Source organism: Pleurodeles waltl, chromosome 7 (assembly GCF_031143425.1).
Source record: "Pleurodeles waltl isolate 20211129_DDA chromosome 7, aPleWal1.hap1.20221129, whole genome shotgun sequence".
In the NCBI taxonomy this organism is placed as follows: Eukaryota; Metazoa; Chordata; class Amphibia; order Caudata; family Salamandridae; genus Pleurodeles; species Pleurodeles waltl.
The window spans coordinates 908,278,777-908,350,865 of record NC_090446.1 but is presented as its reverse complement, the minus strand read 5'-3'; the positions used below and the strand labels follow the sequence as shown (position 1 = coordinate 908,350,865).

The 72,089-nt window shown below is 46.8% G+C and overlaps 1 protein-coding gene and 1 long non-coding RNA gene across 2 annotated transcripts; one reads left to right on the top strand and one right to left on the bottom strand.

Moving 5' to 3' along the window:
- The first annotated feature begins 31,593 nt into the window (after positions 1-31,593).
- Positions 31,594-54,363, top strand: ARSI (arylsulfatase family member I). Its single transcript, XM_069199541.1, has 2 exons — positions 31,594-33,031; positions 42,714-54,363. The coding sequence occupies exons 1-2, from the start codon at positions 32,709-32,711 to the stop codon at positions 44,116-44,118; spliced, it is 1,728 nt and encodes a 575-aa protein (XP_069055642.1). The 5' UTR covers positions 31,594-32,708; the 3' UTR covers positions 44,119-54,363.
- A 1,703-nt stretch (positions 54,364-56,066) lies between these two features.
- Positions 56,067-62,841, bottom strand: LOC138245706 (uncharacterized). Its single transcript, XR_011194160.1, has 3 exons — positions 62,428-62,841; positions 61,069-61,319; positions 56,067-57,273 (listed from the first exon to the last, which is right to left on the bottom strand). It is a non-coding gene; the product is annotated as an uncharacterized lncRNA (long non-coding RNA).
- Positions 62,842-72,089: the final 9,248 nt, after the last annotated feature.

The following is a 72,089-nucleotide window of genomic DNA, read 5'->3' as shown; positions in this document are numbered from 1 at the left end:
GTGCCATTTAAAAAGACAGAACCATAGAACAGCCACCCCTCACCACTCCCAATACCACTCTGTAGGAAGTTGGCTCTATATACTATCTCAAAGTGAGAGATAGTGTACACAGAGTTTAAGGGTTCCCCTTAGAGGTTGATAGTGGCAAAATTAGATAATACTAATGCTCTATTTTGTGGTAGTGTGGTTGAGCGGTAAGCTTATCAGAGGGTAGTGTTAAGCATTTGTTGTACACACACAGGCAATAAATGAGGAACACACACTCAAAGACTTAACTCCAGGCCAATAGGTTTTTATATGGAAAAATATATTTTCTTAATTTATTGTTTAGAACCACAAGATTCAAAACTTGAGGTAAGTACATAAAACGCAAAGTACTTCACACAGGTAAGTATAGAACTTAGATTTGAAACAGTAGTACGCACAGTTTTGGTTAAAATGGCAATAAGCTATTTTAAAAGTGGACACAGTGGAAAAAATCAACAGTTCCTGCGGGAGGTAAGTTTTGGTTAGTTTCTCAGGTAAGTAAAGCACTTACACAGTCAGCCTCCTGGGCATAGGCAGCCCACCGTTGGGGGTTCAAGGCAACCCCAAAGCCGCAGCACCAGCGTTGGGTTTGCTATAGAAAGAAATGGAGGGACCCGGGGGTCGCTCTGGCAATGCAGGCAGGGCACAGGGGGGCTTTTCGGGCCAGCCACTTACTGGGCTAGGATGAGGGCCACCTGCTGGTTACTCCTGCACTGGTAGGTGGTTCCTCTTGGTGTTCGGGGCTGCGGGTGCAGTGCTTGGTCCAGGCATCGGGTTCCTTTGTTACCAGGTAGTCACAGTCAGGGGGAGCCTCTGGATCCTCTATGCAGGCGTCGCTGTGAGGGTGTAGGGGGGTTGACTCAGGATGTCCACGTCGTTGGAGTCGCCTGGGAGTCCTCTCTGCGATGTTTGTTGTCCTGAACTCGAGCCGGGGGCGTTGAGTGCAGCGTGTAAAGACTCACGCTTCTGGTGTGAAGTTAGAGTCTCTTTTAAAGTTATTTCAAAGTTGCAAGTTTGTTGCAGTTTCTGAACAGTGCCACTGTTCTTGGGAGGTTCTTGGTCCTTTGAGTGCAGGGCAGTCTTCTGAGTCCTCAGAGGTCGCTGGTCCTGCTCAATGCGTCGCTGTGCAGATTCTTTGAGTCTGGAGAAAGGCTGATGGGTCTGGGGCCAAGTCAGTTGTCGTATCTATCGTCTCTGCGGGGCTTTCAGGTCAGCAGTCCTTCTTTTTGTTGTAGGTTGCAGGAATCTGATTTCCTGGGTTCAGGGTCGCCCCTAAATACTGAATTTAGGGGTGTGTTTAGGTCTGGGGGCCAGTAGCCAATGGCTACTGTCTTGGAGGGTGGCTACACCCTCTTTGTGCCTCCTCCTTGAGGGGAGGGGGGCACATCCCTATTCCTATTGGGGGAATACTCCAAAACCAAGATGGAGGATTTCTTAAGGCAGGGGTCACCTATGCTCAGGACACCTTAGGGGCTGTTCTGACTGGAGGGTGACTCCCCCTTGTTTTTCTCATTATCTCCTCTGGACTTGCCGCCAAAAGTGGGGGCTGGGTCCAGGGGGCGGGCAACTCCACTAGCTGGAGTGCCCTGGGGCATTGGAACACGAAGCCTGCGCCTTTCAGGCTCACTGCTAGGTGTTACAGTTCCTGCAGGGGGGAGGTGTGAAGCACCTCCACCGAGGGCAGGCTTTGTTTCTGGCCTCAGGGAGCACAAAGGCTCTCACCCCATGGAGTCAGAAACTCGTCTCAGTGGCAGGCTGGCACAGACCAGTCAGTCCTGAACTGAAGGATTGGGTAAAATATAGGGGGCATCTCTAAGATGCCCTCTGTGTGCATTTATTAATAAATCCAGCACTGACATCAGTGTGGGTTTATTATTCTGAGAAGTTTGATACCAAACTTCCTAGTGTTCAGTGTACCTATTATGGAACTGTGGAGTTTGTTTTGACAAACTCACAGACCATACACCTAATATGGCCACACTGTACTTACAATGTCTAAGAATTGGCTTAGACACTATAGGGGCATATTGCTCATGCACCTATGCCCTCACCTGTGGTATAGTGCACCCTGCCTTAGGGCTTTAAGGCCTGCTAGAGGGATGACTTACATATGCCACAGGCAGTATTTTGTGTGCATGGCATCCTGAGGGGGATGCCATGTTCTCCCCACCAATACACACAATCTTCAGTGGCAGTGTGTAAGTTGAGGGGTCCCTTAGGGTGGCACAACACATGCTGCAGCCCTTAGGGACCTTCCCTGGTCACAGGGCCCTTGGTACCCTGGTATCTTTTACAAGGGACTTATCTGTGTGCCAAGGGTGTGCCAATTGTGGAAACAATGGTACATTTGTAGTGAAAGAACACTGGTGCTGCACACTTCTCAGTCAAGTCAGCATAAATATCAGGCAAAAAGTGTGGGGGGGGGGTAACTGCAACAGGGAGCCATTTTCCTACACACTCATTCCACACCTGCACATCATACATATCACACAACATTTCCTCCACACATGAGACACCACCGTCATCCCCTCACAGCACAGCACAGCACCCACACGTCATCGTCCAATTTTTCTTTACCTTTTAGTGTTTTCCACCACTACCGTGTCCACACAAAAACATCCCCGCTTTGCAGATGATGAGTTGAGGATCGTAGGGGACGAAATCATCAGGGTAGAGCCACGCCTTTTTGGACCCAAGTCCAACAAACCTCAATTGCCAGGAAAATGGAGATGTGGCAAAACATAGCCGACAGGGTGAATGCTGTAGCTAGCTATCCAGGCACACAGTAGGACATCAGGAAGAGGCGGAACGACCTCAGGGGAAGGGGATGTTCCATGGCTGCCAGTCACCAGGCGGTGGGCCCCCACCTCCTCCTCCAGCATTCACATCATGGAAGGAGAAGGTCTTGGACATCCTGCATCCTGAGGGCTTGACAGGACTACCTGGGGGAGTGGAGTCAGGTAAGTCACAGCACTGGAAATGTCACCCTAAAGTTCTGTCTTGCATGCTCACTGATCACCTTTTGACATCTTAACAGCCAACCCACTCACCACCCCTGTGTCCAACTGTGCAAATACCCCTCTCTGCTATGCCACATGTCAACTAACCTCACCTGGGGCCCCAGTGTCTGTGTGGTCTGGTCATGTGTGATGACATGACAGCTGGTGCTGGAGATGCATGTTGTCTGCCTGTTTCCACCACACATCTGGCCCGACTGCATATGCTCAACTATCAGTGTAGGGGATGTGAATGACAGTCTGTGTTTGGCTTGTTGTATCAACTAGTTTTAACCCTGCCTTTGTAGTATGGTACATGTGGACATGACACACTTCTTTTTCTATGTCATCCATGCAGGTCAACACCCATCAAAAAAGGGGATTTGGCATGCCATTGCCAAGAAAGTGTGGACCTTGGGGGTCCACAGCCGGCGGAGCACCCACTGTCGGAAGAGGTGGGAGGACCTTGGACACTGGGCCCGGAAGACCGCAGAGGCCCAGCTGGAAGTGTCCTCCCAACGAGGAAGGGTTACCCGTCTGACACAGACCCCTCTAATAGCCCGCATTTAGCGGTGGCCTGCCCTGAGTTGGATGGGCATTTGAAGGCTGCACAGCAGACACAAGGGGGTGAGTACAGACCTAAGTCATGTTTGTCCCTGACAAGGTGATTGAGTGAGGGAAGTGGATGTTGGCTCTGACAATGTGGTAAGTACATTGTGTAACAGATTTCCTCTGTACAAATTGATGTACTGTAGCCATATATGGCACACAGGTGTGCACATACAAATGTATTTAGAGACATGTTACTCAACCATGTTGTTCCCTCAGTAAAATTGCATATCATGGTGCAGATATGACTGTGTCATGTGTGTCCCAGTATACTGCATGTTCTACTTTGGTGTTGGTAGATACCCACCAACAGGTAATTCATCCCAGTTTATTGGTGATAAGGTGTGTAGGTCCTTGTGTTCTGTCCTCTGCAATGTCTAATTATTTCTCTTTATTTGCAACATAGGGCAGACATATACTATTCATCACTAGTTTACTAATACTTACTGATAAGTAACAGCAGCATGTGAGGCTGTGATGTCCATCTGATATGTCACATGACCTACATGGTTAACATCTTCACACCTGTTACAAGCTTGGTAAGTGAGGGATGTACATAGACATTTGTGATGCCTCATCAGAGTAGACAACATGCATGCTGGATACCATTGATGTGTTCCAACATTTCTAAGGGCATATATATGGTGATATCAGAAGCTAGGAATGTTACAACCTTGCTAATGTTCTTTGAGTGGAAAGTGTCCATACAGCATTGTCCTTGTGCATATTGTTATAGGCATTATACAGGGGCAATGGTAGCCTTATTACATTACATAATTGACAGATATGTCATCATCATGTATCTTTAGAAAGGTTCAGGGGAGAATCATTGCAATTTGTTATGTATACTTGCATTTACTATGATGGATGTGGCCAATGAGTCCTGCCTCTTTGGGAGACTAATGTTGGCATGGATACCTATGTGGTGCTGGTGTGGTAGTGCACAAACACATGTGAGTAATGATGTAGGTGTATCTGGGCTTGACGCTTACATCATGATATGTATACATGTCATGTTAGCAACACATGTGCTTTGGCACACAGAGGTAAGGCTTGGCATGTCTGATCTGTGTGATGTACCCACTCAGTCAGTGGCCAACAATGAACTAATTACATGATGAGGTAGGTCTGATTGTCATATAGCAGCACCGTTTAGGTGTCCATATTTCTGGTACTATCTGATTGACATCTTGTGGGAGTATGTGGGACATAGCTCAGAGGTAACTTGCCTCTTACTTGACAGATGATGTTAGTTGTCTCAAGACCAATGACCTAGATGAGTTAGTCCACTTTGTTTTTTAATCCATGATACATCATTATTGGTGCAGGCATGTGTGACATATGTTCTGACTCCTTTACCTTAATTTGCTATGAATGGCAATTTGATGTCTTATAAGTTTGAACTTTTCCATTGTATATGTTTATCAGTATGTGAAATGAAGTAGGTTTGGCTTGTCTACACCAGGCTTGCTTGCCTTTACTTTCCAACATATGTCATAGCCTGGTACACAACATCAGGTAAAAAGTATTTGTATGGGTTGAGTATGTGTTCATGATCAGTCTTGTGCAATTTCACTTTCCTAAAGTATTGCTTCATTGGTGCTTGACCATGTTGTTGTGGATAGGGAACTTGTATAATATGTCAAAGTCACCTTGTAAGGGTCTGGTTAGTGTGATTAGTCTACTTCATTCATGGTATTATAGGTGTCAGTTAGGTGGCTTAGCTGGTGTCTGACAATGTTCATATTGAGGGACTTCCATCAAAATTTGTAGTGATATGATGTTGGCACTTCTCTGGCTCAACCTGGGGGTATTGGTGACCAGGATGTAATGTGACTTATGTGTACTGTATGATGGAAGTGTTATCTTATGAATGTGATAAAAATACCTGACTTAGTTTTTCAGCATCTGCACCAGCAGGCGATGGAGACAGGGCACAGCTGAATGGGAAAGCTTCTGGCCACAGGACCTCCAGTCAGGAGAATACCGGCAGTGAGGGACCCAGTGGCCTAGAGGGCGAGGCGAGTGCCACAGAGGGGACCGGATCCAGTACATCTTCTTCAGAATCCTCCTCCAGTGGCCACTCCCTAGTGGTGGTGGACCGATCAGGTAACACCCCAGTATCATCTCTGTCCGCCACCCCCCATTATATCACTGCCCTCTCTGTAGCTCCACACCTAGTTGGCCGTGCCTGCCCATCCACCTCTGCCCCAGCCCCTGTTTGCTATGCTGTCCTCAGGGAGGAGGCTATTGACCTCGTGAGGTCGATCTCTGTGGGTCAGTCGACCATCGTGGATGCCATCCAGGGACTGGCAACTCAAATCCAACAGATTGCAATGGCAGGCCACAGAGATCATTTCAGGCTCTGGCCTCTACACTGACGGCAGCCAGTCACCCTTTGTCTACCGTCCCCCCTCCACCTTCCTCTTCCAAGCCCGAATCCCCTCTTCCCTGACCCAGCCAAAGCACACAAACAGGCATGCATGCATCTACCTCAACATCCAATGATAGGCCAGACAAACATTAGCACCATAAGACACACCATGCGCACACACACACACACAGCATCCACCTGCAGACACAGCAACAGTCATGACCTACACTGACACCCCCACTATCCCCAGCATCACAGACACAACACCTGGCACAACTGCAGACACCACACTAACATTCAGTGATCCAGCCACCACACCTATCCTACATGCAGACATCACCCCGCAGACCCTCAGACATCCACCCCAGTCAACACGCCCGCAGACACCACAACCACTGACATGCCCACATGCAGCACATCCACCATACCTGCAGTCACCACCCCAACAGACAGTCACCCACCCACCATGGCTCCTCCACCTCCCTCAGCCCAAGAAACATAAACACCTACACTCACCCACCCAAAAGGCAACCATCACCCACAAGCACACCTCCCTCAAACACGCACCCAAAACATCCACACAGACACATCATACAACCACTCCCTCCACACCCAGACCCCCTTCAGATGACCGTCCCCATGTGTCCAACAAAACCTTCCTTTCCGAGTTTGACCTTTTCCCTACTCCTCCTCACCCGGTGACACCCCTAAAAGGTCTGTTTCCCTCCCCAAGTCCATCCCGTCCACCTCCAAGACTTCTCCTACCCCCCTGCCAGCACCCATACCCCTCCCCCTGCCAAGAAGAAGTCCACCCCTCCTAAACAGATCCACCCCCTCCCAAGACCAAGCCAAACCTACCCCCCAAGGCCAAGCCTAACACCCCCTCCCAAGTGTAAGCCCAACTCCCCCCCACACCCTGAAGGGATCTCTGAGGTGCCTGCCTGGCCCCTTGATGCCCCCACATGTGGAGGTTAGATGGCCTAGGAGTCAAGTGGGGCACCATGTAGTGCCTCTGGTGCTGTTTTTATCCTCAAAGGACTGGCATATGGCCTTGGACAATCTTATTATTTACAAATATTTTACATGAAATGTAACCAACCAGTTGTTGGTTTTCTGGTTACATCTTTGTCCTGCATTTCCTTTCCTAGATTTAAGTTGTTCCTGGCTGACATTGGTGGTGTGGCAGTATTTGTGTGTGTGCTGCTTGATGCTTCTGGTATTGTCTGAGCAGTCTGTGAGGTTGTGTGCAGTGCTTTTATCCTCCAGGGTGATGAGCATGTGTATGTAGCTGAAATGTTGTTCTCATGTTGGTGTGTTGTGTGAGTGTTTGTATGTGTTTGTTGTAGTGCAGTGTGGCTTTGTGTGTTTAGACTGTTTGAGCCTGCGTGTATCGTGCATGGCATAATAGGTTTGGTGTAATGTGTGTGTGTGATGTGTATGTCGATTGCTAGGTTGTATGTGTTTCATCACAGATGGTTATATATTGTGTTGTATGTGTGTGTAGTTCCTGACTAGTGTTGGTTGTGAGTGTTTGACATGTGTACATATTTGTGCGGTTGTGGTGTTGAGTTCGCTTGTTGTACGTGAATTTATTGGGGCTGGCCCTGTGCTGTGTTGCCGTGCATAAGTGTCTGTCTTTGACATGGATTGTATGATGGAACCACGCATGCACAAACAACGCATGCCGTAACAACGCAGTCAGGACCCCAACCGCGTTGTTTCCACACATGCCTTTACCACGCATGCCTTTACAACAAATTTTGTTGTAAAAGCATGCCTAATAAAGGCATGTGTGGAAGCAGCATGGGAAACAGCGAGTGTGGCTCTATCATACACCCCCACCCCTTGACGTGTGGTGTGTGTATGAGTGTGTGCTGGCTACAGTGTGCATCCTGTGTATGTGTGTTTTTTTTTGTTGCTGTATGTGTGTGTCTGTGTGTCACTGTACTGTTACATGTGAGTATGGCCCTCACACCCCCTCCCTATGGTATGTTATGTGACAGTTGTAATTTGTACATTTTACAAATGTAGCAGGTGAGTGTGCGTATTTACGGTTGTTAACTTCCTCGTTGGCGTTGATTCCATTGTCTTTCAGTGAGAAGAAGCAGCGGGATGTCATCTAGTAGTAGTTCCATGGTGGCTCCGGACGAGTATGGCTTCCTGGAGGTGAGTGTCTCCTTTAATACTGCTTGATTCCGTTTAGTACTCTGTGGTGGTCGAACCACAGCGGTTATGGTGGCTGTGTGCAACCTCGTAATGAGTGTGGCGGAAACATGGTCTCCGCTGGACTGATGATGGCTCTTCTCAACCGCAATGGTCTGGCTGCACTGGCAGTTCTGGTGGTGATTTGGCGGGATCCTGTGTGCATCACCACTGTAAAACAACCATCCATCCAACTGGAATGGTCATTTGGTCTAAGGGATTCTCAACCCATCTAGCCCCTCAGTGGAGTTGTGGTTTGGATGAAGCTAAAAATATCTTCGAAGATGAGTGGGCATCTGTCCTTGCTAAATAGGCAAGTAAGGCTTGAAGCCTAGAGGAAATACTGCTGGTGAGGTAGTTGGTTTTGGCTAGAAAGGGATTTGGAGCTGTCAAATACAAGATGCAACACTTGGTCTCCATGCATTTACGTTAGTTCACCTGCAAAAGGTTAAATAGAATCTGTGGGACAGACATCCCTCCTTATCCTCGTTGCAGATGTGAAATGCAGATATGCATGCCTGTCATTCCCACATGTCTTGAAGTGTCCTCAGTCAGAAAGGTTTTGGTTCGTAATAAAGTGTATGTCATAATCTGTTTGGTAGTCAAAGGAAGTTTTACTCAGCCACGACAGAGGTGGTTGGGACTATTTACCGCTGCTGTGCTATGGTTGGACCTATCATGGCACTGAAATGTCAGCACACCTAGCACACTCTTTCATCACGTCACACTCAGGGTGTCAGGGTGCGAGATCCAAGGCTTATTGGGTGGTAGAGAGTTGGGCACAGACTTAAAAGTTAACAATCACCCAGTGGAGCAATACAATGTCTTGCCAAGTCAGTGCGTATATTTATGAAAACGGGAAGTACTTTATCCATGGTGCAGTACTGCTTGAAAATGATTTAAATATGGGCACAGGGTGCTGCTGAGGTTCTGCAGATAAAGGGAATTTATGTAGCAAGTAAACCAACATTACAGCTGCAGGCCTATAGTGTGTCTGACGAGTCTGTGACCCTTCTGTCAGGCTCTCGAGGAACTCGATCTCAGCTTACTTAGCAATTAGGGCTCAGTCTCATTTCTAGGCTCTCTTGCCACCTCTGACCCAAATCAATTCAGGTTTACTTTCTTTTGTGGCAGCGGGATCCAGATCTGAGGTACTTGCTGTGGTAAACTGTGGGGAGACAGCCTTTCCTCTTTTCTGATGGTGTAATGGAGGCTCCGAATGCGGTGTTCGGACAGCAGGTGTGGCAGCCAGCTCCAGAGGTGTGGACTGGCCCAGAGCATCCCTCCCACCACCTCAAACTGTAAGTCTATCCTCCAGTTATTGGTTAGATTGTCGGTTCTGGGCTGTCAGAAGTCACGGATAGTGTTGCCACCTGTCACCAGTCTTCGGGCAGGGCACAGGGAAATTAGGTGCTATGGTCAATATTATCTTTATCAGCTTAGACAAACCACAGTGGGGCATAGTAGAACCCAACACTCCAGTCAGTTCCTTCTTTGAGGCATCAGTCGGGGGTGACCATGGGCAATTTTCTCTTAGTTTTCTTCAGTGCACTGCACCGGGAGCAATTATGGTGGATACAGGGAAACCCACTTCAGCACTCGGTCCACCAGCTGGGGTGACCACAGCCACGAGACAGACTCTCTTTGTACCTGGGTGCTGGTTTCAAGCAGGGTGTGATCAGGAGTGTCTTCCAATAGAACACATAAACCAAGAGCACAATCAGGCATTAAGATTTTGTACTTGAGAGCATCCACCTTTTGGGAGTAGCATCTCAACGAGAGACAAAAGGCAGGGTCTGATAGAATGGTTCAATCTGCAGTACTAAGAGACCAATGTTTCCACCTCCCCACATCCTCCAGCAAATCTAATGTTAGTGCCCCGGAAGGAATAATCATGCAGACCACAACTGTATGGTCCATGCCTTACAAGCCTCACCAATGGCAGCAATGTTGCTAGTCCAGGAGGCTGTGACCCAGGCTTTATCTTGTGTCATTCTTTACCAGGAGTAATACAAAATGGATTCCACTGGTCTCATTCCATTACCTTCTCTGCCATACAACTCAATGTTACTACTCAATATATACTCTCATCACTCACAAAGTAGGCATATGGGATGTCAGAGCTTCAGCTGAACTTTATAGAGCGAGGTTTGTAGGCTACTTGCTGTTTACCAGAGACAAGGAAAACGGACCTACTGGTCACTATTGATCCAAACACAGGAAACGGAGACCACCACCAAGTGTCTAGAAGCTGGTAAATGGACAGCTGTCGCATGTGTAAAGAGGGCATGCTTGGTGCTCCTCTCCAGATCGTAGAGCACCAATCTGGGTCTCCATTCTTTTACTCGTGCCAGGCCTCAGCATGCTTGCAGGATTGCCAAAATGGATGGCACAGAAAGTCCAGATTACCATGGAAACTCGCAAGGAAAATAAGGGCAAGAGTGCATGCTTACAAAGCATACAAGGAACATTCCCACACAAGCAGTGTATTAACAGGGTTATGCACTCTAACTTTTATTTGACTCAGAGCTGGTTTTGGCTAACACCGATGCTACTTCTGAGAATCTCGAGTAAGTGCAGCCAGTGCTTTTATTTTTTTACACTAAAACTGAATCTAGCAAGATTAAAGATTAATGATTACATGAGACTGGAAAGGGAGGAAGGCACTGGATATATATGCAGTTGTTAATAATACAGAAATATCACTTTCTAATACTGCAATAGCCAGGCGTCTAAATATGTGGTTGGAGGGGGAAGGGCTCTGCGATGGCTGAGGAGAGTCACCCCACTGACGAAAAGCAGAAAAATAAAGGGATAATACAAGTATTTTATTATCCCTTTATTTTTCTGCCCTGGTAGGGTTGGACAGGGCCAGCCTCCACCACGTCAAGTGGAGGAGGAGTGGTATGTGAGCTTCTAAGTGCACATGTCAGTTTGGCCGGCCGTCTGCGCACTTAAAGAACTCTCCACCAGGCTGTATTTTACAGCCAGGTGGAGATCAAGCGCAGTGCCCCACTCTCCCCCTGAGTGTATAACAGCATGAAAGAAGCGTTGTGGTTCGTTGGGGAGAGAAGACGAGTAGCTGGAGTGGAATGGCGCATCATGGAGGGGCAGGTACGTTTATTATTATTTTTTATTTAACTGCCCCCCCCCCCCCGCTCCACGCGCTGCCCTCCTGGTCCCCTATCCCTTCCTGGTAGCAGCAGTGACTGGCTCCTGGAGCAGGTGGAGACATGAGCGAGTTATAGAGTTACTATAGCCAAAATATTCAAATTAACATATTTAATATCACTAATACTAATATAATATAATAACTTTATTCTGCTGAGCGTGTTTGTTCTTTCGCCCCGAGTGTGTCCTTTGAGAGATTACATCTGTTCCAGCTGGATTTTTTTAACACCTCCTTTTTATCCAAGGATTAAAAGCTCAGCTGAATAAATCGAGGTGCTGTTGAAGGTGACCTCTGGGGATCAGCAGTGTCGCATAACTGACTCATGGCAATTGCTTGACGATGAGGGTCAGTTACAAAAACAGTGGTCACAGTGAGAGGGCCTCACTGAACCCACCAAGACACATTTACTTGACCACACATTCTAGACCTGCAATGACATTGACTGCAGCCCAGCCAGGCTCTCCATTGTAGTGTTGCCTCTTCTCACCTAGTGTTCTCGAGCCCTATGATCAATACCCGTCTTGCGGCTTTTTGAATTGTTTATATAGGTTTCCTCACCCCCTGCCTGAAAGCTGTTCCATGCTGTTTCTACCTTATGAAAGACTTTCCGTTTGTTAGCCCTGATCCTTACATCTCACAGTCCTATGTTAAAACTGATCCCAGGCTAGAACTCACTCACCGCCTCCCCTGCATTATACCCCTGAGGTGTCTGAACGTCTCTATCATTCCTGTTCTCTTCCACCTCTGCTCTCTTTGCAGTTGCTGCCTCAGTTAGCGGAAGTCCTAAAATGCCATACCTAAAGATTTGGAAGTCGTTCTATATTTTGGACGTTGAAATGACACACGCTTAAATACTTGAGAGCAAAGGACTTCTGCTCATATATTTGTTTTTTCAGTTCTGGGATGGCAACGGAGAGCAGAATGACCAACTGGGTTTATAATAATCCAAAACTAATGACAGGTAAGGCCTAATTCATAAAAATTGACTCTAGTACAATTCTAGTACATTTCTAACTTTTCTGAATTCTCATTGTATTCCAAAAGCATTCAGAATGCTTTGTGGTCCTGGGGTATTCCCTTTATTTTTTCATTAAAAAGGTTTTTTGTGTCCTCACCTGACTTTTCAATGGCCAGTAATAATTTCAGAGGGGGATTTGGTATTTTGATTGGTAGACAACAAAACTGGAAATTCTAACACAAATCAGTATTTCTGGTCACTAATTACTGCTTTTGGAATACCAGGGCAACTGGTCACACGTCTGAGCCATAATTAACAGATTCTAGAACATGGAAACTAGCGTCTGATATAAGATTTGACAGACAGGGCACTCTGAAACTAGCGTGGAGAAGTGCCCTGCCTGCTAAACTGATGCTTAGCTCGTTCTGTTGAGATCCGGGCGGACCATCATGTTTCTGAATGCGGAGCGCCCGCTTACTTGGAAGCCTCACACTGATGCCCTGACGGAACTGGGGCTGTTGGTGTGGGTGCATAAGACCGTCCGTCCTATTTAGAGTAAATGTTCTGATGTTATGGAGTTACTGAATCGAAAAAATAATACAAATGAACACCAGACACACAGAGCAAAAACGTCCAGGGTGTCAGTGTCAAAAACATTTGCTGAGCAGTCGCTTGAAACATGGTTGCCTCCAGCAAACTTTCAGTGTCTTCAGAGAAGCATTTATACAGCAGCCTCTCTGAAGGCACAGAGGTCTCCGCAGGGCCTGCGGAGATTCCTACATTTGTTGGCCCATTGTCTGGCCAGGTACATACAGTTTACACATGGCAGGCCACCCATCAAAGTCTAAATGAGGACCTCAGTTTCTGATTACTTTAAGCATTCATCTCCCATTGTATATATCTCCACATTCATTGAAGGACAGTATGTCTAATTGGATCAAGTGTTTCCATTACGGTAATGAAAGCAATGACCATAGATTAATTCGTGTATTTCGCTGCACCCCCGTTCATCTTATGAAAATGTCAGGCCTCACAGCATGTTCAGATAATGTGCACCGTAGACTCCAAAAGCTATGTGGGCAGACTTTTTTTTCATGTCAGTGAGAGTGTGGCTTACTGACCCTTCTCATGTAATGTTCTGCTGTTACGTGACACCTAGAAACTAGACATCCTCTGTGCAAGTACAGTGCATGGACAGAGAGACAGTGTGACATACGTACAGTAGTAGAACTCTTTGAGTGTGTAATGAGTCTGAGTTCTGAGGCTACCGGGATCCATTTGGATGCCTTCAGTTGCAACATACCAAAAATAGAGGGCTAGAAGAGTAGAAGCTTACTGCCTGCAATCCTGTATCTGCAAGGTGGTGACCTGGACACTCAATGAGAAGGATAGAGATAAGACTGCCTTTAGAAATTACCTGAAGATTTTGGAAGCAAAGGGGCTTCTGATTAGCTCTTCCTGAGAACTACCATTTGATCAATGGCAATGGTGAGGGGTGGCACTGCAGTTTCTATTGTTCAAGGAGAGCATGTTTCTAGGCAGGGCCCGCCCTTTTGTTTCTCTCTAAATACTACTTCAGGAATGATGACAGCGAGATGCAGAGATCTTAGGTGCAGAAATTTAATTGTACCCCTGTTGAGGGGACTCCGTCTTGGACCCAGTCTCTTTGCCTCCTGCTGTGTGGTCCTTTGCTCTGCACAAAAACTGTGTCTGCGGAGCTGCCTGGAAGATAGATTTGAAAGGGAAGTAACCCAAACAGTTCTAAGACATGATACAGTGGATCCACAATTCCATCACCAAGTTTATCTCTACTAAGGTAGGGAGAATTCTGCAGAATACTAAAGAGCTACTGGGTACCCATGATTGGTGTCTGTCTGACAGTCAGGCACCCAGAAGGGAGGGGGCATCACCGGAAGTGGATTGAGTGACTCTGCTGCTGCCACCAACGAGCAGGAGATCAAATTGTTCTGAGGCATGAAGACATAAACTAACCCAGAGAGTGCAACCACCTACAGACACCCTGAAGAAGACTCTGCCTGGAGGCTGCAACTTTTGCAAGTTGAAGTGCCAGTCCGCAGCTGACTCTTGTTGCCATTGCTGCTGAAGGCTTGCTCTTCCACGTAATTCTGCACACAGAACAAATCCTATGAAGATCATCCTACTTGTGACAGCCACTGAAGCGATCTAAAAAGTAGGATTCCCTCCCCCCTTGATGGCCGGAACACCAGTCCCACAGCCCAGATGCCACCCCTCATCAGTGGGAACCGCAGGGATTAGCTGCACTTGGGGACAAGAGGGAGACAAAGACGGGTGAACAAATCTGCCACGGTCACTTGAGACTTTTCAAAACAAAGGTCACTAAAGACAATGAACTGAGGTGCACATGAAACTCATGCAAACCTTTGAATGATCTGCACTTGAGCCTAATCTCATCCCAATTCCTATATAGTGGTGGCTGTAATAGCAGATTCTTAACCATGGCAAGAGGCATGCAGGTTAACGTGTGAAGGAAGAGGAAATGCAGTACTTCATGGTTAAAGAGCACTTTATGACAACTATGAATGATGTCTTAATTGGATTGTGTAGTATTCAGCTCTACTGTGACATTAAAAGCACATTCTTTATCTTAAAGATAAGCAACAGACTGGACATTACGTTACTGCACCTGTTGTTTGACTGTCGAGTTCTGAGCTCTTTCTCCCCACACCACCACCTCTCTGGCTGAGAAGCCTGTAATGGCTGTCCCTCACTTCCCTGAGAGTGAAGTGTGGAAAGACTTGTATTTGGCTCAATTTGTATTGCCATAGTTGGAGGGACCCCAAGTCACCAGGGGAACACCATCTCAACTTCAGTCGTTCCTGTCTGCGCTGTGCCCACAAACTGGGTCAGACAATATGACACACATACACAGACATGCATAGATAAGACCAAATGTCATGCACAGTGGCGGGGTGTTGGCCAGAGGGTCTGGCCTGAGAGTAGCCAGCCCAATGCCACGCAAGGCCTTCTGGCATGTGGAGCATCTGGTTGCCAAGGATCTTGCTGCACTCAGGCAGACTTACTAACTTTGTCAAGGAGTCACAACACCCAAATATAAAAAGTGAGAGTATTGAATTTATGTTAAAAGAAATAGTCAGGGACATGTTAAAAAAATACATGTCTCTGAGAATTTCTTTTAACATTTTTCAGGCCAGAAAATGCATAAAAACTACCACAATAGGTCATTGCACTCTAACTGAACTCTAGTTAGGAGTGCCTTTAAAAAAGTGGGACATTCTCCTGGGGTGATGGATTTAACGGCCCTAAACAATGAATTTTGAATATTGCTGAGGGGCTTTCTGCAGACCTCGACAGCATTTAACAACATTCAAGGGGAATCACCACCTAAAAAAATAAAAATAAATCTCTTTCAGGGCATCATGGGACACTCCTTCAAAGGAATAATAAATGAGTGGCTCCTGATGCTCATTGATCATTAAGGGACCAATTACGACTTTGGCGGTCTGAGGAACGCCAATGCTGCGGTGGCTGTTGGACCGCAGTGGTTGCGGCGGTCCGACCGCCAAATTACGAAGTTGGCAGGCAGATCTGCCAACCTACTGCCGCCGCCACCAAGATCGGAGATCTCGACGGGCTGTCCGCGGGTGCAGGTTGTAATGAGCCAGGGCAGTGCTAAAATTTGAAATATTCTTGCTAGCACGGACCATCTTAACCAGTTGTACTATGGACATTATGCTTCAGACCAGGCTATGACTGGTCCCTCTAGAGGTTAGAGCAGAAGCATGAATCAGGCTCAGGTGAAGTCTCAAATGTCACCAGTAACCAAATGTGCACACAGTTCACATTTTCTTCAGTCTCTTACTCGTGATGGGGTAGTGGGTAATGTAATAGTCCTTTACATTCTCTTTGGAGCAGATCCAATGACCTCATAGTCCTTCCCAGGGCCAAGGCTCATGGTATGTGAAAGCAGTCTCAGGGGCTGCCAGGAAGGCCAGGCCTGGCCTTTAATTTTTCATACACAGATGCCCAGCTTGACTCCTCCGTGCAGTGGCCTTCGCTCAAGAGCGCAGATGCGGGCCCAGCTGTTACCTCTCCCGGATTGCCATAGGAGGGGATGGCCTCGACTGGGGCAACTGATTGAAGCAGGCCTAGGCCTTGAGAGTGCTGTATCGGCCACTAAAACAGTTATAGTCCTGATTGGGCCAGTGTCATCAACACTGCTGGTGTAGCCCTTACAGAGCCGATACAGGCAGTTGTCATCCACACAGCAGATGCAGCCTCGGTGGGGCGGGTGCAGGCAGTTGCAGCCACAATCAGACTAGAGTCATCCATGTGGCAGATGTAGCCCCCCCTACTGGTACAGGCACTTACAATCTAGATTGGGCAAGTGTATTCCACTCCGCAATTGCAGCCTGTCTTGGCTGGTACAGGCAGTTGTAGCCCTGATTGGGTTGATACAAATACAATGTGTGAAATGGTTACCTGTATACTTCCCAGAAGTCCTTTAGTGTTAATGTCAGCGGTCCATGTATCAATGGCACTCATATGGGGTACTTGTAGGAAAGTACCATCTTGCCTGGCATGTTACCCCCATTTTTCACTGTATATATGTTGTTTTAGTTGTATGTGTCACTGGGACCCTGGTAACTCAGGGCCCCAGTGCTCATACGTGTGCCTGAATGTGTTACCTGTGTAGTGACTAACTGTCTCACTGAGGCTCTGCTAATCAGAACCTCAGTGGTTATGCTCTCTCATTTCTTTCCAAATTGTCACTAACAGGCTAGTGACCATTTTACCAATTTACATTGGCTTACTGGAACACCCTTATAATTCCCTAGTATATGGTACTGAGGTACCCAGGGTATTGGGGTTCCAGGAGATCCCTATGGGCTGCAGCATTTCTTTTGCTACCCATAGGGAGCTCTGACAATTCTTACACAGGCCTGCCACTGCAGCCTGAGTGAAATAACGTCCACGTTATTTCACAGCCATTTTACACTGCACTTAAGTAACTTATAAGTCACCTATATGTCTAACCTTTACCTGGTAAAGGTTAGGTGCAAAGTTACTTAGTGTGAGGGCACCCTGGCACTAGCCAAGGTGCCCCCACATTGTTCAGAGCCAATTCCCTGTACTTTGTGAGTGTGGGGACACCATTACACGCGTGCACTACATATAGGTCACTACCTATATGTAGCTTCACAATGGTAACTCCGAATATGGCCATGTAACATGTCTATGATCATGGAATTGCCCCCTCTATGCCATCTTGGCATAGTTGGCACAATCCCATGATCCCAGTGGTCTGTAGCACAGACCCTGGTACTGCCAAACTGCCCTTCCTGGGGTTTCACTGCAGCTGCTGCTGCTGCCAACCCCTCAGACAGGCATCTGCCCTCCTGGGGTCCAGCCAGGCCTGGCCCAGGATGGCAGAACAAAGAACCTTCTCTGAGAGAGGGTGTGACACCCTCTCCCTTTGGAAAATGGTGTGAAGGCAGGGGAGGAGTAGCCTCCCCCAGCCTCTGGAAATGCTTTGTTGGGCAGAGATGTGCCCAATTCTGCATAAGCCAGTCTACACCGGTTCAGGGGACCCCTTAGCCCTGCTCTGGCGCGAAACTGGACAAAGGAAAGGGGAGTGACCACTCCCCTGACCTGCACCTCCCCTGGGAGGTGTCCAGAGCTCCTCCAGTGTGCTCCAGACCTCTGCCATCTTGGAAACAGAGGTGCTGCTGGCACACTGGACTGCTCTGAGTGGCCAGTGCCACCAGGTGACGTCAGAGACTCCTTGTGATAGGCTCCTTCAGGTGTTGCTAGCCTATCCTCTCTCCTAAGTAGCCAAACCCTCTTTTCTGGCTATTTAGGGTCTCTGTCTCTGGGGAAACTTTAGATAACGAATGCAAGAGCTCAGCCGAGTTCCTCTGCATCTCTCTCTTCACCTTCTGCCAAGGAATCGACTGCTGACCGCGCTGGAAGCCTGCAAACCTGCAACATAGTAGCAAAGACGACTACTGCAACTCTGTAACGCTGATCCTGCCGCCTTCTCGACTGTTTTCCTGGTGGTGCATGCTGTGGGGGTAGTCTGCCTCCTCTCTGCACTAGAAGCTCTGAAGAAATCTCCCGTGGGTCGACGGAATCTTCCCCCTGCAACCGCAGGCACCAAAAAGCTGCATTACCGGTCCCTTGGGTCTCCTCTCAGCACGACGAGCGAGGTCCCTCGAATCCAGCAACTCTGTCCAAGTGACTCCCACAGTCCAGTGACTCTTCAGTCCAAGTTTGGTGGAGGTAAGTCCTTGCCTCACTTCGCTAGACTGCATTGCTGGGAACCGCGACTTTTGCAGCTACTCCGGCCTCCGTGCACTTCCGGCGGAAATCCTTTGTGCACAGTCCAGCCTGGGTCCACGGCACTCTAACCTGCATTGCACGACCTCCTAAGTTGTTCTCCGGCGACGTGGGACTTCTTTGTGCGACTTCGGGTGAGCACCGTTTCACGCATCCTCGTAGTGCCTGTTTCTGGCACTTCTCCGGGTGCTACCTGCTGCTAAGAGGGCTCCTTGTCTTGCTCGACGTCCCCTCTCTCTCCTGGTCCAATTTGCGACCTCCTGGTCATTCCTGGGCCACAGCAGCGTCCAAAAACGCTAACTGCACGATTTGCAGCTAGCAAGGCTTGTTGGCGTTCTTTCGGCAGGAAAACACTTCTGCACAACTCTCCACGGCAAGAGGGATCCGTCCACCAAAGGGGAAGTCTCTAGCCCTTTTCGTTCCTGCAGAAACCTCAGCTTCTTCTGTCCAGTAGAAGCTTCTTTGCACCCGCAGCTGGCATTTCCTGGGCATCTGCCCATCTCCGACTTGCTTGTGACTTTTGGACTTGGTCCCCTTGTTCCACAGGTACCCTAGATTGGAAATCCACAGTTGTTGCATTGTTGGTTTGTGTCTTTCCTGCATTATTCCTCTAACACGACTTCTTTGTCCTTAGGGGAACTTTAGTGCACTTTGCACTCACTTTTCAGGGTCTTGGGGAGGGTTATTTTTCTAACTCTCACTATTTTCTAATAGTCCCAGCGACCCTCTACAAGGTCACATAGGTTTGGGGTCCATTCGTGGTTCGCATTCCACTTTTGGAGTATATGGTTTGTGTTGCCCCTATCCCTATGTTTCCCCATTGCATCCTATTGTAACTATACATTGTTTGCACTGTTTTCTAAGACTATACTGCATATTTTTGCTATTGTGTATATATATCTTGTGTATATTTCCTATCCTCTCACTGAGGGTACACTCTAAGATACTTTGGCATATTGTCATAAAAATAAAGTACCTTTATTTTTAGTATAACTGTGTATTGTGTTTTCTTATGATATTGTGCATATGACACTAAGTGGTACTGTAGTAGCTTCACACGTCTCCTAGTTCAGCCTAAGCTGCTCTGCTAAGCTACCATTATCTATCAGCCTAAGCTGCTAGACACCCTATACACTAATAAGGGATAACTGGGCCTGGTGCAAGGTGCAAGTACCCCTTGGTACTCACTACAAGCCAGTCCAGCCTCCTACATTGGTTGTGCAGCGGTGGGATAAGTGCTTTGAGACTACTTACCACTCTTGTCATTGTACTTTTCATAAGAGAAAAATATACAAAACAAGGTCAGTGTATACACACATAGCCAAAAAGTTTTGCATTTCCTCTTTAAGATACTTTGGCATATTGTCATAAAAATAAAGTACCTTTATTTTTAGTATAACTGTGTATTGTGTTTTCTTATGATATTGTGCATATGACACTAAGTGGTACTGTAGTAGCTTCACACGTCTCCTAGTTCAGCCTAAGCTGCTCTGCTAAGCTACCATTATCTATCAGCCTAAGCTGCTAGACACCCTATACACTAATAAGGGATAACTGGGCCTGGTGCAAGGTGCAAGTACCCCTTGGTACTCACTACAAGCCAGTCCAGCCTCCTACAGTACTCCAGTTGCAGAAACCTTCAGGGCCAGCACACTAATTTCAGCCATCACAACACACCCATGAAATATATGTCTTCTACAGCTGTCAAGTTTCTCCTATTCAAATGTTGCTATGCTGAAAGGAAGTGGACATGTGAAGGCAAGCAAGGATTATAGCTTATAAAGCCAATAAAGTCAGCCTAACTTTTCCTCTAAGATTCATAAACTTATTGCACAAATCCCTTTTGCTGGTACTAATTTCCATAAGGCAAGCCTTTGTCTAGAGTGGTATGGTGGGTAAAAAACAATGGACCGGAATGCATCTTCAAGTGACTGACAGTGGCTGAGATTAATCTAAGCATGCCATCCATTATCTTGTTGTTGTTGGAATTTACGTCCCAAATGCAGCAAGTATGCCCAGATGTGGTTAATGTGCTCACTGTGTCCTAGGACTCAGGTTATACCTCACTGATGAGACCTAAGAAGGTCGGAACTGGCCTGGGGTTGCTTTTTGTCCCTTCTGGGTGGGGGAGTTGCCTGGTAGAAACAGACTGTTCTGTTCCCATGAGGAGCAGGGTTGCTACTCATCTGTATAAAGAGGCCCTTTGTCTAGAGTGCCATGATGGGCAAAAAACAATCTACTGGAATGCAGCCTGCATGATTGCCAGTGGCTGAAATGAATTCAAACATACCATCCATCACCTTGTTGTTGTTGCAAGAGTGGCCTGCCCATTGCTGCTGTGTTTACTTATCAAATATTTTTCTGGTTGGCTCGGGAGGACCATATTGTTATGAAATGGGCATGTGGCTGCATGCTTAGTGTTAAAAAATACCCATTATGTGTACCCCACTTACTAGTCCATCTCCCCATAAGTGTAATGACCAGAGGACAAAATGTAGTTTCCAGTCGAAGCAGGATAGACCAAAGTTAGTTTTGTCTGTGGCGTCATACACTAGTGCACTTTCCATACCTATGTAGGAATGCAAAAAAAGTAGTATCCATTGTGCAGTGTCCACAATAAGGAATTTCAACTATCTCCTCCTCCTTGAGTTTCAGCAGCATCTTGATGCCAACAGACTGTTCCCCAAATGAGTTCAGATGCCAAATACTCAGTTTTCACTATTGTTCTCGCCTCATTCCACATTTACATCTGTGACTGCTTTTGTTACACCCTCTGGGTGTTATAGGTTCAGACCAGTGCCATTTGGTTTGGCGTCAGCGGCGGCCATGTTCCAAAGACTAATGAACTCAATTTTAGAAGGGATTGATAATGTCATGGTCTTTCAAGACAATACTCTCATAATGGGAAGATCAAAAGAAGATCATGATCAAACACTGTTACGAGTATTAAATGTTTTAAATGAGAAAGGATTGACAGCAGAATTCAGCAAATGCAAGTTTGCATGTGATCATGTTAACTATTTGGGGCATGTAGTGTCTGCTGATGGTATCAAACCAAAGGAGGAGTTATTTTCAGCAATATGTAAGGCACCCAATCCTCAGAACAAGGATGAGGTTCGTGCTTTTCTAGGGTTAGTAGAGTTCTACTCTAAATTTGTTAAAACATTTTCAACGAAGATGTATTGTTTGAGATGTTGCTCAAAGTAAGGAATAGATTTGAGTGGACAGAAATGTGTCAGAATGCCTTTGATGTTCTAAAAAATGATATTTGCAATGCACCTCCATTACAAGGTTTTGATGTGAACCTTAAGTGTATTATTACTACAGATGCCAATTGTAAAGCAATTGGGGCAGTCCTGACACAGGTAAATATGGAGGGCACTGAGGATACCGTTGCTTTCGCCTCACATTCACTGACTCCGACTGAAGAGAAGTATTCAGTTATTGAGTGTGAAGCACTTGCGTGTGTGTGGGCATTAGAACATTTCAGACAGTATGTGTGGGGAACTACAGTCACTTTGAGGTGTGATCATAAGCTGTTAGTGAAGGTCTTAACTACGAAGGGGTTGTATAAAGTTTCTCCAAGGTTGGCAAGGGTGTCAGTAAGTTTTTTTTAATATAATTATTATGTGCAATATTTGCCTGGTGTTAAGAACATTATTACAGACTTCTTAAGTTGCATGCCTTTACCAACTAAAAATAGGGAGGAAGAGATGAAGGAAGATTAGTGGGTGGCTATTGTGGAGGAAGGTGTGTGTAGAGGCATTACACGCGATGAATGGAAAATAAAACAAGATGGTGATGAGATGCTAAAAGATTTGAGCATTGTAATTGTGAAGGGATGGCCATTAAAAAAGATGGTTAAGGAAGTCTTGTCTCCCTTTTGGGAAGTGAGGAATGAGTTGTCCATGGAAGATGGTTTGATTCTTAGAAGTGGGAAAGTGATACTGCCTGCTGCATTAAGAAATAAAATTCTCAAAATTTGTCATGAAGGCCATCTTGGCATTGGTAAAACAAAGAATAGATTGAAGTTTTGGTACTGGTGGCTTGGGTTAGATAAAGATGTAGAGAGGATTGTTAGAGACTGCCTTGCATGTGAGAATGCGGATAAAACGCAAGTAACGTTGAGACCGCCTTTACACCCTATTCCTTGTCCCAATATGGCTTGGGAAAAAGTAGGTATTGATGTCATGGGACCCACTGGTGAGGATGACAAGTTCCTACTTGTGCTGGTGGATAATTTTTTCAAATAGCCTAAGGTGGGAACCGTAAAAAAAGCTGATGCAAGTAGTATCATTAAATTTATGGATAACATTTTTGTGAGAGAAGGTCTACCGAAATGTATTGTGTCTGACAATGGTTCACAATTTTTGTCATCAGCTTTCCAAGATTATGTAAGAAGGAATGGTATTTAGCATAGAACTACCTCGATACATCATCCTGCCGGTAATGGTGCTATTGAGAGATTTAACCGTGTACTAAAAGGAATGATTCAGTTATCTAATTGTAATCATTTGGTTTGGGAAACAGAATTATGGAAAACTTTGTGGCCGTTTAGGGTTACTACATGTGTTAGTACTAATGCTAGCCCGTTTGAACTCATGAGGGTAAGGACACTGATGTCAAAGGACAATTTAGGTTGGCTCAAGGATGCTAAAAGAGTGGAGTGGTGTCCTGAAGAAGTGAAGAAGAATATTGAAAAGGCTCAGGATAAATACAAAAGATACTTTGATGACGTCCACAAGAGTAAAGAGATTAGATTATATGTGGGTGATGATGTGAGAGTTAAAAGCAGTAAGTACACAGGTAAATGTCAAGGTAGATTTTCCTCTCCCTTGAAAGTGGAGGCGGTGTTTAACAATTCTGTAAGATTAAGTGATGGCAAAGTATGGCACATGGCTGCATTGTCATTGTGGAAGAGGACATGTGTTAATATGAAAAAGGAGAATAGTGTTCTGGGAGGTCGGAACTGTAAAGAATGGTTAGAAGATAAAGATGAAAGGAGTGAATGTTTGGGTCAACATAGGATTGTTTATAGTGGTCCTAGTAAGGCAGACAATATGCCAACAACATTGTCTTCTAGTAATGCCAGTGGCCCACAGGAGGTTCTTGGCAGGAATGAGAAGTGGAGTCGTTCTGGCAGGAGAATTGTTAGACCTAAAAGGTTGGATGACTATTACTCTTAAAAATAGTTTATGTTAAAAATGTTCTGTTGTTTTACCTTTTTGAAGTGTTGTATATTTATGTGTATTATATGTTTTGTTCCCTTCCTCTTAAATTATAAAGAGGGAAGATATGTAGTGATGGTTTCACTGTTCTCGAATGCCTCACGCTCGTGTTGGCTTCACAGACGTGATGGTGACATAGAGGCATTCGAGAACGGGACGAAGAACGGCGGTTAGCCCGTTGGCTGGCTCTGCACGTCTCCTTATTGATACGAAGTTATTTAATAAAGTAAAGCTGCTGAAACCTCCTTGTGTCAATGCCGCATCTTTACAGTCACCCATAAGGCTTGCCTACTTACTCTCCAAGATCTAGTGCCATGACTTCTGTGAGCTGTGGCCACTCTGCTTTTGAGAGTGGTGGAGCAGACCAGTCTCCTCAGGGACATCTCAGGAAAGGCCTATTGTTGACTGGTCACACTCGGGCTGCCTTGGATGTTGTTCTATTGTGGGTGCAGGTGTCCTTCCCAGATAGAACCCTCTCCAGGCACCTGACCCTGGGTGTTCATTCTCTGTTGCACTTTCTCGTCAGACATTATCACCATCCTGGCCTAGGCAGACTTTAGGGATATTCAACCAGGATCTGTAAAATGAAACTCGTTCTGTGGTCAATGGTAGAGAGATTCTGCTTGTGCAGTTCATAATGACACCTATCTGTCAACAGAAGACGTGCAGTTACCCTGCAAGGACTTTTATCTCGGCCTCAGGACAGGAGGTACTTACTTGGCAGTCCCATTGATGGGAACTGTCTATTGTCACTGGATTAACCTTCTTTTGAACTCCAACTGGGTGGCTACGTTTCTCCATTTCTTCTCCTGACTCTCCAGTGGTAGCTATGGTGGGCAGTCAAAGCTTTTTGAGGAAGTTGACACAGTGTTTGGAATGCCAATCCTGTATTGGCACGTCATTAAACAGACCAAGAGAAGGAGAGAGACACATCCAGAAAAAGAAAGTAAAGAGAAAGAGAGTGCACACATGTATAGCATTTCGAGGTGTAAATGGAATATCAAGAAAGACATTACACAGTTCTCTAGAGTATATCTTTATTTGCACATAATAAACTGGGGCACTAAATCAAGTAATGTCACGGATAAAAACTAAGGGCCTGACTTAGAACTTGAAGGACAGGTTACTCCATCACAACAGTGAAGGATATCCCATCCACCGAAATCTAAATCCCTTTATATTCTGTGGGATTTAGATTGTGATGACAAGTGTGACAGATATCCTGCCCGCTGACATCTAAATCCCATTATATTCTATGGAATTTTGATTTTGGCGGATGAGATATCCATCACCGTTGTGACGGAGTAACACATCCACCGGTTCTAAATCAGGCCCTATGCTTCTTTGGTCGAGATAGGGCCCCCAAATATAATTATATAGATATCAACACTCCAAATTTAGGCAGGAGACTCCTAGTTTTTTAAGTAAAAAATGCTTTATGGTAGCTTTCTCCACTTGAAACGTCTTCCTCTTTATGTAGTTTGTAGGGGATATTAGTCCTTCCCATCCCCTTTTTTCCCCCCTAATGTCCCACTTATCTGTTCACAGATGTTGGTAGACAGTCAGTGAAAGCACTTCGGCTTTAAGATGGTCGGGTACAAATATCATCGGACCCAGGCTGGAATATTTCAGCCCATTTGCTACCAGTAGGTGTGGGGTAGGTCTGATATACTGGAAATTGTGTTAGTGGTCTAAATAGCCTAATACCCAAATAAATACCATAATCAAGTAACTCTTAGTGTGTGTGTGACCTCCTTGAGGGCAGAACCTCTTCTCCTCACTATATATTGAGAGCAGTTTTCAGGTTTTAGGAGGTAAAGCATCACACATACAGTAATTAAATGTAAATCCAACCTGGACCAAGTAGTAGAACTAATGTCCAACCTAAGTATCCTATTATACACATCTAATTGCATTTAATTGTTTATAAAGACAAATAAGAGATCCAATTTGTGACATGGGAAGCATTTATTCCATGTTCTTCCTTAAGTGGCCATAAGATACGTGTGGTATCGTCCCCATTCAGGTCCCTCTGCAGAAAATAAACTTTGTCTCATGCGGTCTGCGGCACTAAGGAATTTTACATGACCTGATACACCTCCATTGAAATGTGTGCAAGTTTTGCCCTTGTTAGGCAGGCTATCCAATAATATTGACTCTGATTAGCTTACAAGCCTTGAAAAGACCCCAGGTCTGTGCACAGTTACGGGGTGAAACAAGTGTTGGCTGTTATTGCATAAACTGGCTGGTATCTCTTCAACTGAAGAACATGGAATAAATTCTTCCCATGTCACATATTACATCTGTTCTTCATCTATATTATGATGTCTTATATTAGACATCATTTCCACTACTTGGTACATGTTGGATTAACATTTAATTACTGAATGTATTAGTTTACTCCCTAAAACATAAAAAAAAAGGCCTGCTATCCTGCTCAGTGGTCCAACAACGGCTCTAATGAAACCACGGAGAATTGACCATCCTGCCCCCAGACTGGGTAGTAAACGACAGCCATAGCCCTGCTGCAGTGGCCCTCCCAGAACCCTGCACCTGCCGCACTAATCAAACCCACCCCTTATTCCACTCGTGGAAGCCCGATTTCATGTACAGTCCGTTATTCACGACCGATCCATCCCTCCCCAACACTGCCCCTTCCCGCTCCCCAACACTGTCCCTCCCCACCTGCACACCGACGGTCTCCCTAAACTCCTTTCACACATTACTTGTACCCATCAGTGACCTGTCCTCCTTCCATTCCCCACCACATTACTGCCTGATTCTCTCTCACTCTGACTCCCTCGCTCTTTCTGCCTCTCCCGGGCGGCTTCCAGGGAGCAGCCGGGAATGTGCCCCCAGCCATTTCAGATGCGTCATGCTTCCTCAGAGGAGAGTCTGGGTCGGGTGCCCCTCGGTGAGCACAGGAACCAGACGGAAACATTTATAGATAGAAGACAAGTAACCTCTCTCCGGGCACACGCACCGGCAGAATGTGGCTTGCTAGAGGGCCCAGACACGGCTCAAGGAGGGGCGGCGGCCTCTAGAAACAGGAGCTCGTGAACGTCAATTCACCAAAATGCAAGGGCTTGCGGACGTGATAATATCACGCACCATTTGACCATGGGCGTCATTTAGGGGTCGCCAAGGGGTGCAGCTGCGACCCCCCACTTGCCCCTTGCGACTCCTGACACTGCCTCTGCGACCCCTGGCGTCAGAGGTGGCAACATCAGTGTCAGTAACACAAGAGGTGATGGACGTTGCGTAGGGCTCCAATTTCTAGTTTTAAATCAGATTTTTTACTACACAAATAATGAATAATGTATTATTCACTATTAGTGTAATAAAAAAAGGAGCTGGAATATGACATTCCTTGATAGTTGAGGTAAGTAAAATCACTTTTAAGTGTAGGTTGTGTGCATGCTTGCGGATGAGAGTGTGCTTATGTACAGGAGTGTGTGTATGAGTGAAGGTGTGTTTGTGTAAGCATATGTGTGTGAGTGAAAGTAAAGCTGAATGGTGCGTGATGTCACTTCCACTACCCCTGCCACTTGGTGAATTGATGCCATGCATTTGACCTTTGCCTTCACTCACGAACACATGCTTACAAATACCCCTGCATTCACACAAACACACGCTAGTCCTCACATAAACACACTGGCAAGCATGCACACAGCATACGTTTAAAAGCATGTTTTACTTCTCTCAGCTGCCAGGGTGGGTCATATTCCAGCTATCTGCACTCTACTCTTCACTACACCAATAGTGAATAATGATACATTACTTACTATCAGTGTAATGAAAAATTCACAGAAAACAAGGAAAGTGGAGCCTCAACCCACGTCCTAAGGGACGAGCTGCCTGTCAAGTCTTGGCACTGATTTTGCCACCACTATGGGCAAGGGCTGCAAAGGCAGGACCAGGGATAGCAAGGACAAGCCAGGGGTTGCAGCTTTGATCCCTAAATTACATCCATGCAGGAGCTTAGAGAAGGGCGTTTTGAATGGATGGCCTATGAAATGTGTGAGGGAGAGCCCGAAGGTAAAAGCAATGGAGCGAGACCTCGGATAAGGGGAAGGATATATACGAACAACAGGGGACGAGAGAGGAAGAGGGAGCAAAAGGTGGGAAAGAAGGTGGGAAAAAGAAAGAGAGAATGAAAGGGAAGACAGAGAGAGAGAACGTGAAAGGGAGAGAGATAGTAAGAAAGAGACAATGAGAGAATGGGGGAGAGGGAAGAGAGAGAGAATTAATTACAATCATAAATATAGTAAATTCTCCTGTAATGGACAAGATAGAATGAAGCATCAGAGATGGAGGTGGATAGAGGAAGATGCCTTGCAGATGTAGAATGGGGAAGTGTCTTCATTGATGATGGATGGAGAGGAAAAGACCCGGAGATGGAATGGAGAAGCAATAGAGATGCCAGGAATGGTGAATAGAGGGAACAAACTCAAAAGTTAGAAGTTCAATGGGTGGTGTGAGGCACTAACCATAGACCCTATCCTGCACCCTAATATTTAATTTCAATGTGTTTTCAAACTGCTACGGATCATCTGGATATGTGTGTATAGTGGGTACCACAATCTGTGGACCCATTTATACATGTACTGGCTGACTTAGGATAAGGCTCACATACTACAATAGAAAGAGGACCAGTGGTAAATATGAGTTGTCTTCAATAATTCTGGCACATAGTGAAGTTTGGCATTGCTTGATTAAGAGTTGATAGCATTTAGCAGGTCTCCAGTTTTAGTTGAATAATTTGTGATCCCGGCAAACCGGAGTGTTTCTGCAGTGTACTTGTTGGTAGGTTTGTATAATTTTGAGATGTAATCAGGCATCAGCATCACAAAGTCAGGCAGATTACACAGATAGCAATTTAGTTAAACAGGATGTCCATTGGCTATATTACTCTAACTCTTGTATGAGAACAATAATGGATCACCAAGGGTGTAGCAAGGCACCCCCAACCTTTTTATCTGGGACAGATTATGGTAAGGGACCTAAGCTAGCCGGTTTCCTAAAGGGGGCTGAAAGAAGGTGCAAGAGAGGCTATACCCTAAGTCTTCACACCCCAGTGACGTGGTGGGAGGAGAACTTGAGCTATTGCAGTCACCCACCTTCCAACACTGGAGTGTAGTTCAATGCTATGGCATGGAACAAACGGAGGAACACTTTCTAGATTCTTCCTAAGAGGTTTTGGTGTTTTTGCACTTACCTAGTAAAAAATCCCTAGGTTCTGAAATGCTACTCTGGTAAGAAGAATTAGTTTGTATTTCCTGAGGAGGACCTCAAAAGACTGAAAAGTGGGCCATCAATAATAAGGACAAATGTCACACGTTGACAAGTAATACCTAAAGAACGGGGAAGACTCCTGAACAGGAGGAATGTCTTAATAAGAGCATGATTGGGATTAATCTCCTTGGAACACAGATGCTAATTAAAGTATGTTCCTCTGGGTCTTTGCCCAATTTTAGGAAGATGAACTAGAAATATAAGTCAAGGAATGTCCCACCTCAGCTGCGTCCTGAGCCAATTAGGAGACTATACTTTACTGATGGTATAGTAATCCTTGTTAGGACCCTCACAGAGTTGCAGCATTCATTGATACCCTCAGAGATTATGGCATTAAAAATAATCAAAGTGAATTTTGCCAAACTGAGATAATGATCGTCGGAGCTAGCAAATCCAACTGTCATTTAAAGGGCCCTAAATTGAGGTGGTATTTGTAACTGGGCACACCATTTTAACTCTAGTCTGACCTAAAACCTTTGCTAAGCAGTTAGACTAAACCATTAGCAACACTTTGGGCCTGATTTAGATCTTGGAAGAGGAGAATTTTCCATCACAAATGTGATGGATATCCTGCCTGCCGTATTACGATCTCCATGGGATATTATGGGTTTGTAAAACGGTGGACAGGATATCTGTCGCGTTTGCGGCGGAGTATTAGCCTCCGCCAGGTCTAAGTCAGGCCCTAAATAATTCCAAAAACAGTGTGTATTCATTATCACCATTTATTAGGGATTCTGAAGTCACAGCTTTTCCACTTTTGATGTATGGCTCTAAGACCTGACTTCATCACAAACTTCAATGACTGGATAAGGGAGAGGTAAGAGTATGGCAAAGACTGCACTCATTCGGGTCTGCCATGTCAATCGATATAATAAGGGTGGAACTTTGAGCCTGAACCAATTAGAGTGTGGCATTGATTTCCAGTTTCTTCTGGATTTTTGAGCCAACAAGATCTCTAACTGGCACTTTCCTATCCTGGATACAGCAAAAACTTCAAAATAATAAATACGATCAATTAAAAAGTGCATTGAGGATTATTCAAGCTGGTTTGACTTTTATGGTCTGCATACTGACATTTACATTCACTATCTGACAACTTTTAGGTTAACAAACATTAAAAAAATGTGATCCTTAAAAATACACGAGCAGAAGATGTAATGCCCCTTCATGATAACAAGTAATTTGGCTATTATGTTATATTTTACAGCGGCCAGTCTTTCGTGTTAAATCATGACTTTTTGCAACATCCCAGCACTGTCAAGAAACTGATTCGAATTAGGGTATATTAGACAAGTTTTCTTTCTAGTGCAGACACATGGTGTAATATTGAAGTTGGAAGCAGAATAGGTAAAATCCGCAACAAGAACATTGAACCATGTAAACACATATCAGTGGAATTTTCTTGTTTATATAATCATCAAATTAAATAAATTTCTAAGCACTATATCTTGCACGTGGATCCCGTGCTCGATATACCACTGGGTTCAAGCTAGCCCGGCAGATGAGGTGTGGTACCCTGAAAATGGTCCCAGTGTGCTTGCTTCTGGACCAGGGAGGACCTGGCTGGCAGCTTGGGCTGGAATGTTCCCATGGAAAGCAGGTTCAAGACTGATTTGCATATGGCTGGGTCCAAACTGGTATAAAATGGCAAGAAAAATAACTGATGGATTAAGCCCAGATCTGTGACTGAGGGTAACTGGTTTATTTATTCCGCATTCTGTCCATCATCTGTTCTTTTTGCATTTGTTGCCGTAAGTGGGAAGGGTATGCCCACACATGGGTCACGTGCTTACTATGCCACCAGATTCAAGCTAGCCTGGCTGATGAGGGGCGATATCCCAAAACTGGTCCCAGGATGCTTGTTTCTGGTCCAGGGAAGACCTGGTGTGGCAGCTTGGGCTGGACTGTTCCCCGGTGAGTAGGGTCACAACTGATTTGCATATGGCTGGGTCCAAACTGGGGTAGCATGGCAAGTCTGTAACTTGGGGTGAATGTTTGATTTGTTCCGCATTCTGTACATCCTCTGTTCTTTTTTGTCTCATCATATGTTCTTTTTGTCTCTGTTAATTGCAGCCTTGATTTCCAAGTGAGAATGTGGTTAAAGGCGACAGAGTTGCTGATTTTCTTGTATGTGGAGAAAGCTGTTTGTTTAATTACAGAAGTGGCTTCAAACTCGAGTACTTATTGTACACTGAAGAACAAATCCGCCAGCCCAAGGGGGCCATTATGAGGTTGAGCAGCGCACATTCTCAGAAGCAACCCCTCCCCGCACAGCCCAGAGCAACCGCTATAGCCTGGATTCACGAATCTCTAACAACACGAGACCCGCTAGGACCTCGCAGGAGGAGCTGCCAAAGTTTTGCAAGCCCTGGGAGGAGTTCCCGGCTCGCAGTAAACCGGGCTGCATTTAAGGGGCAGATGTTGCAGCCTGGACCCAGGCCCTCCTCCTTTTATTCTCTCTCCTTCTCCCCCTCTGACAGCTGGCTCTGGACAAAGACCAGCCGGGAGCCCCCTCTGCTCCTCAGGGCCGCCTCCTTCCAAGATCCTACAGGGGCTGTGAAAAGAGATGATAAAAGTTACTCCTTGCCCTGGAAGCTGCAGTATAGATAGATGATGCTCCGTTGTAGGAGAGCTGGTGGTGTCCTGGGTTCGAGGAGGGCTCGAGGCTCCGTGGAGGCTGTGAGCTCGGCCTTCGAGCGCGTCCTGAGAGGCGCTCCGAGGGAGTGACAACTGGAAGGCGTGGGAGGGACGCTTCCAACCAGGGTTAAGGCGCCGGTATGGTGAGAGGTGCTTGGAAAGAGGGATCCAGTGACCCCCTGACACTGGAAGAAAGCACGTGCGTGACAGAGGGACTCAGCCTCGAACCAGCGCCGGCACCAGGGGCGCAGCAGCCCTGGACTCTCCGGCACTGATGGATATACTCGACTTAGTAACAGCTTTCATACGCTGATAGTAATAGACACCGTCGTGCGTACTGTACTAAGTTCCACAACACTGTTGCTCTGCATTGTACTATGTTTTCATGAACTTTAGAAGGAAGAAACATTGAACGAACCTCTTCGTGATTTCAACCTGTGACCTTGACGTTGCTCCCAGATCTCCACAACAGGTACTTTAACCCGCTACATTACTGACACTGAATGCCAATTCTACTGGTACCCCAGGACAATAACCCTACAATAGAAGGGCTCGAGGGCAAGTATTGTGCTCACACGCCCGAGAGAACCATAAACCAAGACTTATCAACGACTTTGTCTTCTGGTCCTCGAAGGAGCCTCCAGATATATCAAAGTTTGCGTCACCTAAAGGTTGCGTACGGAAGAGAGCCCTCTGACATCGTCTTCACCAAGGGACGGGCCAAGTTCGACTTGAAATCCGTGAAACACGTCGTACCCGCGGCGAACAATCTTAACCCACCTGGGGAGGTCCACACCCGATGCCAGGAGACTGTAGGCTAGAGATTCTCTCGCCCTAGGAGGTGCCCAGCTGCCACCTCGTGCTGCCCACCATGGCCGTCTATGCCCTCACCGGCTTCTCTCTGGCGAGCCTCCTGAGCTTCGGCTACATGTCCTGGGACTGGGTGAAGCCTAACCTGCTGGGGGACAGCGCGGCCGAGCTCCTGGAGGCGCCCCCAAGCCTATTGGCCCACTCAAGGCCACCTCACATCATCTTCATCCTGACCGATGACCAGGGCTTCCACGACGTGGGCTACCACGGCTCGGACATCCAGACGCCCACCATAGACCGACTGGCCGCAGAGGGGGTGAAGCTGGAGAATTACTACATCCAGCCCATCTGCACCCCGTCGAGGAGCCAGCTCATCACGGGCAGGTGAGGCGAGTGAGGTCAGGGAGAGGCCTCTGGGTGTGGGCAGGGGGAGCCGAGACCCTCCTGTGAGGAGCAGCGACCCATCAGTGTGGGTGTGCGAGGCTGGGACCCCAGGGTGCGGACAGGAGAGGCAGGGGGGACCCTGTGTGCGGCACAGGAGCGGAAGAGACCACGGGTTCCGAGAAGGAGAGGGTGAGTGCTGGGGATCGACACCGGAGGGCATGCCCTCTCGGTGTGAGAAGAGGCGACGACTCGCTTGGGGGAACACCTAGGTGTGGAAAGGAGAGGCAGAGGTCCCTGGCTATGGGCTGGAGAAGGAGAGACCACCGGGGGTGGGCAGTTTAGACAGAAACCACAACAGAATTGCGGGAGGGACCCTCTAAGTTTGGGCACCAGAGACAGGGGCTATTAATTGAGGAAAGGACTCTGGAGAGGAACAGAACACTGCTTGTGACAGGAGGTGCAGAGGTCACGGTATTTTGGCAGGAGAGGCAGAGACCCTTGGTAATGGCAGGAAAGGCTGAGTGTGAGACGTTGAGGCAGAGACGTGTGCGAGAAGGAGAGCTAAGGGCCCAGGTCTGTGACACTGAAAGGCAAACTCGCCTGGGCCTGGGCAGGAGAAGAAATGGCCCCGGGCGTGAGAAAGAGAGGAAAACATGCCTGGGTCTCGGCCCGAGAGGAAAAGCCTCCTAGAAATAAACAGGGGAGGCAGAGGAAATACCTGGAAGGAGTCACTCCAAGCAATTTTGCTTAAAAAACAGGGCGGGTCCTCTATTTTTTTTTTAAATAAAATGTAGTCCTGGTTTTACCTTCCTTAGCCATAATCCACAGACATGAGCCCTTTTCTTACCGCTCTTCTTTCTCCCTGGCGCGTTAACCTCTGCTATGCACCTGTCCCTGTACTGGAAGACGTAGCTCTCGCGCTCTCTCTCTCTCTAGCTCCCTCCCTCGCTCTCTCTCTCTCCTTTACCTCTTCACTCACTCTCCTTTACCGCTTCACTCACTCTCCTTTACCGCTTCACTCACTCTCCTTTACCTCTTCACTCACTCTCCTTTACCTCTTCACTCACTCTCCTTTACCGCTTCACTCTCTTCCGCACTTCATGCCTCACCACAACCTTTTCTCTGATCCACCCCAATAAAACTTCCCTATCCAGGCTACAAAGCAACAGTAGTAGTCATTAAAAGGGGTCTCCCCGCTAGTTGTTGTGCAAGGATTTTTCGGAGCGCCAGATGAAAGTATGACCTTGCCTTTTGAGTGCTCCCTTTGCCACAGCAGAACGCAACCCGCGCTTTTTAAACTATGTGTTGCAGTTTGGTACTTTCGTGTGGCCGGTTGGCATCGTGAATCGGCAGTGCGGACGATGGCCGTAGTGCAGAATCTGCCCTGGACACTGCCCCGGTGACACGCAGCTGCCCCCACAAAGCCAGAGGACACCACTCCTAACCTGTGGCATCCTTCATAGTCCACAGACAACTTTTCCAATGCACCTCCACTCCGACCTCTATCTCTCTTGGGCGTTAGATTTCTGTACTTTGACCCCCACCCGGAAATTGTAAGTGCACCCCAATGCTGAGTAGCAACATTGTTGTTTCAATATTAAAATCTCTGCACAGCTGTGCCAATGTGCCTCAGTCCTCATAAGTAGCATACTTACAATTCGAGGCCAGACACTCACACACAGCTCTTTCAATGCATCTCAACTCTGACCTGAAGTAGCCCACGCTATGGAATTGTTGAACTCTATAGCGTGGGCTACTTAGAAATCTGCCAGTGACGATTCAGAATAATAAATGTGTAAGCACGTGAGAATAACATTGTGTAATGTGGAACAAAGAACAGGTCTCCCCTTTCGCTGCAGTCCCACATCAGTCTCTGCGCTCCTCTGACCTCGGCTCTCCTGCTGCTCAGTGGACCTGGTGACTTCCCTGGATAGCAGACACTCCTGCCCCCTCCCGTCTGGGGCTGCAGGAGCCCAGGCTAGAGTCACGCGCTCCTTGCACACATGTCTACAGGGTGCTGCTGTTTCTAGTCAGAGGAGGCAGTGCAGTGTAAGTCGCAAACACTGGGCATGCTTTGTAGAGGTGTCCTCTGCAGAGAAGCTGCTTCCCTTACACTGGCTTCAGTGGCTCCAGCAAAACCCCTCGCTTTCTCATTGCTCAAACCAAAGGACTTTTTACATGTATTTTTGTCTTATATTTATTTATCCTGCGCTCATCACCTGTTGTTGTGAGGTAAAGCAGGAGCGCGGGGTCAGTTAGCCCGAGTGGCTGCGCCCCCCTGTGAAGGCCCTCGAGTGGGCTGAGGGGAGACCCTGTGTGTGTTAACATGTGATGAAGGACTCCTCGGAGTGGGGAGAGAGAGAGGGAGAGAGAGAGAGAGCGAGACCAAGAGAGAGAGAGAGAGAGAGAGACTCCCGATTGTGACCCGCCAGTGTGGTAGAAATACGGTTTTTATGTTAACAGCAAAGGATGACCCTCCAGCACTGGCGGGAGGGGCGGAGAGCCCTGGATGTGTGAAGACGTGGGGCCGGTACCCCGGGGCGTGGGTTGAAGAGAGAGGCAGAGAGTCCCTGCAGAGGCCCCAGCTTGAGTTGTGGTATGCTGTACCCCTTCCATGTTCAGGAGTCTGTGATTGGATTACTTACATGCCTTACACATGGAAAGTAAAAAAAAGAAGCGCCAAGAAGCCTCTGCTGCTTTGAACCCGAGGCAGTCACACAGTAGTATACAGGTAGAGCTGATGGACGTGAAACCTCACCATCAGCGGGCCTCAGCGCTGATGCCCTCCGTTAGGTTTGGAGAGGATGCTGACCTGCGTACCAGCTGGCCCTATCCCAGGGCAACGTGCACTGCACAGATGACTCAGCACGTTTGATCTCGTGACCGTGCGCTTTTGCCAGCTATTAGCACAGAACAGCAAGTACAAAAGATACTTTTCAGTCAGTGCACAGCTTGTTCTGAACTGGGCGGTCCCCATAAATGGCATTTTGCTCTGATCGGTCACCGCAGATGCTGATACAGTGCTTAATTTGGGCTTGTTGTTTCCGGTGCGGAGCACCGGCACTTATTTTTAAGTCCGGCACTTATTTTTCTGTCTCAAACATTTTCTGTGAGCAAAAGACACATATGGGAAAGATGGAGGAAGAGAAAAATGAAAAAGCGTCTCAATGGGAGAAAGCAGAAAGCTGCAAGAGTGGGCTGAAGGGGCAGGGAGTGGCTTTAAATGGATTGAAGAGGCCCAAGATGGCTTCCGGATTTGGCAGCCTTACTATTCCGTGTTCGCTCATTTAATTGCAGCTGCCGCAAGTTTGAGAGGATAGGGCACTGGCACGTTTTAATTTACAAATTAAGCACTGTGATACAGGGTTGTCCGCTCACCAGTGCAAAACTGCTGCGTTTTCGGGATATGAGAAGTAAACCAAACTGTCATGACCACTTTAAAGAGAAAGAGACAGAGTACAGGGCCTTCTCTTTGGACCTAAAGCAGCAAATATTACAATAGCAAATATGGGAAAGATGTATGGATTGTTTGAGAAATAGAGAAACAAAGAAAGGAACATCGAAGGAAAGAAATAAAGGCAAACCATGGAAGAACTTTAGAGGAGAGAGGAAGTGAAAGAAGGGAAGACAAAGAGATCTCTTTGGTGAGGCCTGTAGGGTTCTCGAAGGAGGAGCCTAGTGGGTGGAGAGAGGTTTTGTTTAGGGCTTGTGGCAGCAATTAAACCCTATCTCCCTGCTGACTGTGAGCTAATCACATGACGTCTGCGAGCTGAGCTGTCCTCTCCAGGGATCACCTCCTGAAGAGCAGCTGGTTTTGTCTGGTCTTTAGTTAGGCACAAACAAAAAAGTACACTTTTGCACACAAGGCTCCTCCAGCCTGGGAGTATCCCTGTTCTGAAGCACGGACCTCACGCTGAACCTCTTGATGATGGTGGCTGATGACATCATTTGTAAAGCTCCCCCTCCCCGCACTGTCCCTCCAGCTCTCGTGATGCGGGTCTAACCAGACGGATGGGGCATCTGCTTCTGAGTCAAATTGATAACGTTTAGATATGAGGCAGACTGCTTAACCAACAAGGCTTGTGAGCGTCACAGTCCTGGACCCTGTAGAGAGAAGGAGTGCCTCTTCCACCCTTCTCTCCTATGAGGAGAGATTACATCTGGATACATTTAACATGATCATGTTTAAACTTCATAGGTCTCTCTGGGAAACCTGTGGGTAGATTGCAGTATTCAAATACTGTGCCATATGATGGAAGAAATTTGTAAACCGAACATGAGATCAGAGACTGCCTGTCAGTTCACCCAGCTTTGAGTGGAGAAGCCATGGCCCCTTCCCCAGAGCCTAACAAGCATTGGCAAAGCCAATAGGTGTCGCCTATGAGCGCTATTGGCTTTGCCAATGTTTTATAGCCATGTTGTACAGCAACACGGATGCTTTGCGGTGTGGTTAAAAAGCTTTCTTAAGTGAGTTTTAGCCACACTGCAAAGCATCCTCACTGTTGTATAACCTTGCTACAAAACATTGCTAAAGCCAGTAGCTCTCATACGCGCGATCTGTTGGCTTTGCCAATGTTTGTTTAAATTAGAGGTATAAAAGCTCTTGTAAAATGCTCAAGTTTGCGCTATATAACACTGAATGTAAATGGTTCTCTTGTAAAGTGCTAGAGTTTTCAGTATATAACACTGCACACAAAACAGCAGGAAACAATTAACATTCATCACGGGAGAGGATGTGGCAATAGAGCCGGGGCTGCCAGCCTTGGAACTGGGGAGCCAGGTTCGAGTCTTGGTTTCAGTTCAACATTCTGTGATCCCGCCTAAACAAAAATTACATGAATATAATTTTGCTTAATGTAATATCTCTGTGTCCAATAAAAAAAAAAAATGTAATTGCTGCTCTTGTAAAGCACTTGAGTTGGCACTATGTAACACTACCAAAAACAGGAATAAATAACTTTTGAGAGGCAGCAACATCGAGAGGGTGGTAGGGATAAAAAACACCAGGCACAAGGGGGAGGGGGAGGGAGAAGAAATAGTACCTCAATCCAAGCTCGAGCAGTGGATGACCACTGATTAAGTGGAATCAGCCTGTGCTTGGTCCATACTCCAGGAGGGAAAGTGATGGCTTAGCCTGAGATGGTCAATAAGGAGGCACCAAAGAGGAGTGACAAAGAAGCCCACGAATGGGAAGCAATATGTGGGTTGCAAGCCGTTTGTTATGCACAATAGTCTTGCAAGTGAGAGCGCATGCGCAAGTAGCACATGCGTTGTCACAGGCTCAACCTAAAAACTGGCTTGGACAGGAGAGATCTGGGCTCAGTGGGGCCCTATCAGACGTTTTCATGCATCCACCACACAGGACTTTACCAAGTGGTCGGTGCTCCAGTTCCAATTGTCCTTATGGGGGAGAGTCCAAACGGTTAAGATGGTGATGGCCCAAGTTTTAACTATGTATTTGGCCTGCTTCCCTTCAACATACCAGCCAGCCTCCTTTCGCTGCTGCATTCCATATGCACATACACCTGGAGCCATCTGCCCCAGAGACTGGCATCTTCTAAACTATATGCCAACATGTCCTCTGGAGGCCTACACCTCCCCCACTTCCGTCCCTACTACAGAGCCCAACACTTGTCGCAGATGACATATTACCTTTGCCAGTATGCTAAACTACCTCTCTGGGTCAAGACTGAGCGCCACATACACAACACCCCTATACTCACAGTTCTGTATGCTTGCCCGCGGGCTTTGTGCGATCCACAAATCCTGATACTGCTGGAGATGAATATGAGCTGGAAAATGACCCATACTCTCATACAAGAAGATGGTTATTGCATTTGAGCCCGCTTCTGTGGTACATGGAGCCATCACCATCGGCCATTCATCACTATATTGGTTAGACTGGAGTCATGCAGGAATTCTGGAAATAAATCACTTGCTGTCGGAGGGTCCTCTTAACCCTTCAAGAACCTCACTGCAGAATTTCATCTTCCATGCTCCCATTTTTGGAGATACCTCCTGCTTCGACGCTGTCTTCTCTTCCAACCCCACATGGAAGATTTGTCCTCTCCCTCATCCTCACTCCATGGTGCGATGGGACACCTATAAAAAGTTGTCTCTGGCATCTTCAGTCATCTGGCATCTAAACTGTTCTCTGCGCCAATGGAACATTTCAAGAACTGATGGGAGGCTCAGTTGTAACTTGAGTTCTCCCCAGCACAGTGGGCACGTGTTCCAATCTTCTATAATAGGGGCATAAGAGACGCTTAGATGAAGTTTTGTTACTTTTAGGTGCTACAAGACTGGCATAGGTCCCCGGCTAAGCTACATAGGGTGTACCTGACACCCACATCAGACTGCTGGGGCTGTTGCCACCCAGTCTGCAACATACTTCACATCCTCTGGTCCTGCCCAGCACACAAGAGCTTCTGGGATGGGGTCTACTGTCTCCTTGGGGGGCACCTTGGGGCATACTGCTCCCCTCCGATGGCGATTCTGCGTGACACCCGAGGCTTGCCTACTCTTACCGTGCACAAATCCCTTTGTATTGCCTCTGTTTTTATCAGCGGCTAAATTATGGTTACTCTGTCGGTGGCCTACACCCAATGTCCCAACTCCGGACTGGCTGGAGAGGGTGGCGTTCACAGCGGCGCATGAACGCCTCATCTACCGGCTGAATGACCAGGAACACTCATTTACTGATATCTGGGGCAACTTTATGCGAGACAGAGTGTGACGGACTTACCCGCAAACCCTACCCCTTCCCTGACTACAGACTGGCACACCTCCTACTCCTTCCTAGCTTGCCATTCACAGACTCAGCCCAATTGTTGCCTTGCCCGCTGGCACCCATGCACAGCCTATCTTATGTAAAAAACCGACCCCGACTCACTATCTAACCTTCTGGAACACTGCACCTGAGGCCCCCATACTATACCCCACTCACGGGCCACGGAATTCCTACTACCATTTTGCTGCACACGTTATGATCCCCAATGACTCCCCATCACGCCATATGGCCCCCCTCTGCCCCATTCCTTTGGTCACTACCAATTACAAATACATGCCCTCCTTTCCTCCTACAGTTACTGTTGTCATTGCTAGACTTCAGACACCGGCCCCACCGGTACCCTATACATTCGTCCAACTCCGATTCTACGCAAGGGATGCGGACGGGGAACACATTATTACCATATGTTGCCTTAACGGTATGTGATATGTTTATTTCTTCCCTCGCGTTACCGGTGTTGCATCTGTAATGTGTATCCTGTGCATTGTTCATTGGAAAAATGAGTACAAAGATTCAATCAAAGCAACAGTGCACAACTTGCGTGGGAGTAGCCAGGAGGTGAGTTCTTGGGAATTCTTGGGCCTTGGTCCTTTTTCAGGGCTCTGTGGTCTGAATCTCAGAGTCCCGTTTCAGTGGAAGGTTAAAGGCGCTCACATTTCCTGGCATAGCATCGGACTGTTACTTTTCTACTTGTTCTTTTTACCTTGTAAGCCAGCGAAACTAATACGTCCCATATTACCTGCTTTACAGTTGTGTTGTAGATTTATGACACTGCATGTTCTGTGGTGTGGGTGCCTTTGTGTGGATGAGATAACACTTCCCACAATCAGATCAGACTAGGCCAGAGTTCTGCAAAGTTGGACCTGGAGAGCCGGGTCCATGCCAGATTTTTAGCATATCCACATTTAGACAAATGTAGATTTCTGAAACATCTTTTTTCTAAACGTGGATATGCTAAAAACCTGGCATGGACCCGGCTCTCCAGGACCGACTTTGCAGAACCCTGGTCTAGGCCTACCCTTCATAATGGTGGATTCTATTCACAGGCAATTTCAGGGAGGGAAGCAGGGGCTCGGGGAAGGGGTTTGCACATGTGGGCACACTAAACCTGAGAGATCTATAGTTATAGTTTATCTTTTGTCATCCTATTCATATCTGTAGAGCACTAACTGCTATTATTATTGCTTCGTAGAACATTGTCTTTCTGGGATCTTTTTTGTGCTTGCCAGAAGCCCACAAGTCTATATTGTGAGTTATTTGTGAGTGTCTGGTTGCTTGAAGACAATAGAGTGTTTGTTCAATGTTTGGTGTAAAACTGGTTTGTGGAGATTGGTGTGAATGTAAATGCCTTTTGATCTTACACATTTCCGTAGTTCCACAATCCTGTAGTTTTGAGCTCTTGGTCCAGCAGTTAGAGATGCTGTACAGAAGAGGTAGGAAGCCTTTCAAAGCTATGGGTGGTCAGTTGTTGTGATCATAAGACTGACCTTAGTTGAATGGGAGTGTATTTTATGAGGCACTGTTGGAGTCTATACAAAATGTTCACAAGAGATTTGTGAGGGGCTATTGAAGGCTAATACATTTTTGGGAAATATGTGATGCATTTGTGGTTCTCGGGGGGGCGGAGTCTGTTAGGGGTTCTCTGAGGGTCCTTTGGGGCATTTGGTCATCTGCTGGGGTGCTTTGATAATAGATAGGGTTTTATTGGTAGAGTGAGGCAATGAAAGGGTCTGTTTGGCCTATTCTATGGTAATGTTGGTCTATTTGAGAATCTATTGAGGTAACATGAAGATCTGGTGGGGCTCTGAAAGCTTGTTGAATTTCTTTTGAGGGAAGCATATCACATTGTTGGAGGCCTGCATTAACCTTTATTTAGAGCTATGTGAAGATATTTGTGGGCAAGGCTTGGATGTGTATGCTCCTTTAGGAGCCATGTGTCTGTCTACTGGAGTCCAGGGATTGGTCTCGTGGGGCTAAACCATGGGTGACACGAAGCACTTTAGGATTATATTGGGACTATATACAGGTATGTTGATAGCTGGTATGCAACTTTATGCGAGGGTCTGTTGAGGGCATGTGAGTTTCTTTTGCGGCTATATTAGGCATGGTTAAAAACTATATGAGATCCTGCTAGGAGTATGCAAAGTTTATTAGACGTATGTGAGGAACTGTGCCAATATGTGAGGGTTTTTGAATGCTATGTGGAACACTTTTGAGAAGTTGAGAACTAATGAGAAATTCTACTGGAGCTAGGCTATAGTCTGTTCGGTCCTAAGGGAATGGGTTTTGGAGGTTCTGTACGGTATTGTGGCTTCAAGTGAGAGTCTCGCAGGACTATATGACAGTTGAGTGGGCAATGAGGTGGCATGTGTTGGAGCGGATTGAGGCAGTGCTGTGGTTACAATTTAATCATTTTGGGGATATGTGAACGTCTTTCGAAGGTCTGCTGAGTCAATATGAAGATCTATTGGGGGGGTGCCAGGTATTTTGCAGGCTATTTGAGGGTCTGTTGCAGACTGATTTTCTTGTGGCTAATTTATGGACGTTTAGAGGTTTTATGACGGCATATTTTAATTTGTAGAAGTTTCTGAGAATGTTTTTTACGTCCCATTTGATACGTTTTTGGGGGGCTATATGACAGTGTTTTGATACGATCCAATATTTCTTAGAGCTAATGAAGTGGGGGTGCGGTCTGTGGGACTCTGGATGGCCTTTGGATTTTACATGAAGAGCTGCTGGAGAAAGATATTAAAGTCTTTTGGGGTGAGCTGATGATCTGTTTGGAGCGCTACGCGGAACGGTTGATAGAGTACTTCAGAAAGCACTTGTAGGTGTATTGTGTCTGATCGAATTAGATTTCAGCTTATGATCTTATTTGTGCTTTCTTCTCAGATATCAAATCCACACGGGCCTCCAGCATTCCATTATACGCCCGCGCCAACCCAACTGCCTACCCCTCAATCAAGTCACTTTGCCACAGAAACTGCAGGAAGCCGGATACTCCACTCACATGGTGGGCAAGTGGCATCTAGGCTTCTACAAGAAGGAGTGCCTGCCAACCAGGAGGGGCTTTGACACGTTCCTTGGCTCCCTGACGGGTAATGTAGATTATTATACCTATGACAATTGTGACGGGCCCGGTGTCTGCGGCTTTGATCTGCATGAAGGTGAAAATGTAGCCTGGGACCAGAGTGGCAAGTACTCAACACTCCTGTACACACAGCGGGTCAGCAGGATCCTGGCTGCTCACAACCCTCAGGAGCCCATCTTCATCTATGTGGCCTTCCAGGCAGTACATACACCACTGCAGTCTCCCAAGGAGTACATCTACCGCTACCGAAACATGGGCAATGTAGCCCGTCGCAAGTATGCCGCCATGGTGACCTGCATGGATGAGGCAGTGAAGAACATAACTTGGGCTCTCAAGAAGTATGGTTACTATGACAACTCTGTCTTGGTCTTTTCCAGTGACAATGGTGGCCAGACGTTCTCTGGTGGAAGCAATTGGCCCCTTCGAGGCCGCAAGGGCACTTATTGGGAAGGGGGCATCCGCGGACTGGGATTCGTCCACAGCCCCCTCCTGAAGCGCAAGCGGCGCACCAGCCGTGCCCTGGTCCACATCACAGACTGGTACCCCACACTGGTGTCTTTGGCACGTGGAAACCTGTCCGATACAGAAGGTCTGGATGGGTACAACGTGTGGCCTGCCATTAGCGAGGGAAAGCCTTCTCCAAGGACAGAGATCCTTCACAATATTGACCCACTGTATAACTATGCCAAGTCTGGCTCCCTGGAGGAAGGACAAGGCGTATGGAATACAGCGGTACAGGCATCCATCCGAGTAGGGGACTGGAAGCTCTTAACTGGGGATCCAGGCTACAGTGATTGGATACCCCCACAGACACTGACCAACTTTCCTGGGAGCTGGTGGAACCTGGAGCGCCTGACAGATGGGGTGCCCAAGTCCATATGGCTCTTCAACATTAGCGCTGACCCCTATGAACGCTATGACCGGTCTGAACAGCGTCCAGATGTGGTCAAGGCCTTGCTGATGAGACTGGTCCAGTATAACAGGACTGCCTTGCCTGTTAGGTACCCCGCCGAGGACCCCCGGGGAAACCCAGAGCTGAATGGGGGCGCCTGGGGGCCGTGGGCCAGTGAGGAAGAGGAAGGCGATGGGTGGGGGCAGGGAGACGGCCTGCTAAAGAATAAGAACAAAAAGAAAAAATGCAAGATCTGCAAGCTGAGGTCATTCTTCCGGAAATTGAACACGCGACTCATGTCTAACAGGATCTGAGCTGGCGTCACAATCCCTGGAGCTGAGACCAAGCCTGACTGGGCAAAGCTGCTCAGGACCAACGCGAGGCTCCCGAGGGAGGGAGAAGTCAACATACGTGCTCCAAAATGCATGTGTGCAGAGGCCTGAGTACACTTGTGTAGAAAGGCAGGTTTGTCAAAAGTTCAGGCATGTAAGACATGACAAAGCACACTTAACGTGCTGAGGCACAAGTGACGTACAGAAGTGCACATGACATTCTTAGAACCATGTGCCCTCCTCAGATCGATGTCGAGGTTTGCAGGACATACATAGCCGATGTGACCTACGGAGACCAATGTTATGCCTTTTGAGGCGCTGGGAAGTGCATGTAACATATTTAACCCGTGTGGCATTCAGAGGCACACATGGCATATGCTTAAGGCACACGTAAAATGCCAAGAGGTACATGTAATGTCTTGAAACTTTCACCTAACACTTGCTGAAATAAACGCACACACACACTCTGAGAGCTATGTGAAAGTGAACAAGAGTAAAAAGTGAGCCTTGTGGGACATGCAGTGAGGGGTAGATCTGAAATGCTTAAGGAAATGTGAACACAATCTCAGATGCATGTTGACATTGCAAGAGTTTGTTGATACATGTTAAGATAAATGAGGCATGCAGCGTTATATAACACAACGCAAAATATGTGCCGTTCTGGAAAGTGAATTGCACTGTGAAATGGACACACTGCAACATTCTGACATGAAAGTAGCATGATATGGCCAGTAACGACATACGCATGGCATGGTCAGTTCACTAGTGATACAGATGAGGTGACGTTCTCTAGCATCACACAGAACTAGATATGATCTGCTCTTTCTTGAAGAGTGATGAGGTGTGTAGAAAGGATTAAATGCTCACACATATCAGAGTTGAAGGTAAGAGCTCTATTCTAACAGAACCGAGCTGTGCACAATAGTCAAACCAAAGATAAACTACTCACTGGTGGTACACAGTGAAATAGAGAAATCATATTCACTATTCACATGCTTTGTCTGAAAATGTTACTTATGTTCTCAGAATAGTTCACACTCTTTCTGTGGCTTCTGTGGCCCTTGAGTGGTCTTGCAGAATAACTGCAAGTAACAGGCTATGCATAGTCGGTATACACGGATCACACAATGAGCACAACTTAAACACTTAAGACCTGGTGTAGCTCTCGGCAAACGGGCTACTACGTCACAACGGTGACAGACATTCCATCTGCTGAAATATAAATCCCATATTCCCTAGAGGATTTATATTCCGACGGACGGTATATCAGTCACTCTTATGACAGCGTAACACATCCGGCGAGATCTAAATCAGGCCCTTAGTCTATGTTGTAACCTCAGCTCTACCTAGATATGAAGCAGTCACTACACCAACATGCAGGCTGTCCACAGACTAACACCTCTGTGTGATCTGACAGGGGTGCACATAACAAAGGTAGACTCTTTCTCTTGTTGGGCACCATCACTGACAAACATGACATGCACCAGGAGCCAAAGCCAAGCATGTATGAAGCCTTGCTATGGCATTGCCTATATACTTTGTCACAGGCGTGCCTCTAACGAGTTCAAGTGATGGTGTAAATATTTTTGAAGGGCCAGGTAAATTACATTTTATCATTTGGGTGATCCCTCGAATAGCATCATGCCAATTGGTTTAGACCATTTGTGGTAACAAACTTCCTATATTGGCTTGCCTTAGCACTACCTGTGACTGAATGCACTCGACGTGGCTGGTGCAAAGGGAATGGGGGGCCTTTACTGTTCTTAATGTTACTGAGCAGTCCAGGAAAGCCAACTGAGAGGTGTGAGGCAAGTCTGTTAGAAGCTTTTCTGGGGCCTGGATCTAAAATGTCATGTGGGGCCCCTCTCTGGTTTTCTGGTAGCTTGTGCATGTTGTTCAAAGTGAAAACAATGCCCTAAGGCACATTTATAGGTAGCTCAAGAATATAACACCACTTAGTGTTGACCAGTATTACCTGCCTCGTAATCAATATATCACAAAAGCAGGCAAGGTCTACGACTGTGTGATACATAAATACAATTAGCAGTGGCAGAGCAGGGTCTAAAAGAGAGGGCATGGAGGCGTTGAAAAGAGCTGGCATTGAGCAAAGAGCCCTGGCCGCTCCCTTCTCGTGACGGCTATGATGTGAAGGATGAAAAGAGATAACAGAGTGCTTTTGGTAGTTATAGTGCCACAAAAAAACAGGCTAGGCTCATAGAAACACTCTATTACTGACACCCTCTGCCAATTTACTTGCAACAACCCGCTAATACTATTCTGTTTCTAATTAACAGCTCGGATTGGTTTCCCCCTTTGAGGCTGTGTAATGTGGCAGTCAGAGTTACACTGTAGCACTGCAGCACCCTCTGTCTGAGCCCTCCTGTGCTGGGGGCAGATCTACCACGCTTAATGCAATGCGGTGCAGCTACTGAAGTTGCAACATTGCATTTTGTGAAAGGAAGAAAGCAGGACAGTATGATATATATATATATATAATGGTATAGTGCTGCTGTCATCTTCCCCAGCAGTGGTACACTTTGTACTGCCTCGCGCAACAAACACATCTTTGCACCGTAAGTCAGATATGTCTGCATGAGTCTAGCATAGGTTTTGTACTGGAACGGAACTCTTACAGTGAATAACTATGCTTAGATGTACTTTTAACCCTTTCCCACTTTGTGTACCGTACAGTATACAGTGCACATGCCAAGTCTGAAATGTTTGGAGAAAAGAAAGCTTTTCTTCTTCCATGGGCCTCCATCGAGGACGCCATTTTATGGCCCAAATCACTGTTCACAAATGTTTAATAGATAGAGCTTTGCATTAAAAAAACGATGGGTGGTTGCATGCCGCTGCCCATGTACTGCCCTTGGGACGACCCCTTGCTACAAACTAATGCAGTGTCCGATGTTTTACTCTTAGGCAACCTTCCTGCATAAAAAAGTTTTGCACTGGAAATTCTATAACAAATCAACATTTTGTACAAGTGTGCATTACTTTTGGTGACTTTGTGCCAGTGCAACATGTTGATAAATGTGGCCGCAGAGTTTGAATTGTTATCCCCTTGTATTAAAGTGTGTTTTTCCCAGCCCCAGCTTTCAGGTAGTTTAGGGAAATGTGTGATTACGGGTTGAGCAGTGCTGTTATAGGCTGATGACTGGGATTGCTGTGGCCCAACTTGTAATCTCTCTTTCCCGGAATCAATGGCAAAAAGCCCAAGTTGTTACAGAACTCTGTCCCTCCAGAGACTGAGTGCTGTGTAGCAACTTCCACATGTGCTGTTCCTTTCAGGCGTGAAAACATGTGCCCTAAAGACATGCCACATTGGCATCCGAGTGGTTATGCACACTTCTTTTATCTTGCTTGACCCATGTGCACATGTCTCGGCCAGGAAGACAGCTTCCATCTCTTCTTTAGTTGGATGCACTTTACTGTCCACCGATGGCATCCTTTGCAACCTTGACAGAGAGACTGTGCATACCTTGATATTACTATTCTCAGCTCAAATGTTTGAAACTCTTCACATAGAAATCTTCTTGCATAGATTGATCTTGTGTTTTCATCATCTAAACAATATGCTGTTATGGGTTATGACTCCTTTGTAGGTCTGGGTGGTCCTTTGAGTCATTTCGGATCCTGACCATTCTTGATATCTATGAGTAAGGATCTTCAGCAGCCCCTCGCGCATCCTTTTAACTCGGTACCCACGATGCCCATACATAACCTGCTCTGCTATAGATCACAAGGACACGATTCATTCTTTCCTGTTACCTTGAAAAGGATCAGAGTGTATTTAAATCTACAAACTTCTTCATTTTATTTCTTAAAATTGAATCTCTATCAATTGGCTCGACCCGATACCAAGGGGAAAGTTAAACATCTACTGGTGCACTAAGGAGAAGACGGTAGTGGTGGTGTGAAGATTGCACCTCCTGTCCTGCAGCTAAAAACAGTAGTTTGTAACGTAAAACACAACTGAAGAAAATCCGTCAGTAAGGTGTGTATTAGTATTACTGCCCTACTACCGAAGTCATAATAATCAGTGACTCCAATTGGATCCACTGAACCTCTATAGTCACAAAAGAAACCAAGTGCACTCTGGATACAAAGTGAGAATCTGAGTGTTAAAATCCAAATAGTAGTGATGCGTAGAAGCCAGATTAAGTCTGACTCTTTTATTGGTATAAAGCAAAATCACATAGTTCAAGCATTGAAGCGTTACAGGGACTTGGTGTCTCAAATGGGGATTTATCATGTCCAGACGCAATCTGTACATTTCACAATACACAAGTGTTTCGACCGGCAGACTTGGCCCTTATTCGGACCTCATACAATGACTATTGGACACAGACGACAGCGTTATTGAAGGAACATCTTATTTTTTCTACTCCTGGCATTAACCACGGGTTCCTAGGTTCGTATGAATTATTCTTAGGACCAATCCATGGCTTGGACTGCACCGGTTGTGTTACATGTCTGTAGCCTTGAAAAAGTCACGGATGTGATGAAAAATGTGTCAGCTGTTGTGGAAAGAATCTGTATACTTGGAAGAACTGATTTCTCTGTAGACCAATAAAAGATTCGGATTTCATCTGGCTTCTGCAGATGATATGTTGTGCAGTTCTTACATAGTAGAGAAATGGCTCTATAGTAACCCCACCTTTCTTCAAAAAGCACTCAGTCCTGTTGCGATTGTAATTTATGAACACAAATAACTTGATCATTCCTCATTTTCTCTAGTCTAATTGTGGAATTTCATGTATGATACTTTGGCATTCTATGTTTGGTGATCTTTGGGATTTCACAATCACCTTCTGTTTCAGAGGAACCTCAAAAGCTAGGTGGCTCAAGGGCAATCGTTTAATTTGGCTGGTGTGTTCTTCAGTTTCTCTGTGTGCTTTTGTTCTCATTAAGGGCCTTGGAGGTTTTGACACGTTAGAACACTGTTGCTTTTGTGTGCTTTAATTTCTCTACCTGCCTTTTTCTCTGTCAGGTCCTCAGGTGTTCTGGAACGTTAAAACAGTACTGCTGTTGTGTGCTTTAGCTTCTCTATGTACCTTTGCCCTGTCTGGTCCTCAGATGTTTGGGCACATTAGCACACCACTGCTGGGGTGTGCCTTAGTTTCTCTACATGGCTTTGTTCTCAGTCAGGTTCTCAGATCTTTGGGCGCATTAACACATAGTGGTTGTGCTCCGGTTCTCTGTGTGCCTTTGTTCCTAGCCAGTCCTTCGATTTTGGACGTATCTGCACACTGTTGGTGATGTGTGCTTGGTCTCTTCTCCGAGGCTTTGCTGCCAGGTCCTTAGAAGTCTGGCATGCTGTAGCACATTCTGCTGCTGTCTGCTTTTGATAAGCGTGCCATAGCACACCATTGCTGGTGTGTGCCGTAGCTTCTCAGCCTGGGCCTTGGTGTACTGGCTGCGTTGGCGCAATGTTGCTGTTGTGTGCTCTAGCTTCTCATTTATTCTCCTCATTTATCCTCGGTGTTTTGGGCGCGTTAGCACGTTAATGCAAAACAATAACAATTAAGCCGGAAATTAAAATTCTTAATTACCTCCGACCAGAGCTGACGAAAAACTAAAACCAGCGCTATACATGAACACTATGCTAATAACAAAAGAGAGATGTAACGACAAGATTCAAGACCGGAAATCTGACTGCCTGTGTAATGTAGACGCATCTCTTGGAGAGTGCACGATTGAGGCCTCTAAGCAGAGCAGGTGGCCTGGGCCTACACGCACTCCGCGAGTTCTGGGGAGAGATTATCACGTGCTAATGTTGTACTTAGGTTCGAGAGCGGGAATCTTAACTCTGGCCAGCTCACATAACGGCATTCGCGAGATCCACGTATGATTGCTTTATCGCCAGTTGCCTAAATTCCTATGCTGATAAAACAGGTAGAGCTTTAAATTGGCTTAATCTCGGTAACAACCGCGAATTTATGAGATATCTCGGACTCCCCACCGTCTGAGAATTCACGCTGCCTTCCATATCGGAATATAGCCAGCTGTTATGTTCAAATCTCACCGCGGTGTGGCGACATTGTTCCGCTGATTTATGCAGCGCAAATTCTTTCCCACGTGAGCCAATTTACCTTGCTCTGGAATAACCCCTCTCCCGAAAACTGCAATTCGCGTGAGAGTTCCCATTTTGTAAAATTGTTTTTATACATATCACTTGCAGTTACAGTACCGTGGCTTCATCACGCTGGAAGTAACAGCAAAACTATTACCAAATACAGTGGCAATGATGTCCTTAAACTTGAAAGGATGAATTCTAGACGGCTGCGATTTTCTAGAGGGAACCATTTTCAAGACTAGATAATCTGCGAACGCCATACATGGTTCGGATATTATTAACACACTGTGTTTTCTGTCCGTTAGCTTCTCGGACGGGAGCGAGATGGGTTGCGGGAGTTATTACACGCTGGGCAATCCATCTGAAGATGTAAAGACATTTTGTGGTAGAAAAGATTGAAACTAGAACCCAGGCCTGTGCATAATTTATTTATTACACAAGTGAATAGCACAGTGTTGGAGAGGCGGTCCGAATAGAAGTGTTTTTCAGGATTCAATCATGCGCGCGACAGATGGCGAAAATAGGGATCCTGTTAGGAAAAACATTGAGAAAGTGACTATTCTCACATGGACACATGCCTGTGCATAGCCGGGGTAAAAAGCCTTGTTCTTATGAGAACTACGCATGCTCCACAGGGAATGATAAACCATGCAGCTTCCCCAACCACATACTAAACACCACAGGCCCTCGGGCCCTCTAAAGTTGACATAGTGACTAATGAGAGGTTCTCTTGGTTACTCCTGATTTACAAACTAATTGTCCCTAATTGCAGCTTCGAGGAAACTGAGAGGGCAATGGAAAGAGTAATCTGGAAATGGCAGGAGAGAGTAAATTAGAAACCAAGGCCCATATTTTAGAAAACCTGGCGCATCAGCTAGTATGCTCCGCTTTTCTTGCGCCCCCTACCTGCACCTAAAACACCATGTTTGCACCGTATTTATGATACAGCGCACCATGGTGGTCGTTAGCACAATAGTGTCAAAAATGTTTACGCTATTGCAGGAGCGGCTCGCGGTACTGAAAAGGGGCGGGGTGGTGCACGCAGGGTGGGCTCGTAGGGGGGCGTGTGGGAGGAATTAATTAAAAAAGAACTTACCTGTGCCGCCGTCACGCTCCTCTCCTCTCCTCTGCAGATAGGTTGCAGGCTGGGAGCCTGTCCTACGGCAAACCCTGACGCTGCTTAGAGCAGTGTTAGGATTGGCTCGGAGCACCCAGCCAATGCACTCCCAGGCAGACTGGGCACCTGTGCCTGCTATCTCCAGCCTGGCAATATAGTGCCGGGCTGGAGAGAGCCTATTGCGCATGTATGTTTGGTCAGCCTGAGACGGCCCGCCAAACATACATGCTCAGTGAAGAGCAGTGCTCTCAGTGCTCGTCACAGCCTGAGGCCCCACCACTTTTACCAAAACACAATAATAAACATAGTTTATTATTGTGTTTTAGTGAAAGGTTTGCAGCTGCTGCTGCTGGAGGGGTGGGGACACTCCTCTGCCCTAGCAGAGGAGCTACGCCTGCGCTATTGTGGCACTTTACTACACTAACGTCGACAATTTGGACCCTGGTGCAGCAAAGTGTAGGGAAGCCCATAGGTTACTATGGGAGCATCATTTTAACAACTGGTCTGAACACGCTCTAAAAATGACGCCAAAAATGGTGCAGTGAAATCTTTTAAATTTCATTGCTCCATTTTTGTGGGCCTCCTAGCACTGGAACGCCCACTTGCATGCATTATGCCTGACACAGGCATAATGTGGCACAAGAGGTTACAAAGTGGCAGGTGCAGTGTCACCGGGGCCCAGGGATGCCGACACGTACACTGCACTACAGTTGGGCTGCCTATTACTAACCATCTGGGGAAAGGGCTTTTTCCTTCCATGCATTAGGGACAGGCACTCTTGTGACATCATGGAGGTGGTGACAGTGAAGAAGAAAGAGGTGATGAAAGAGAATTCTGGGGGTGACAGTGAGAGAGAAAGCATGGAGGGAGGATTCAGGCAGAGATCTGAGGTGGATGGGCCTGTCAGGCTGGAAGGGCTGGGGTAGGGGGAGCAGTCTCATATCCAGTGAAGTCTGAAAAGGGGCAGAACCAGTTTCAGCCCTGGTGCTCCAGTAGTAACTCTTTCCCTTTAGGAACTCTTCCCCGTTATCTACAGGTACATTAACCTCTGTTCTCCTTCACATCATATGGTTCCTTCTGATCTGGTTGTCTAAGGTTTGGGGTTGAGCGGAGAGGTGGGTAATGACACGCCCTATGGTAATCTACAGACTAATATTTTCTTCCACCCTCTCCGATTCAAGAACCTGAGAGACGCCAAACCCAGAGGATTGAATTGTATGATGTACGTTTCAGAGATTTCTAAAATGCAGGATAGTGAAACAGCACGTTTACATGTTATGGTATGGCCACTGCTTTTACATCTGAGCTATAGGGAGCAGCACTCCTGTCATGTCAGTCATTTCTGGTGACGCGCCATATCAGTTTCAAAGCACTCTGTTTGATACAAGGAGCTTGCCATGGAGATGGACCTCACTGAGTGACAAGTTTGACACGAGTTCTGCAAGATGACTTGTAGCGCTCTACGACAATTCAAAGTAAAAAACAAATGTGATTGCCCCAGGCAACCAGTGGTTCACTTGTAAAATAATAAGGGCCGGTGCCCAAATTTGAATAAAAAGGGCTGGTGTCCAAAATTTTTGTTCAGAAATGACCGCCAACGCTAGAGAAGGTTGTAGTGCTGAATACCAAGGCTGCGTGGCCTTGATTCTCCCTCATGCATCTTAAACCCATCATCAGACACGCCCTACCGCTCAAACTCACTCACACATGTTCTTTTTCATCTCTGCTTTCTGCGTATGTTACTCTTTTTCTGTCTTTCTCTTCCTCCTTCCCACGTTTTTGTTTTCCTTTCTCTTCCTTTGGACCAAAGAATGTTGGGGAAAAATAAGTGTCAATCCCCAAATAAAGTGCCAGTGGGCCACCTGCAAGGACCAGCTCAAATTATCACTGCAGGCAACATTGTTTATCTCACAAGTCACATTTCGTGAGTTCTATCAGTTACTTACCTCAGTGTGGGGGAAGATTGTGCTCCTCTCTAGGTGCACATTCCGCACAGGTAAACCAACTCTTCGCAAGCATAGGTTGCCGCATGGACAAGCCAAGCTCACCTGAAGACCTCCAAGGGTTGGTAACCTGCTATTAATTGCTCCTTTATTCTACCAGACGGAGATTATATTTTATCAGCCCTTCTGCTAAAATAGTTTCCTTGCACATTTTTAGATACCGTATTTATCGGCATATAACACGCACCGGCGTATAACACGCACCTCATTTTAAGAGGACATTTCAGAAAAAAAAACCTTAACATTATATCGGCGTATAACACGCACACATCATTTGCCCCCTATTTTCAGGGAGAAAAAGTGCGTGTTATACGCCGATAAATACGGTACGTTCTGTTATGTTACACACATATGTTCATATATTCTGTATTACACACTTCTATCATTTGTACGGTGCGGTAGCACTTTCAGAGTCTGGGCGTCCCTTATGGATTTGGACCCCAGTGTATGTCTAACTCACTTTCAGGTTTGCTAAGGGTACTTTTTATCCAAATCTATACTCCTAAAAGTAATCCAGGTAGCAGACATTTGAACAGGCAGTTCAGCATGCCACATGCGCACTACTTGTGCAACAGAAGATCCCAGGATTCCATAGTTTGTTTTGCATAATTTATAGATCACCCACTGGCTCCTCATCCCTTAGTGTAAACCCACTGTGCAATACTTATGTTTTTCAGCTGCAAAGTGATAATGGTCTTAAGGTACTCAATAACATCTGCAACATAACAAAACCGTTACAGCTAGCTTTCATATGGTAGAAAAATGAAGGCCAAAGACATGAAAAGCGAAGATCCCACTTCAAATGAAGTTCAATGTCTAACTGTGACCAGCTACACGACATCCACCCACACTGCGGCCACAAATGACGGCTTAGCTATAACATTTCATGCATTGTGGGCTGTACCGAGTGTTGCTGCCAGATCATGGGACACCAGATGTTCTATGCTGAATATGCTGCTCGTCGTTTCTGATGGTGTTTGTAATTGTGTACAATGTGACTGTAGAATAAATAAACAGTACACTTCGTACCTGTGGATGTTGTCTGTGAGCCTCGCAGAGGAGTTTGTGACCTATAATTGGTGACTCGTCGTCCAATGCTTGTTGTTCCGAAGATTATTTTTCCCTGGGCTGTGTGGGTGCCGGGGGAGTGCAGCAGAACCATGCCTGGGGCTCGCCATGTCGCTGCAGGCGCACGAGGAAGACGCCTGTCACTTGGGCTACTTACCGTCAGAGGGAAGAGCTTGTTTGAGCTGCACTGACCAATAGCGCAGCTGGAGGACGTCCTGACATCAGTTCGACTGGAGGGCTGGGAGGCCTGGGGCTGAGGCGATGACATGTCAGGGTGGTTTGTTAGCAATGGCAGTGCTGCACCTGTGTATGGTGGACGTTTGTGACGTTATTGGTCATTCTGTACCACAGCACTGTGAGAAGGAAGTCTAACTTCACAGTTGTGACGTACTTGCTCTGAGTGTGCGAGGAAGCTTACAGTGCTGCAGCCAGTGCTGTTCATGTCCGCATTTGCTTCTGTGTAGGGGTTTTTAGATGTCGCAAGCCTAGCTACAGAGCAAATGAGTTCATACTCTTAGTAAGGGTGAATGTTTGTATATCTGCTGACTGTTATACATCTTTGCTTGTTCTGGGTGCTTGAGCGGCTGCTTTCTTCATTGTTCTAGTTATGCATGTGTGAGAGGGAAGCTTGCACTGCTGCTGCTTGTGCGTAGCTGTTCTGTGTCGGAAGGAAGGTAGTCCTGTAGCTACCCGTCTTCTGGGTGCTAGAAGCTTGCATTGATGCTGTATGTGAAGGATACACACTACTGCTGCTTGCACTGATAGTTCAGTCTCTGAGTTGAGTCTGTACCACGGTTGCATGGGTTACACCTGTTAGACTGGCGAGGAATGCTTGCATTGCTGCTGCGTACGATTTACTAGTTAAGGTGTGAGTTATCCTTGCACTGCCTCTTCCGCAACTGCACCTTTTATGCATGAACAGAAGAGAAGCACACGTTTTGTGCATTGTACCTGTTATGTATGTGAGAGGGAAGCTCACACTGCCGCTACTTGTACCATGGCGCTTGGGTAGAGTGATAGTGCAATTGATTTTTATATTCCTTTCATCAAAACCGTGCTCATAAAGGTGTCAACATAAGGCAACCACCACTTTGAAAAGGCTGCATGTCTCTGTGGTAGAGTCACCCATTTCTTTTCTCATTTGCTTCCATCCCATTGGTTGTTGCTGCGTTTGTTGTGGAGTGCAACACCATCCACACTTTTATGGCAGCCAAACATGTTGCAAAAGCAACACACATTCATTAAGTTATTTTGCACTGGAGAATGCATTCAGACAAAAAAAGTCCGGTGCAAACAAATGTACCCGTGTATTTCTTCTGACATTTGCCATTTTGTAACAGCTGCTTACTCCTGTTTTCTCTTGGCCAAGCATTACTTCTTCCTGCATATAATTTTAGGAGTTAGAAGTCCAGACAAATGACGAAGAACTCTGAAGCAAGGACTGGACAACACTGTATTTATTTTCTCCCCATTGAGCTCTCAGTTTTTTATCTCATACTGATGAATGAAGGACTGCTAAACCCTCTAGAATGATATAAAATGAAAGTTTTCACATTCCAAGGGCAGAAACAACAACACAGTGTGCACACAATGTGCAACTCGCCCATTAACTAACAAGAAGGTTCCCCCCACTGAAAATCCAAATAATGAGAACAAGTTTGTGGTTCACCGATGTGTAGCCCTTTATTCACATCAACACATTAGACTTCATTAGACTTGTTCCGAATTTCACCACAAAGACAAGAAATCTTTTTTAAGACATTCATTTAGGAGATAATACAATTCCAGAAGGAAGAAGGTTACGTTAGGCGCAGAGACATATTTACATTTTCAAGCAGTCAACAAAGTAGTCATTGTCGTGAAGCCTGCTGTGTGCATTGTGCCAAAAGCCCCCAATTTGCACCATCCCCTGGGTTCCACCCAGAGCATCCAAGCACAATCAGTAGAAGGCATTTGGCTAGCAAACACTGGTGCTAACTTTCCTACACCCCTCCATCTGGGATGTGTACTACCAATTCCAGGGCACATAGCACATCAGCTCCACTGGAGTACCTGAACACAGGCACAACCCCAAAGATCCAAAACCGGGCATCGCAGGGAGGACAAGAGAGTCCGGGACCACCGGCAGGTCAGTCCCACCTCCTACCAGCCCAGTGCCCACACGAAAAACACCCCACCTAGTTGTCAGTCCAGGGCGGCATCCGAATTCTTGGTGTAAACCACTATTTTGCTGCCATGGGTCCTGTCACAGGGCGAGGAGTTTCCTGGTAATCTTGCTGTCCCCCCAAAGGAACTGAGCGAGATCAGCAGTAGCCCCTAAAATGGTCTTGATAAGCAGCTCCTGACCTCTGAGGGACAAGTGAACACAATCGTTGTGGGATAACTCTACCCTGGTTAACTGGAGTAAATTCTGCCGTACCGTGCCCATCGAGGAACCCGCCATAATCTTCTGGACAGAATGGTTAATTTTTTTCAGATTCATTCATAGCCCAGACGGGCACTCCCCCGGGCCACACTGACTGCAGAATCACTTCGGACCACAAGATGGCCGTCGATGGCACACAATTCCCAACTCTTGAAAGGGTGGAAAATAAAGCCTCCCTTACTCCACATCTACCCAGCGGGACCATGTCATTACCTACCGCATGGGAGACAATAATATCCAGGGTGGGCACTTCGCCTTTCTCAAAGGTCAGTAAAAGCTGATCAAATAGGTCCTTCAACCTAAGCACCCCCAAAACCCACCCAGTGATGCTTGAAACCTTTCTCCATTTGTGCCCCCTCGAGTCCGGAGTCATGGAAATGTTGAGCCGCTCTGCCAATAAAGTAATGCCCACACCTGCACACATGCACCATCTCATGCCCGCTGTCTGTGGAGAGAGAAAGAAAAGAGGTTAGTGAGGACTAGTGAGCATCCCCCCCACCCTGTCAAGGCCAAGTGAGGCAACATGTAGCACTCAAGACAAGCAGACCTCCATCTGCCCACCCTTTTGATGACGTCCTCTGATAAACCCAGTGTGGCCACAGTGGTAGCTGCTCTAATGCTGAAAGAATTAGTAGAACTGAACTGCGAAGTCTCCTTGCCCAGAAGGACCAAGGCACGTTTGTATTTAAGTGTAAACTGGAATCGGGTAAGCGGGGCTCCGTCCACATCTACAAGTAGCTTGGAACATGCCCCACACCTGCAGGTACTCCTGGGCAAGGGTCACCGGCAATAAGGGCCCCTTGGAGCAGAGCTGAGGTTCACCCACGTCCCCTTCTCTCACTTGTCCGGTTTTGACCTCCAGACCTTTACGCAAAGGAAGCCCCCTGACACGAGGACATCAGACACGTCAATCCCAGTGCCCTGACCACACTTAGAAGAGGCTACTAGCTTGGAAATCCTAAACACCCCGAAGAAGGCAAGCAAGTAGGCAAGACTGAACAACCTAACCTCATAGGGTGATAGGCAGATTTGATGTAACACCCCGACAGTGTGTGAAAGCATAGCTACATCAATGGGTCTCTTGCCACCCTCCATGGCAGGGGTCATGTGCTCCTACTCCTTGATAACCCTCCATACCCTGGGATCCTTGGTTGGGTCCATAGTTTCCCTTAAATCAGAAAAGAAGATGGTTGCTGACAACTGTCTCTGAACTAAGGGCAGCAGCTTACCACTATCCCTTTGCCTAAACAGGAAATGCAACACACCCTCTGGGGTAAATCACTCGACCACATCGGGCGAGCTGAAGGATGAATCGTACACCTACCAGGCAGATTAATACATACATTTTGTCATGGGAGCCAGGGAAGCGGCAATTAAGTCGGGGCAACGGGACACCAAGCTTTCCCAATTCCTTGCGGAAGTCCAACATTACCTTGTCCGCTTGCGGCCACAGTGCTCTGAATTCTGCCAACTTAGAACGAGACAACACATTAGCCACTACATTTTTTACTCCTGGGACGTACTTTGCTGAAAAATACACAATATGTGTGAGGCAGCTGTGAATTAGGTCCTTAAGCAAGCCATAACTGCTGACATGATGTACGAACCAAACACAATCCTGCTGTTGGCTAAAGCAGCACCCCATACCCACAAGGCCACTATGAAGGGGAATTACTCCAGGAAGGATATCCATTCCTCTGGCCAACGCTGCATGCACCACTTGAGCCAAAAATCGCCCAAACCCCACACTGCCTGCTGCGTCTTGTGTATAAGGCTAACTCTGTATTGGATTGCGTTGGCTGTTGCCACAAGAGTGTGCCGTTAAAATTGTCCAGAACCCCTTTCAAATGAATAGATTCTCCCTAACCTCGGTGGCAAGTCGGGTGTGGTGGTGTTTGGCATGGAGACCTACCATAGCCCTGGCAATGTTTTTAGAAAAGACCCTCCCCATGGGTATTACCCTCAGGGTGAAGTTTAGCTGCCCTACCAACACCTGCAACTGATGCATCGTGACCTTCCTGACTAAAAGGCGGGATTCAGTGGATGCCTTGAATGCAGAGACCTAATTCAGAGGGAGCCTACACACCCCGGCTACCAAATGTATCTCAGTGCACCGGAAAGTAATACAAGTCGTGGGGCCCTCCATCTTATCTTCTGCTAACGCTACCCCCAAGGTCTGCATCAACTGCTGGAATCCCAGCAGGACCTTCCCACATGCTGGAGAGCCAAGGCCCATAAACAAAAAGTCATCCAAATAATGCACAATTGGTCTGAGGCCACCATATCCTTCACTGCTTATTCTAAAAACCTATTGAAGGTCTCAAACCAGGAGCAAGCAATGGAGTACCCCATGGGCATGCATAGATCAGCCAAGTATTGCCCCCAAAAGTAAAACCAAGCAAGTGGGTGTCCTCCAGGTATACTGGGAGAAGACGGAAGGTGGCCTCTATGTCGGACTTGGCCATTAAAATTTGAGGATTGCTTCATCAAAAGTAGTGTACCACACAGTGCATAGACCACTTGGGCCAGACTGCGACAAACCAAAGACCCCGGTAAAAAGGATAGATTGTAAAACAGGCTGAATTTTCCTGGCTCTTTCTTAGGGACCAGGCCAAGTGGGGAGCAGACCAAGGCCCTGGATGGGGGAGACTGAAACAGCACCGCTTCATGATTTGTTTCTCTATCAATGTTGGGTTGTCGCAGCACCGACAACTGATTCTTGAGCGCCCGGTCTGTTTTTATAATTGCTGAAGAGCTGAGTGAGGACATGCAGACGGATGGGGGGGGAGAGCTTGCTAGGCTGATTGGGGATAAGGACGTTTTGGAGGATGTTGCTCCTTTGATATTCTGTGCTTCTTAAAGCATTTGCTCTCTGGGTGACCCTGGGTCCCACAAAACGAGCATATGTGTTTGAACCTGCAAGCGGCCTCCCTGTTGCATTATTTTGTGTTATGTTGCCAGCAGGCCAGTTTTTGTATCCCCAGGTCTTTTGTCAGACTGAAAGGACTACGCGGGTTTTGCTAATGAAGGGGTCATGTTCAGAGGGCATTATCTTTAAATCCTTGAATACAAAGAGCCCAGCTTTTGTAAAATCCCAAATCCATAACTATTCTCCGAGAAGACCCTTCCGGTCTACTTACTACATTATTTAGTTATCTGCCAATTTAATAGGAAACGGACAGGTGGAGCTCGCTTTGCAGCCATGGCTCTCCGCATCCGAAACTCCCTGCCTTTAGACATTAGGACCAATTCTAACTATGCAAGATTCAGGAAGCTGTTGAAGATCTGGCTGTTCAAGCAAGCTTATCAATAGATCTTTGGAGCCGTGTTACTTTAGTTACCTTAGTGCCAAGAAGCCGTTTGGTGTACGAGCACTCTACAAATAGAAGTAACATAACATAACATAAAACATGTTGAACTCTGAATGCCATATGTTGATTTCCCGTTGGTCCCATGCCATCTCTGGCCTGACCGCTTTCATCTGCCTGAACTTAATATGGTACTGAAGCCAGACGGAACCTTGAAATTCCAAAGCTGCAATATGAATTAGTGACATGTATGCAAACAATTGTGGAGCCAGCCGGGTACTTCTAAGACAAGATTGCTGGGTGAATAGGAAACCCAGTCACCCAATTCTTGAGGGACCACTCCACCCAGACCTTATTTGGCTTGTGCTCGCCCTGCTTTCTTGTCCCGGTGTTCCTTAGGACCACGTCTGCATTAATTAAGTCAAACACATCAACGTATTCTCCCTTACAGAGCTTTTCTTTTGTATCCGCTGGCATGTGCCATGCAATTGCCAAGGGTGGGGCCAAGGTAGGCAATGTAGAACCAAAAAGTAGGGGACTGAACGAAAGTTGGGACTACACTGGAATAGTTACCGAGGGGGAGAGTGATGCCGCAGGGTGGGCCCAAATCTGTGCTGCAACGCTGCCTTGCCCTCCCACAGGATTTGCCTGGTTAGTAGCCTGTGCCATCACTGCCCCCTAACCTGTTTTGTAGAAACCAAAGGGGGAGCCACAGCTGTGCTTAGGGCTGGAGGTGAGATCTGCTGAGTAGCCCCCCTCCCAAAATGGTTGTACCGAGCAGGAGCCGAACCTGCTTGAGGTGATCCATCGCTCTATGCTGTGGGAACATTACTGCATTACTCTGACCCACTGCCCCCACGCTTGTGCTGAGCATGGGACCAATGGGGGTGCCGCTTTCAAGGCTGGGGGTAGGGGTTTCCCTACAGACTTACCCTGGCCAGAGGCGATGGGTTGCCGTTGCGCCCTGGCGTTACTACTCTGGGGTTTCCCGAAGGGCATCTCTGCAGCACTCCTGGACCTTTTTCTGCCACTTTGGTAGAGGCGCTAGCAGTTGCTGTTCCTTCTCTGGTCCTTCTGGCAGCTTCTGGAGGGCCCAGTCGATGCCGTGGGTCTTTACCATCTTCCAAAGCTCATTAAGGGAGTACAATTTCTCCTGGGTAGTGGGGGCATCTTTCAGGCAATGCTACATGAAAGGAATTCAAAGAGCATTAGATGCCACCCCAGCAATTTCCTTCTTCATGACCCTTGAAAGCACGCAGAAAATTAGGAGGGGGTTCATCCCAACATGGATGAGAATTCTCGACCCCTTCTTTACTGAATAGTGTCCTTCCTACATGGCCGACCGTGGCCCATGCCCACGTTCAGCCTTACAGAAAACCAGACTGTTACCTGTGCGATGAAACCGAATACTGCGTGGTAGTGCAGGAATAAAAAATTACAGCTCACGAGCACACTAAGTAAAATAAAACAAGGACAGAGCATATTAATATCAACCTTAGCAGAAAAAATACCCAACAACCTAGGCTTAATCATTTCCCTTTGAGAAGTCAACACAGTAGAATGAGGAGACCGGGGGCTTCCATGAGATTGCATGCATCCCAGTTGCCACCCACATTAGGTGCTTTGAGTACATGCAGTGTTCTGTAGTGGCCCTGCCCTTGCTGCAGTACAACTGTGCCATTAAAAAGGTAATGCCTACTGTCCTCCGACTAAGGAGGGGAGCTCCCATGAATCGGTTTGGAATATTTGCATGGAGCCTTGCTGAAACCACTCTGCTCAAAGACCCCACTCGTTTTCATTTTTTTCAACACTTTCATACGGCGTGATCTTGGCCCGAAGGTGTTGTAGCCCTTTACATCAGCACCAGTTACTTTACAAAAGGACACATTCATTTTGGTAGGCAGGGGGAGATTAAGTGATTTTCCCCAAATCACAGGATGATCCTATACTTAGACTTGAACCTCGTTGCTCAGCTCTTAAGTTGGGAACTCTGGCCATTACGCTACCTCCTCTCAGAGTTTTACTTACCACAAGTGCAAACGGTTTTCTAATATAAATAGCCATTTTATGGCGCACCCATGGGCAAAGTAAATCCAATCCCTATCTATGGGCTAGCAATGCAACAACCAACAACCCAAATGCATGCAGCTGCTCCAGGTGAGGCGCAAACTCACAGCCTCATCATGGCTCACATGCATGCACATGCAATGAGAACCCACAATGCATGCTACGCAGAGTGGCACCATCCTGATGCCCGACTGCCCGATCCTCAACCAAACATGCCAAAGTACCTGCAGCCACTAGGATTCTCTCTTGCTGATGCAGTTAAAGAGTTGAAAGATGAAGTAGATCGGTGCTGGATGACGATCGCTGCCTGTTCAAACCCTCCTGGATGTGCTGCAGTGAACAAAAGAGATCGAAGCCAGGGGTGCGCCACCTTAAATGGACCTGAGCCTCAAGCTTGCCTTCAGATGACATCAGCACATGACCTCCCAGCGTTTGCACTTCAGACTTCCGGCACTAGGCGGAGCTCCTGCCTGTGGCGCAAGTAAGGGCGCCCCTCCTCGGTGTGCAGGTGGCACCTGCTCATTCTTGGTGCACCTAAAACAAAACAGGCTGCAGAGAACAACAGGGAGCTTTTAATGAGATATCTATGAATGGAGCACTTTCTTGCCTGGCATGACAGCCGAGGACAGCTCCCTTCTTTACTCACCTTCCGCACCAGCGTTCGTTTACCTACTGGATAACCATTATGGTATCCGGGTCTACAGCAAAATGCTGGCGTTTGCGGGATGCCTGTGCACTGAGGTGATAAGTAAGCACAAGTCCTTTTGAAGCTGTCATCTTCCTCTCAATTTGTTCTTTTTACTCTGAAGTCACCCACGCCCTGGTCAGCAGCCGACTGGACTACGGAAACGCCCTATATGCAAGAACAACAACTAAACTCCAAACAAAGCTGCAGAGAATCCAGAACGCATCTGCCCGACTCATTCTGGACGTCCCACGCTGCTACCACATCACCCCCACCTCAAAGACTTGCACTGGCTACCAATACCAAAGAGGATCACCGTCAAACTCCTCGTCCACGCACACAAGGCCCTCCACAACACAGGCCCAGCCTACCTCAACGTAAGACTCACCTTCCACACCCCCACCTGCAACCTTCTCTCCGCCAGCCTCGCCCTCGTCTCCGTTCCCCGCATCCGCCGCACCACCGCCGGAGGAAGATCCTTCTCCCATCTGGACGCCAAGACCTGCAACTCCCTACCACTCCACCTTCTCCAGACCCAAGACCTACTAACTTTCAGGAAACACCTAAAGACATGGCTTTACGACCAGTAGCTTCCCTCCTCCCCCAGCGCCTTGAGACCCTAACGGGTGATTAGTGCGCTTTATAAATCTTATGATTGATTGATTGATTGATTGAAGCGATTGGCATGGTTGGAGGTGAGTGGAAGGGGGCAAGCAACAACATTGACAGTAGGAGCGCAAGCAACAATGTGGACAGCAAGGAAGAACATGAATAGTGGGAGTGAGCTAGTAAAAACACAGAGGGGGCAAGCAAAAGCAAGGACAACAGGCGAGGGCAAGCAACAACGGACAGCGGGAGGCAGAAAGCAACAAAGGGATATAGAAGCATACGGTTGCAACAGAGCGAAGAGGCACATGAGGGAAACCTGTTGTGAAACACATGCACTCACAGAGTGGTTCACCAAAAATAAAATAGTATCTTCCAAAACGCGAGCAGTGGAAGGATACTAGTACTCGAGCCACGCTCCACTGGAGGTTCAAACAAATGAAGAGACCATGAAGCAAACATGCTGAGCAAAGAGAAGCAAGCAAATGAGAGTGGCGATGAAGGTAACGAATGGTAAGCACCGGGCGGCCTCTAAACCCAATGTAAGCTAACAAAATGTCTTGCATGTGACTGCACATGTGGTGTCTCAGGCGAGACCCAAAAATGTTGTCCTAGAAGACTGCTGTTCAACAACTCCAATCTGCTGCGCTGCCCATGTTTCCCAGGAAGATTCATACCTATCCCTAAGGACTCTGAAGCTGAATCTGCTTGGATTTCTATTCTTTTTTAGTATTTAGGTTTCATTAAGTTATAATGATCTTTCGGAGTTGGATTTTCAGGGCCCAGCTCATTGTTTATTCAACCGTTATGCACTGTGACTGTGTCCCCACCCTTTGGAAGAGACGCTTTTCCCTCGGTCCTCTAACAGAGAGAGCAGCAATACCATGGAGCCTTGGACACTGCAAGATTACCGCAGACGGGTCTAGCAGGAGAGGCCATCCAGCGCCTCCACTTTCTGAAGATTGACTTCAGCAGTCCCACAGGACAAACTCTGGATGCAAGCACATTGGTTACAGTGGGGAAACCTAATTCAATAACCCAGTAACTCGAGGGTTTGCTTTTCAGCTGTTCAACTCGTGAGATTACTCTTTGAGTGAAGCTCTCGGTGAATGTGTCTACTGATTTTTGACACTCGAGCACAGTTGGAGAACAGTCTGTTTCCCTATCTTTATTTGTAATCACTAAGTTAGGTCTTCTTTGAGTACCCTCCACGCTGTCAATCAGACCAGCCAGCCCAGTAGCTGTGCCGATTGACAGCAGGGGTAATTAAAAGAAATGAATTATATTGCCTAATGAAGCTTAAACAGACGTAAATGCGAACAATTGCTTGTATTTCATTGTATTCAGACAAATGTGTTGCATTTGGATAATTGTAACACAAAACTCCAACAGGCTTCCACGTCTGAGTGTACATTTATTAGTGAAACAGAGGAGGAAACAAGCTCCTTGCAACTTCTTTTTCACATGACAAAAAGTGCATTCATTTGAATGCCACTAAGGAGTGTGAAAAAATAAATACGAATGAATCCAAATGTTAATGTATAACAAATAAAAAATGAGGAGCCCCAAATATAAACACCTCAATACTATCCGAGTCCTACCGGGTGTCCTCTGTACTCTAATTCCCAAAGCACTTGATCTTACATTCATTTGAACTCCCTCGAGGGATTATATACCGATCGCTCTATAATTCTAGATTAAGGGGGGCATTCCAACCCTGGCGGTCATCGACCGCCAGGGTGGATGACCACGGAAGCACCGCCAACAGGCTGGTGGTGCTTCCCTGCCCATTCTGACCACGGCGGTAAAGCCGCGGTCAGAAAAGGGGATCCGGCGGTTTTCCGCCGGATTTCCCCTGTCTGGGCTGAATCTCCATGGCGGCGCTTGGAGATTCCGACCCCCTTCCCGCCACCCTGTTTCTGGCGGTTTTTACCACCAGGAACAGGATGGCGGGAACGGGTGTCGTGGGGTCCCTGGGGGCCCCTGCACTGCCCATGCCACTGGCATGGGCAGTGCAGGGGCCCCCCAGCATGATTTTCACTGTCTGCTTAGCAGACAGTGTAAATCGCGACGGGTGCAACTGCACCCGTCGCACCCCTGCAACACCGCCGGCTCCATTCGGAGCCGGCTTCTGGGTTGCAGGGCCTTTCCCGCTGGGCCGGCGGGCGCTCCTTTGGCGGACGCCCGCCGGCCCAGCCGGAAAGCCAGAATGGCCTCCGCGGTCTTTTGACCGCGGAGCGGCCAAATGGCGGTGACCGCATGGCGGTCGGCTACCGCCGCGGTCACAATGACCGCCTAAATGTTGTATTTTTATAGTCACGCTTTAGGCTTTAACTAACGACATTCTTTCGCTGTGCGCACTTGTTTATTGGATGAGGGTCCATACTGCAGCTGTTCATATGATTGTCACTAGTACCCTTGGAATGTGACCTCTGTCACATTCACAGCGTCCCTTGTAACTGGTTTTTACCACAAGCCACAATTTGGTCGCACAATGTTATTTGGCGGAGACTGTTATCAGTGCTGCGCGCCCCTTCGCTCATTTCACAAGTGCAGATTGGGCGGGTTGATATCTCAGAAGACGTGGGACGGAGATCCCTGATGTGAGTGAGTGTGACGACTAAAATACTGCCCGGAATCCTGGGCAGAAATCCAAGTGTGCGCCCCTTGACATTAGGGTAGGCATCAGGATCTGCGGTTTACTACACTGTTAAAGAAAACCAACTTTCCTGTCTACTCGAAGTCTGATCGTATTAGGTAAAATAAAGCAAACATATGTCACAGTTACGAAAAGAGCTATAGATTTTCTCTCATAACAGATGAGCATCTAATGCTGTTGGCTGCGTTTTTTATGAGTTTTTTTAATCAACAGTCATACCAACACATTTAAGGAAGCACATGTGACAGAACTGATTGCATCGCCAGTGCGAGCTTTGTCGTGTGAAGAAGCCAGTAGACATTAAAATAGATATAAAACAGTAACTCCTACAGGCCGAGTTAGGAAAATAAAGAATTCTCTCTTAGAGGTTCCAAGCATAACAGAGAGGCTGAATATATATGAGGTAGCTATAGTTAACACAGCCAGACAAGATGGCCGAAGGTGAAAAACATGGCATCAGGTTTCATGGTATTTTTTTAAACTTAATTTTCATTTGCAGAGAAAAGTACAAAAAGAACAAAAAGAAGCCAGCAAGCAATAGCGCACACGATAGGGGTCTGAGCACACATTATTAACGCATCTCTTTTCATTACACAGTTCGTGGGCTGCTGAGCATACAATACTACATGGCAATTTGTCACCGTTCCGTTGTGCAGGTGGTCTAACCCTGAGCCTTTGTGTGTTAAACCAGGACCCCCTATCAATGTGTCCCCCTCTCCCTTCGGTATCTCATTCAATACCTGTTGCATCATTGCCCAATTCGGGATCCCAAAAAGTATCCCATAAGTCCCTCCAGCCTGGACTATCGTGACTCATCCTGTTGTCACGTCGGGTAAGTTCCATGTGTATTTCTTCGACCAGGGACTATTCTGAAACATCTTTGTGCCGGTGCACTATATCCGGTGCCCGCTGCCCCATCCAGGTGAGGGCCACCCTATGTTGTGCCAACACCAACACAATTGTAAAAACGTATTCCAGATTGTACTGCTTTTTTTCAGCTGTTTTATGTTTCTTAAAAGGCAACAATTGGGGTGAGAGTTAGGTATTAGCGTCTGGTTCTCGTTATGTCTGAGACCACCTGTCTCCAAAGTTTTGGACTGGGCCACAGTGTCATGCCAAGTGCAAAAAGTCCCCACCACCCACTCCACAGCACGGGCAGTGGTCTGCGCGGGAGGGAGTCAAGCGTTTCATGGTTTTAGGTGAGAGGTAAGTTCTATTGAGGAAATTGTAATGAAACTTGACACAGGAGTTACATGAAGCAGTATGCATTAATTCACCTGCCCGCATACTATGCGGTGTTCAGTTCTTGATTCCCTGCTGCATGTGCACAAGGAGGTGACCCAGCTGCATCCGCAAGCATGGCCCCATACAATAGTGTTATTAGGTGACGGCTAGAGCCACAAGTCAGTAATATCCCAAGTGTTTGTGAGGAGGTGGGAGCAGCCGGATAAGTAAGCCACGCGGCCTTGGCCACCTCAGCTAGGCCAGCATGCTGTAAGAATTGGCCAGGGCTGAGTCCAAATTCTTGGTGAGTCTTCTCAAACAGGATAAATAGCTCTCCAGGGCTATAAATTGCCTACTTGCGAGCAACCACCCTCCTGCCACTCATGGAAGGACATATTTTTCATCAACCGTCTGACTGGTTTCAATATCTATACCCCTAGGTCCCTGTGAAATGGTGCCCATTTCAGGACTAACTGTGCAAAGGAATGCCAGATACGAGCTGTGTGCTGGATTATGTACAGGAGGTGCCTAGTCGTCCCGCACCCTCCATCAATAACACAGGCAGTTGTTCAAGCTCAACTCTACCTAGTCACTGCCACTTCTCTCAATTTTCATCTGTTTCCAACCAACTAGCAGCGTGTTGAAGGTGTGCTTCATAAAAATACAGGTCTAGAAGTGGCACTTCCAGACACCCTTCCTCAAATAGTTTCACCAGCGTAGTTAGAGCCACTCTGCTGCGTCGGAGGGCCCAAAGGAGCGAGATTAGGATGGAGTCCAGCTCCTTTAAGATCTTGGGTGGGAGTGGGCTAAATGGATTTTGCAGTATGTATAGGCATCTGGGAAAGAGCGACATCTTGGCTAAGGCCAACATGCCCATTAAATAAGTGGCAATGTGTTCCAGTAGACCACGGATACCTGTAAAGCCTCCAACACTCTACCTACATTTAAATGCAGCTGCGATGATGTGGTATGCGCAACTTGGACCCCTAAGTATCTAAATTGTTTGAGTTCATGATTATGTTCTGGCCGTCCAGGACACCCTGTATGAGGACATATCTACCCCCTATATCTGCCTCCATGTATGTGAGGGAGAAGGGGACACCTGGAGCCACCCAAATCATTGTGCCTCTAGTGTAAGTAGAGAAGGAGGAGTGATATGTTTGTCCCCTCCATTTTTGGGACAGTTTTGTGGTTCCCAACTCATCTAGATGTGTCTCTTGTAAATATGCTATATCAATTTTATGACACTTGACAAAGGACAGTACCCAATATACTTTGGTGAATGTGTCCAGCCTCCGGACATTCCAAATCAGGACTCTATAGGCGCACCCATCGCGGTGATGGTTGTGTGTCATGTGCCATGTTTCCTTCCCATATCTCTCCCATTCCAGTCAGTCATTCTAGCTGATTAATATCTTGTGCTTTAGTGTTACAGTTACTCACTGTTACAGCGTACTAAAACTCTGATATATAGAGTAGTAAATACAACATATGTGTCCTTCTTTCTTGATCTCAGTCCCACCTATACCATATATGGTACACATTAACAGATCAGGACATGCTTGCTATAAAATCACTTCATGTGCACACATCAGAGCCAATTACATACCGTGTAGCCTCATCCAAGGCTCTTCAATCGCACCCCATATATATATCACTTTGTGACCCTCTGTTCCCTTGGTCCGTGCATCCATGGTGTCAGGGACAGACTCCGGTGCCAGACTAAAAAAGTCTTTGGCGTTACCTATTGTTGATGTCTGTAGGACTATGTCTGTTAGGAGGCAGGGGCATAAATGGATAGTGCCATCTTCACTAATTGTGACCTTAAGTGGCCCCAGGGCCTGAGTGTTAGGATTAGTCGCTCTGGTGTGATTACGGTTGGGTGGGCCACGAGGACGTGCCACCCATGTACAAGAACATCTGGCATCCAGTGTGGCCTCCGCAGTGTCTCTCCTGATTTCAAGCCATTCCCAGACATCTTCTGGCTGTTCAAAGAAATGTGCTTTATCCTGGTGCGACACTAAGTTTTGCCGAGTGTAAAAGCACGGATCTGAGATTAAGAGCCCTAAGTTTCTGTTTCATATTAAAGAAGGATTTCCTTTGCTGCTGTACTTGTTTTGTAGAGTCTGGAAAAATGGTGATTTTAGCATTTCCAAATCGAAGGAACAAGCCCTCCCGGGCCGCCCAGAGGAGACAGTCTATGTCACCGTAATTTAAGATCTTGTCGATGACAGCTCATGGCAGGGGCCCCGGGCGCAGAGGGGGGGCAAGAGCTCTATGTGCCCTCTCCACCACAAATAGATCAGATAGACCCTTTGGTTTAAGAATAGTTTGTACCCAATTTTCCAGGAATGGTTCTATCGATGCTCCTTCCGCTCTCTCCAGGAATCCCAGGAGACAGATGTTACTTCACCATGAATGACCCTCCGCATCTTCGGCCCGCCTTTCCAAGTCCATCGTGGCAGTAGTCATCTGGGCCATCTGGCGTTTTAGGATTGCAACATCCCCTTGTAATTCCGCTATGTTCTCCTCTGCAGTTTTGACTTTGTCAGCCACCTTCCACAAATCTGACCTCAGGAGGTTGACATTGATGGAGACAGCCTCAATTTTCTGTTCAAGCGTGGTGCAGGAGCCCTGCATAGCTGCTAATAGATCCGATCTGGTAGGTTCCGTGTCAGTGTTTGGGAAATCTTCAGCCTCATTGCAACCTGATTGCTGTGTCGCTCTGTGCGCAGGCTGATGCGGTGTGGTGTATTGTATGATTGAGTTTGCAGGGTCGACTTTCGCATGTCTGTCTTTACCCATTTTGGAGAGTGTTTTCTGGACGAGTGTGCTCTATTACCAGAGTCTAGTCCAAGAGGGCACAGCAGACTATATGGTATACCTGTTCGAGTCTCACCCAAGGAACAGGAAATGATCAAACCCTCGATACATATAGCATAGGATGTGACCCAAATGCCAGTTGTCGATTACATCTGGGACTGTGAGAACTGCCTGTTCCAGGGATTCAAGGTCAATTTTGACAGTACAGTTGCCATCCATTACCCTGATAATCAGTATAAACAAGCTTTCTGATTGCTTCTAGCTGCCTTCACTTATTGAACTCATTTCAAATCAGAAGAAAGACAAAGACAATCAACATTTTACAATATTCTGTCAAGAGGGTGGAAACCACACATATAGGAACCTCTCTCATTTTGGGAAGGTAAGCATCAGTGGTCGAAAAACAAAAATAAAAGTATTGGATCTATGCTACAGGATGCGGAGCCAGCGGGCAGGCAAAGCATTGGTCATCTGTGCAGCATGTGTACAAAGAAAATATTATCCTGGATTTAAGTACTATGGTGGCCTTTTTGCAACATGTAAGTGCATACAAAATATTTGGCATACATCGAGAAAGGATGGTAAGGTTGCACATTTTTATCACGCTTCACAGAATATGCCAAATGCCCTTTTAGAAAACCATGATCTGATGGTCGATGTGATGTGTTTTGTATCATCAGCATTATCGTGTCCATGTCTTTGTTGATGAATTGCATTTCTGTACAGGCGATAGCCAGGGCCTTATTAAAGCAGATGAGGACAATATTAATGCTCATACACTTGCCCAATGTTTTAAAGAATTACAACTCAGGATGAGCAACAACTCACCAAATTAATGAAAATACAACACAGCTCGGCTAATAGACTGGCAGCTCCACCTAGAATGGTGCCGGAGAGCCAAGAAAGCTATATAGAAAGGAAGGGAATGCCCCAAGAAATGGGAGAAAGTGTGGGGATACTGGGTGGCTGCGGGAGGTGGGGGAACACGGTGGGACCATCATTGGAGTCCTGAGAATGGAACTTAAGGGTGGGGAAGAGTTTTTCTCTGCAGTGAAGTGGCCTTAAGCGCCATAAAGGGTTGGATAGCATAAAAATATTGGCATTAAGCTAAGTGTTCTGGATTGTTAAGTATGTACCCTCGATACTCCATTGTATATAACAGTGTGACACCTGTATTTTGAATAATAATAACAAGATTTTTTAAAAATACAACAGAGATTCTGGCGGAAACTAGACAAAGACTCCAAAGCATAGATGCCAAAGTGGTGAACCCTACGTTGTTTAATCCACATACCAATTCAAAAGAAAATGTGAAAGGTTTAGGAATTTGACTAGAGAGCCAGCTGTCAATGGAGGAGTAGCGCCAACATGTGGTACAAAGCAACCCATCTAACAGTACAGGAAAGTGTCATGGCACTATAGGTGGAGGCAAGCTTCCCCAGAAGTAGAGGAACAAGTGTAACAGAAAGCGTAGAAATAATATAGACTATATTCATAAGGCGTCTGTGTACTCATTTACTCGAGTCCTGAACCCCTTGAACAGAAGCTGCACTCTATTACCCCTCGCTCATCACATGATCTTGGCAGAAAGTAAGGGCCCTGGTTTGCCAAGTCACCAAATTGTGGTATACCTCGCCTGTAACATTACAGCAAAAAGTTTTGAACATACTATTATCTGGTACCGACCAGGCGTCGTCCTCTAGACCACCTATTGTGGATGAAAGGAGGATCACAAACAAATGTGTCTGTAACCCTGACTGGCGGCTTGATGGTATCTATGATCAGAGACCACCCGATGATATCAAACAATGGGCACTTAACGTGGAAAAAGCGAAAAATTGCAGGGTAGTCAGATGCACAATACAGCTGTAGGCGTTAACCCTTATGCT

Coding starts and splice junctions, on each gene's coding strand:
- ARSI (XM_069199541.1), top strand. CDS start 32,709: ATGGCCGTCTATGCCCTCACCGGCTTCTCTCTGGCGAGCCTCCTGAGC. Junction 33,032..42,713: donor AGCCAGCTCATCACGGGCAG/GTGAGGCGAGTG, acceptor CTTTCTTCTCAG/ATATCAAATCCACACGGGCC.